We start from the raw sequence: 65,662 nt of genomic DNA on the forward strand, positions 1-65,662 counted from the left end.
CCATCGCCTTTTTCCAAGAATGAACCTTTGTGAGCCCAGTCTTTGAGCAGAATCCCTCACATTGGTCAAGGGAAGACTTAGCACATTCTTTGTGGTTCCTTTTCTCATTGCTTCCGTTCGTCTCTTTCTCTCCTGCCCGACAGGCAAGGTTCTTTGAAGTGGGACGATCCCTCATACGGGCATTGCTGCTAAACCAGTTTCTTCATTGCCTGAATTGCTCAACTTTCTGTTCCAATCCAATATTTCTTCAGAGATGTTTTGAGGGCGTTCTTCATATCATCATATCATATATATACAGCACGGAAACAGGCCTTTTCGGCCCACCAAGTCCGCGCCGCCCAGCGATCCCCGCACATTAACACTATTAACACTATCCTACACACTAGGGACAATTTTTACATTTACCCAGCCAATTTACCTACATCTTGGCGTGTCTCTTCTGAGTTCTGCACGTTTGTTGGCCATGAGTGAGCTGGGAACTGAGAACCTGTTTGGGGAGATCCTTATCTGATGCCCGCAGTTCTGATGTCATTTCGCCTGGAGCAACAAATAATCTGCGGGAGGAATCCATGAGGGTGAGTGGCATCCGGGGACGGGGCGGGGGGGGAGAAACTGTTGATGTTTTGGGTCCAAAAACCCAGCAACAGGAGAGGAAAAACGGTTAGAATGAAGAGAAGAGGGCAGTGGTGAGACAGGGGCCAGTGTATGATTAGTGGACACAGAAGAGGCGAAGATGACGGGGAAGAAGAGGGGTTTGGGCGACAGAGGCAGACAAAAACAAAGTGGTATTTAATAATTATGGTCAGACCATAAGTGGATATAAGTGGTGTTGGATTGGAATGGCACGTGGACATTTTTAAGTGATCTCCCTATTTGATTCTGAGCGTTCATCAAAGACTACATTGTTGTTTCTGTTCCAGGGTAATCAGATCATTTTGGTAGAAAACTTAGCCATCAGTTCGGTCCAGTAGTCATGATTGTTGAAGACACATCTTCCCCCAGGTGGAACCTGATCCTGTCCCTGTCCTGAAAATGTTTGTCAGTATTTGCTTCATGGGAGTGAAAATGTCTTAAATGAGAAAGGTGATGCACATTTCCAGACTGAACACATTATGGTGAGCTGCCCAGGGTGTGATTGATAGATCATGGTGGTGTGAGATATACACCACTGCGACTACAACAATGACTGAAAAAGTATGTAAAAGCTATGAGCAGCAGGGGGAGCAAGAGATCAAAATGACATCAGAACTGCAATGCTTTATGTGCCAGGATTAAAGAGACTGGTTGGCCCCTCACAACCTCACGATCCTCCCATTCACCTTTCAATTAACTGAAGATTATTAAGGTGTAGCTGCTATAACAGTGTAGAAAAAAAACACAGCAGTCAATCAATTGCACAGAGCATGTCCCCAAAGGGTATTACGAAACATGTTTTGAAATGTTGACTGAAGGATTGCTGTTGACCACAACACCAGGAGGAAGTCCTCAGTTTGTCTTTGTGTTTCCACCTGCGGAACTATTTTATCTAGTTAAGATTCATCTGAATGACGGCACTTCTAACAATTCAGTGTTACCTCAGTTCTGTGCTGGAGTATCAGCCCGGCTGAGATATCACCTCTGGGGTGACTTTGTGCGCCTCAGTCGTTTGGCAGCAGACAAACACAATTGCTACAGGATACACCTACGGATCTTCTGTGGGTTGTGACCTCCAGCAACCCACCTACACAATCAACAGAGAGGAATGATGAGCATCCGGGTGTGACTTCCTTAAACAAAACTGAAATCTGCTCCTCAGCTAAGGAGAGGGAGCCTCTGACAATATTAAAACAGAACGTGGTGAAACTGCTCCAAAGCAGAGTCAAGGCATCAGGTCAATGATCTTTTATCAGAGCTCTATCATTAATCGATGTTCAGTGCTGCTTCATATAACTGCAGGGGCTCATGAAATTTTACCTGTTTGTTGTGGTCATCTCTGTGTTTCTGCATTCAAAAGCTTCAGTTGTCTTTGGGAGTTTCTTTGCAGACATAATCCACTGACATCAAATCCCCTTGGTTACATTAAACTTGTAACTCACATAGAAATATATATTATTCTACATCTAAACAATTTTCTCTCCTCACCACCATTCTCTTGGACTCCTACTTAGAATCTACACATGGATTTATGTTGCAGTACACAGCAACCCCCCTCCCTCCATCACATACCCACAGAATCCATTGATTAGATTTCATGTTGTAATCTCTTTTATTCTCCATTTAAATGACACAATAAACTTTTGGATTAGATACCATCCTGCAATTTATTCCCGATATCCATTACACTTTGTATAACCTTCCACAACCTGTGATTAGTTACACCATTAGCTCTTTCCTAGATATTTATAAATCCACTAGACCAAGTGGACCCGTTGGGCCCAAACCTCTCCTGCATTGGTGCAGCACCCTCTCCTCCCCCCTCCCCCCCCCCCCCCCACTCCACCCTCCCCTCCCCTCTCCCTTCCCCTCCCCTCTCCCCTCCCTCACTCCCCCTTCCCCCTCCCTCCACTCCCCCCTCCATTCCCTCCTTCCCCCTCCCCTCCCTCCTCCTCCCTTCCCCTCCCCCACTCCATCCCCGGTGAGTAAGGTGGGCCTAAAGTTGTCGCACTAACGAGTACCGTTTTGGCTGTAGTTCAGGAACAAACAAACAAACAAATGAGAGTTTTAGTATATAGATGTACAAAGTACCCAAATTGCTTTGATTGTTATTGGAACTGTCTTTTAATCTTAACATCTCTATTAATAAGAACATTTCATGATAAATAATTACCCTGGAGGGAAGGAATGGGTGACGTTTCGGGTCGAGACCCTTTTGCAGACTGGTTAGGGATAAGGGAAACGAGAGATATAGACGGTGATGTGGAGAGATAAAGAACAATGAATGAAAGATATGCAAAAAAATAACGATGATAAAGGAAACAGGCCTTTGTTAGCTGTTTGTTGGGTGAAAATGCGAAGCTAGTGCGACTTGGGTGGGGGAGGGATAGAGAGAGAGGGAATGCTGGGGCTACCTGAAGTGAGAGAAATCAATATTCATACCGCTGGGCTGTAAGTTGCCCAAGCTGGACACTTTAATTCTCCTTCCCATTCCTACACAGATCTTTCCGTCCTCAGTCTCCCCCATTGTCAGAGTGAGGCTAAAAGGAAATTGGAGGAACAGCATCCCACATTTCGTTTGGGCAGCTTACAGCCCAGTGGTAGGAATTTTGATTTCTCTCACTTCAGGTAGCCCCGGCATTCCCTCTCTCTCTATCCCTCCCCCACCCAAGTCGCACTAGCTTCTCATTTTCACCCTACAATGCCCTTCCTTTATCATCATTACTTTTTTGCATATCTTTCATTCATTGTTCTTTATCTCTCCACATCACCGTCTATATCTCTCGTTTCCCTTATCCCTAGCCAGTCTGAAGAAGAGTCTCGACCCGAAACGTCACCCATTCCATCTCTCCAGAGATGCTGCCTGTCCCGCTGAGTTACTCCAGCTTTTTGTGGCTGCAGCATCTGCACCTGCAGTTCCTTCTTACATATTTTAAACCAGCATCTGCAGTTCCTTCTTACATATAAAATTACTCTGCTGTTTTAGATTGCTTTTAAAGTGTTGAGTCTATAAATAATATCTTCCTTTTGTTTTTCTTTTACCTCCTTCCAGCTCAGTATTAGTCATGAATCCTCTGGAGACACTGATCCCTCCAGTCACGTCATAGATATGGGGACCCGTGTTTTATTTGGAATATGAATTGCCCAGGTTCATTCTGGGGTCAGATGCCAAAGGACTCAGGACCTACTGAACTCAATATGGCCTCAAATTTCTCGGTCCCTGTCAGTCTGTGATACAATCTGAAGTTGTTTGCTTTTTATTTCCCCCTTGTTCCTTTTTCCCATCTTTAGAAGTGGAGGACATGCCTAACTAGACCTCCTGAGCTTGCCTCCTGACCTGCACTTCACAGCTCCCAGTCTTTAGTCTGTTCTCGCATCTCTAACGGCTCACATTCACTCATTGATCATTTAACTTTCTTTAAAGTTTATCCCGTGATCACTCCAGTTTTGCCCTTCCAGAAACAACCCCTTCCTGTACCCTCTCTGCAGCCAAACAAGTTTCTCTCTTTCTCATTCCCAGGTTTGCATCCTGAAACGTTATCTATTTCTCTTCCCACATATGCGGCCTGACCTGCTGAGTATTTCCAACGTGTTCTGCTTTTATTTGATGGTTATTCACTGTGTTTGCCTCTGAGCCATCTACATGCTGAGCTCCCAGCTTAAACCCCCGGGGAAATGCAGAGGAAAGGACTGTCTCATTAACAAGTCACTGGACAGTCATGCCACCCACCTGAACCTGGTGGTCCGTACGGACTTGGTGGTCCGAACGGCCTGTTTCCATGCTGTATGTTTCTATGATAGGTTTGAGCACCTCACCACTCTCAGATTGAATTTCCCCTCAATTCTCTCTGGACCTCCCACCAATTACTTTTATTCTTAGGCCTCTGGTTATTTATTAACCATATGGCTGAGGGAAATATTCCCACCTTATCCATTGCATCCTAATTTTATTCACCTTAGTAAAAATCCTCCTCCAAAATCTCCTCCATTCCAAAGTAAATTAAATGATTTTAGTCAATATTTCTGCCTCCCTAACTTTGGGGTCATGGCTAGGAACCTGTAACATTGGGCAAGAGAGATTGGGAAATCAGATGAACACGTGTGCCAATAGGTAAACAACAGCAGGTAATGAAAGAAATGTTACAAAATTCTCTGGTATGTACATTCTATTGGGAAATAAAAACTCAACAGAAAAATGGATCCATTGGTTGCTAAGTGACATGGGCAAGAAAAACATTAGACTAAATGCACTATTATGGTCTGGTTACCTGGTATACTGTTCATTTATTGTATTATTGATTATTGCATGTTTATTGTTGTTTTGTTGCATTAATTGATCTGTTAAGCTGCAGCAATTAAGAACTTCATTGTTCCATTCCTGGTGCATGTAACAATTAAGCATTCATGACTCTTGAAGTTGATTCAGAACCAATCACGATGGGCGACCTGCAGCATTTGTTTTGAAGTTTTCATGGATGTAAACCCACAGACCTTCCCCCAAACGCGCGAGTCATAGTTATTGAGCCATTCAGCATGGAAACAGGCCTTTTATCCTAACTCATACAAGCAACCAAGTTGTCCAGCTGAGCTAGGTCTACTTTTGTGCACCTGGCTCATATCTCTCCAAGCCTTTCCTATCCAGGTACCTGTCCAAGTGTCTTTTAAATGTCCTAATTGCACCCAGATCTACCATTTACATGTACACGCCGGCTTCTGTGTGAAAAGGTTATCCCTCAGGTCCCTTTTAAAACTTTTCTCTCTCACCTTAAACCTAGTTTTAGATCCCTCTACTTTGGGGAAAACATTCACTTTCTCTATACCCTACATGAACTTTATAACCTCCAAGGCAGCTCCCTAGCCTCGCATGCTCCAGGGATAAAGACCCAGTCTATCCAGCCTCTCCTTATAATTTAAACTCTGGTAACACCTCAGAAATATTTTTTGCACATGCAATTAATTATATCCTTCCTATAACATCATGACCAGAACCGTACACAGTCCGCCGTACCAATGTCTTGTACAATGTCGATAACATGATATGTTAACTCCTGTAATCGATGAAGCCAAACATGACAAATGCCTTCTTCACCACCTTGTCTACCTACGTCACCACTTTCACGGAATTATGCACCTGCAGCCCTAGCTCCCTTTGTTGTACAGCGCTCCCCAGAGTCCTACCATTTACTGTGCAATGGAGCATCAATGTTGACCAGAAGGAAATCTAGTTTGTTGTCCTGCAGTTTTCAGCTATGCTAGTGCAGAGACTACAGGGAAACCTTTGAAACAATGGCAGCATTTCAGGCAGGCTGCCAGTCTGTGATTGATTGTAACATTTACCCACGGGATTTGCATGGACCAACAATGGAGACACTGAATTAATTTTTCAGATCGGTAAAATAAGTGATTTAGTAACAACTCCGTGAGCATTGAGTGACTTAGTAACAACTCCGTGAGCATTTAGCTTAAGGAAGGAAAAAGTGCAGGGAAAAAAGAAGGAACATAATAAAATGCCAACTTGTAACTTGTCAAGTAAAACCTGGGAGGATATTTTGGTAGATAGATACAACATGCTGGAGTAACTCAGCAGGACAGGCAACATCTCTGGAGAGAGGGAATGGGTGATGGTTTGGGTCTAGACCCTTCTTCAGACTAGTCAGGGAAAAGGGGAGATATAGACAGTGATGTAGAGAGATATAGTACAAATGAATGAAAGATGTGCAGAAAAATAATGATGATAAAAGAAACAGGCCATTGTTAGCTGTTTGCTAGGTGATAATGAGAAGCTGGTGCCACTTGGGTGGGGGAGATATGGAGAGATAGGGAATGCAGGGGTTACTTTTAGTTAGAGAAATCAATATTATACCACTGGGTTGTAAGCTGCCCAAGTGAAATATGAAATGCTGTTATTCCAATTTGCGTTTAGCCTCAGTCTGACAATGGAGGTGGTCTAGGACAGAAAGGTCTCTCGTTATATCTCAAATATCTCTCGTTTCCTATTCCCCTGACTAGACTGAAGAAGGGTCTCAACCCAAAACGTCACCCATTCCTTCTCTCCAGAGATGCTGCCTGTCGCGCTGAGTTACTCCAGTATTTTGTGTCTATCTTTGGTTTAAACCAGCATCTGCAGTTCCTTCCTACAGGATATTTTGGTAACTAGGTTGCCTCAGATTCTTAATTATTCCACACAAATTATAAATCCAGAACAATGAACATCATGTTGAAGTAGAAAAATAACCAAAAGTTCCTCACCAAAAGTTCCTCACCAAAAGAATAAACGATATCTTCTACCTCTAAGTAACTTGTTGTCTATATTATTTTGAAACAGCTTTTCAAACCAAATGCGAGGTAAAATAGACCGCAATTGACTTTCATTGCACACAAAATGTGATGTTTTTAAATCATCTGTACATTTCCTTTGCTTTGTATTACAATGCTTCAAGTCAATCATTCAAAGCATTATTTTGCTTATCGTGTCATCTCTCCCACACTGGGTTGAACTGTGCCTAACACACATCTTTCCACTTACAGCAGACCTGATAACTTTATACTAATCAATAGACAACTTTTCCAAATCAACAAAACACAGACCGAACACAAATGGCTGAATGGCTCATTTGTTTGTTCGATTTGATGGGCTTGAAGAACGATTGGTCCGTTTAATTAGATATGCAAACTGTCAATTGAAATCACAAATTATTTCATCACAATTTGACCGAATTTGGAATTATTTTGGCAGGTGACAGAACAAGGCCCTGCAGTTGAAGCCCTAACTCTGCGTAATTAGACAATGGCGAATATTAAGGATTAGGAGCACAATTGTTAGGGAATTTCCTTATTTTGATTGGAAGGACGTTGTAAGTTTTCCCAAACCGGATACTAGCCCTACAAAGATTCAGTCCAAAAACACAGAAGGCCCAAAGACCAGGAACTACAGTGCCGACTCCCCGCTGACTCAAAATATAGGCTCGCTTTGCATCCATTCTCCTGCTCCGCCATAATGGTGGGGGACAAAAACAGAACTTAATGCAAATATGCAGTAGATCTGACAGTATCTGCAAATAAGACAAAATAAAACAAGGTTCATGTCCCGGGTCAATGATCTTTTATCAGCACAGCTGGTGACTCCTGCGGCTCAAGCCGCGCCCATGACAACACGCCGCTCCCACAAACTACGTTACGTTGCAAAGTGCACACTTTGAGGAGATGCATTACACGGCAAAGGCGAGTGAGCCAATGACAGAGAAAAAGCAAAATCCAGCGAGCTTCTCCAAGAAAACATGTATTTATACGTCTGAAGCAGCACGGATGAGGGAAAATCGTGGATTACCAGAGCGTGGGAATCAATCGATGTGTCGTGCTCTCTCCCAGGCCTTGCTCGGCGGGGAGGAGCTGATTGGCCGCGTCTGAGAGGGAAAGGATGAGGCCGGGGAGGGAGGGAGAGTGGTGTGTGCGCATGCGCATGCGCGACATCACGGCAGCGAGCGGGCGGGGAAGAGTGGTGTGTGCGCATGCGCGGCATGGCAGCGGGTGGGGAGAGTGATGTGTGCGCATGCGCGGCATCACGGCAGCGGGTGGGGAGAGAGTGGTGTATGCGCATGCGCGGAATCACGGCAGCGATGGGAGAGAGGGGACCGGGACCCACGCGTGCGCAGTGCCGCGGCAGGGAGGATGCCAACAGGCTGTGTGTGGCTCGAGCGCCGGGCGGCGGTTGGCGGCTGCCATGCGAGTGCTCGGCTGAGGTGAGTGGCTGCTCCCGCCCGAGTGACTCGAACCTTGGTCGACGCCGCTCCCCTTCCTCACGCCGGTCGTTGCCTCTCTGTGGGGTGGGGGTGTGTAGACCGCCTCCCCGAGGGATGCATCCCCGTCGGACGGTCCTGGCTGCAGGACCGAAGAAAGCCTGGGCCCTCGTCCGCGCCGAGCTGCCGGAGTGATGCGGGGTTTGCCGCCGCCGCCGCCGCCGCCCCCCCCCTCTCCCTCTCCCTCTCCCCCTCCCCCTCCACATCTCACTCTTTACATAATTATGTCATAATTATAGCTGTAGCATGTAAGAATTTCATTGTTCAGTTGTCATTACCATGACAATTACACACTTGACACTTTCCTGGTACATCCGCAGCCTTCTGGGCTCTTCACAATATTTAACAGGAATTACTGTTTTAACCCTTTCTGTTTGGAAACAAACAGAAAGTCTAAGGACCATATGCTGGCAGAACTTTTCACCGCGCAAGCTTTTAGCGACTGAATTTATATAATGGAATTGAGTATAAGGTACAAATGAATATTTTGGACTATGGAGCGTGTTCAAAGTGCCTTAGTAAATACCGTACTATTTGTTCTATCTAATCTAAATTATAGCTGCATGTGAATATCAAAAGATTACTACCCAAGGCTGTAATGGATATTTAGTCTGCAATTCAGTGTCTTTGAGGATGTTGTGGTTGGTTTTGTTTCAACCCTGCCATTTAATCATGGGTTTACATTCTCGGGTGCATTCAAGAGACGGACAGGTTTCTAAAACAGTTATCGACACAAAATAAGCAATGAGATTGAACTGAAGGACCATGGTGATAAAGCAGGGGTGTCTTGTGGGTTGATGAATTTACATTTGAGAATTGATCCATTTACCTCTGCACAGTTTGTACCTACTCATTCATTTTTGTACAAATACAAATTAGGAGCAGGCATAGACCTCTTGCCCCTTTGTGCCTGTTTTGTCATTGAGAACATAAGAACTCTAAACCACTGTGATTGTAACCTCATGGGTATTTGTGTTTTTCCACAGTATCCTTTCACCCTCCAATCAAAAATCTATCTAGCCAGGCCTTTAAAGTACTCAAATTCCACTTCCCTTTGAGGAAGAGAACTCCAAAGATTCATGATCCTATGACACAACTTTTAGATGGATAACTCATTAGGGATATTAGGCTTTGTCCACGGAACTGAGGCGACACAATGCGCTGTAATGCTGAGAATTATATTCTGCCCTCTGTGTCTGCTCTATCTATTGTACTTGAGTTTGACTTGATTGAATCTATGATTGTATGATCGGTTGGGCTAGCATGCAAAACAAAGCTTTTCACTGTGCCTCGATACATGTGGCCATAATAAACCTAAACCTATCTCATCCTCACTTCATCTCAGGTATTCAGTCTTTCGACCACGTTTGGCCAAAAGCTGCACTGAAGTCAGGAGCGAATCTTAATCGCCAAGTGCAGAATTTTGCCTGTTGAAACTAGGCATTTTGCATGATCTACCAATTTTATGTTGCCATTTCTTAATCATACCACAACATGATGTAACCTCTCCAGCCATTCAGTGTCAACTAAATCCAAGGCCACAAATACAAGTGGAACTTTAAAAACAATCATGCTACTACAAATGCACATTGAAATAAATATACTATTCCCAAAAGTTAAAGTAATATCTAAGCTCTAAGAAAAGATAGTGCATCACAAAATTTCACTGTGAATCACAATATTCCAATGGCTGTAGTGCATGACTGCATATTTAGATAATTTTCTTCAAATTATGGAAATACCCATTTGAAACCACTTCCAGCCAAACAGAGCTTGCCCTACTTACAATAAGCTCATGAAATTTAAAACAGTTGCTAAACAACCATCACTCAAGAGATTAATTGTAAGTTATGCATGTAATAACATACATTTTATAATACGTTCAAATGTATTAACATTTTTCAATTAAGATTATTTAAACCATGAACCGGAAGATGGCATCTGTCAGATGAGATGTCTATTTGAGAGGGCAGATAGACACAAGAGGCATCCTAACACTCTTCTGAGGAACAGACAGATTATCCACAAATCATATGAAAGTTAGAACCAGAAAGCAACAAAATTTCTATTTGATAGAAAAAACAGCTAAGAACTGTAATTTGCATACAAATCAATCAAGCTGATAAAAGGAACCATGGGACACGGCCCCATGGGGGAAGCTAAATCAGAAGGTTAAATCAGGTGGAATCCAAAGTGAGCAAGCCAACTAGATTTAAAATGGCTTGTTGGAAGGAGTCAGAGGGTGGTGGTAGAAGGATGTTTTTCTGTTTGGAGGCCTGTGACCAGTAGTGTTCCGCAGGGATGTGCTGGGGCCACAATTATTTGTCATCTATATTAACAATTTGGATAACACTGTAGTTAACGTGGTTAGTAAATTTGTGGATGACCCCAAAATTAGCGGTATACTGGACGGTGAGGAAGTCTATCCAAGTTTACAAAAGGATCCGGATCAACTAAAGAAGTGGGCCAAGGAATGGCAGATTGAATTTAACTCTGTCAAGTCAATTTTATTTGTATAGCACATTTAAAAACAACCCACGTTGACCAAAGTGCTGTACATCTGATTAGGTTCCAATGGAAAAAAAAATGAAACATACAGTAGCACGCAAACAGTTCACAGCGCCTCCTCAATGAGCCTCAAACGCTAGGGAGTAGAAATAGGTTTTGAGCCTGGACTTAAAGGAGTCGATGGAGGGGGCAGTTCTGATGGGGAGAGGGATGCTGTTCCACAGTCTAGGAGCTGCAACCGCAAAAGCGCAGTCACCCCTGAGCTTAAGCCTAGACCGCGGGATTGTGAGTAGCCCCAAGTCGGCCGACCTGAGGGACCTGGAGTTAGAGAGGGGGGTTAGAAGATTTTTGATGTAGGGGGGGAGTGTCCATTTAGGGCTTTAAACGTGAATAGGAGGAGCTTGAAGTTGATTCTGTACCGTAGAGGGAGCCAGTGGAGAGAGGCCAGAATCGGGGTGATGTGGTCCCTTTTACGGGTACCCGTCAGGAGTCTCGCTGCGGCGTTTTGGACCAGTTGCAGGCGGGACAGGGAAGATTGGCTGATCCCAGTGTATAGGGAGTTGCAGTAGTCTAGGCCGGAGGAAATGAAAGCGTGAATGATTTTTTCTGTGTCGTCGAATTGGAGGAAAGGTTTGATTTTAGCTATGGTTCGAAGTTGGAAGAAGCTGGCTTTTACCACAGCGTTGACTTGCTTATCAAATTTTAATGCAGAGTCTGTGGAACAGACGCCCAAGCGTACAGGTACACAATTTCCTGAAAGTGGTGACACAGTTCAACAGGGTACCAAAGCTTCCCTACATCAGATTGGTATTGGGTACAGGAGTTTAGAGTAACATTTTGCAGCTGTAGAAGATATTAATAATAAAAAAGGATACAAAGTGATCAGCAGGACAGGCAGCATTGCTGGAGAACAAGAATAAGCAATGTTTCAAATTGGTACCCATCTTCAGACAGATTGTAGTAAGGGACAGAAAGCTGGAAGAGAGATGGGGGTGGGACAAAGCTTGGCAATTTTCCATTGAGGGGGACTTTTGATTGGCAGACGGTTGGCCAGAAGTGAAAAGAAAAGATGTGTGAGATGAGGAAATAAAGATGGAAGAGGTATGAAATGGGAAACCCGAGGAAGGAATCTAGGTGGAAGGAGGTGAGGTAAGGAGGGATAATTGCGTGTGCAGAATTAAAAGATTGCCTCTGGGAGGTCATGTTGCAGTTGTATAAGACATTGGCGAGACTGCATTTAGAATATTGTGTTCAGTTCTGTTATAGGAAAGATATTGTCACGCTTGAAAGGGTTCAGAGAAGATTTACAAGGATATTGCCAGGACTAGAGGGTGTGCGCAGTAGGGAGAGGGTGAGTAGGATGTGGCTCTATTCCTTGGAGCACAGGAGGATGAGGAGTGATCTCAGTACTCCTGCTTATGGAAGGGCCATTTAGAATAAGAAGAGGGGAGAAAGCTGTTCTTGAGTCTGGTGGTGTGTGTTTTCAAGCTTCTGTACTTTCTGCCAGATAGAAGCAGGAAGAAGAAGGAATGACTGGAGTGGGACAAATCTTTGATTACGTTGGCTGCTTGTTTGAGGGAGCGTGAAGTGTAGATTATGTTAATGGTGGAAAGTCTGGACTGTGTGACGGACTGGGCTTTATCTAGCATTCAAGAGTTAACAGTTAGGAGGCATGCCAAAATGGAACATAAATGGAAAATGCTCTTTGTCAAACCTGCAAAAGAAAATTAGATATTGTATGTTAATAATCTCAGTCGGAAGGCATTGTTTTGCAAGTTCCTCAAGGCAGTATCCAAGGCCACGCATTTTCAGTTGCTTCATTAGTGGCTTTCTCTTCCTGATAAAGTTTGAAACTGGTCGCATGTTAATTATGCAATCTTCATTTCCATTTGCAACTCAAGATTATGAAGCAGTCATCATTTTAATAGGGTAAGATCTCGGCTGCTCACTTTTCTCCTCTATTAGTTGAAGGCAGGGAACATGGCATTTTGTACCTCTGAGGAAGGTAGCGTTCAATTGTATAATTTTTTGTATTATAAACTTTGTCTGTTCATTTGTATTTGTGCATTGTTTGATATATATAGATTTTAATAAATTATTTAAATTGTTTTAAGTTATGGGTGTAACAAATCAAACTACCCATTATGTTTATCCACTATTTTGGATTAAATGTAGGATTAAAGGTTTAAATTATTTTCTCTGCATTAGTCACCTAGAATAATCCCTTTCGCATGCATTTTTAGTTTAGTTTAGAGATACAGCATGTAATCAGGCCCATTTGCCCACTGTGTCTATGCTAACCATCGTACACTAATACTGTGTTGTACACACTAGGGGCAATTTACAGAAGTCAATTAACCTACAAAACTTCATGTCTTTGGAACGTTGGAGGAAACCGGAGCACCGGAAACCGGAAAACCCAAGTAGTCACAGGGAGAACGTATGAACTCTGCATGAATAGCACCCATAGTCAGAATTGAATTCTGGTGTTTGGCGCTGAGAGTTCTTGAACAAGAGGAGAAAGGCAATGATAACTCCTTAGATTACCTCTATGCTTTTGGAAGCGTTGACGGCTAGAGAAAGAGAAAGTTAGGAAAGGCTATTTGTGCAAATATTTACTTTGTGGATTAAAAAAAAAAAATAGCTGATATACAATACAGTAAAACTCTTTGATAATCTGCTTGTATTTGGGAATCTCAGCAGTTTGACATCTGCTTCCGGACCCAAGTTCCTGCATTCTCTCTCCATTCAACAGGGCCCTGGGAGAGCCCATTATACTTCCTTTTCCTATTCTGTGGATTCTGGAGTTTCTTTTCTACGCCATTGGCATTCAGGTTCTATGTTCTGGAATTCCCTTTCTAAGCCTAAGCCACTCCCACTTCCTCCATATAATGCTCCATAAAAGTCCATACCTCAGACTAATTCTTTAATCACCTGTAGTAATATCCTTGGGTGGATGGATGTCAAATTTTGTTTACATATATATAAAGTATATTGAAATGTTAGACAGTGAATGTAGCTCCTTGATGAAATACTAGAACTGTGGGTTTAGTCCCTGCAGTAAAGTTCTTATGCTCTCAAATAAGGAAGAAGCTCAAATATTCAGCTATGTTTTTCATTTTAATTAGTCGCTGTAAGCAGACAAACTTAGGATACTTATTGAAATTGTTCGGGAATTGTTTGCTTTTACTTCTGGTTCTGCTTTTCTAAACAAAAGAGAAGAATTATACAGATGTTTAAGAGAAAAAAAGCTTCGACTGTTTGGATTGTCAATCTGAAACTCATGTTATTTATGACCAGACATAAAAATTGGACTTGAGCTGTTGGATTTAACTTTTTTGCTGCCCTGGTTCTCTTTCTGATTTGAACTGTTGTGGCTGTAGAGTTTAACAGTGAAATTAATTTTGCAGTGTTCAATGTAATCATTTTACTGTACTGAAAATCAAGTAATATAAAGGTTTATTCTTAACTGGTTATGTTTTCACCAGTACAGCAGTTTGCTGAATTTGATTCGGTTATACAAAATGCGACATTTAAATTTTCCTCAGCCATTTTAGTTGCTTTATAATTCAATGTATAAGTTAATGCGGCATGTGGTTGATGTCATTTGAAAGTGATTTGCCTCATAATTAACTGGTTATGTTTTCAATAGTATAGCAGTTTGCTAAATTTGAACCCTGATTTGGTTATACATAATGCGATATTTAAATCAGCCGCATTTGCCTCATAATTAAAGTATTTGAATGTAGACCATTGATTCTCACGCCACCAATGATCTGGTTGTACAAAATTGTTCAGATCAAGTCTCAAAATCTAAGTTGCTATTCCAGGGATGAATTGAGGGTTCTGCATACCGCTCTCTCTCATCTGGACAGCCAGAAGGGGGGCTATGTGAGGATGCTGTTCATTGACTTTTGTTCAGCTTTCAATACCATAGTCCCCACCAGACTTGCTGAGAAGCTGCTGGAACTGGGGCTTAACACTCCTCTGTGTGCCTGGGTCCTGGACTTTCTCACCGCCAGTCCCCAAGTGGTTAGGTTGGGGGAACATACATCTAGCCCCCTCACCCTGAACACAGGATCCCCCCAGGGTTGCATCCTTAGTCCCCTACTGTACTCCCTGTACACAGATGACTGTGTGGCCAGGTTCAGCTCAAACTCCATCATCAAGTTTGCTGATGACACTGTGGTGGTGGGCCGGATCTCCGACAACGATGAGAAGGCCTACCGGGAGGAGGTGGCTGATCTGGCACTCTGGTGTCAGGACAATAGCCTCCTCTTAAATGTCAAAAAAACTAAGGAGCTGATTGTGGACTTTAGAAGGGCTCAACACCCAAGGACGTACATGCCACTGGAAATAAATGGGTCTACTGTGGATAGGGTGAGCAGCTTTAAATACCTGGGAGTCCACATTAAAGAAGATCTGACATGGACAACACACATTGCCGCACTGGTGGGTAAGGCAAGGCAGCGCCTTTACCACCTCAGACAGCTGAGGAAATTCAGAGTGTCTCTGAGGATCCTTCAATGCTTCTACTCTGGGGCTGTAGAGAGCATCCTGTCCGGCAACATCACAGTCTGGTTTGGGAACAGCTCTGCCCAGGACAGGAAGGCCCTGTAGATAGTAGTGCGCTCGGCAGAATGCACCATGGGAACTACATTCACCCCCCTGCAGGACCTATACATCAGGAGGTGCAGATCAAGAGCAAGCAAGATTATGGGGGACCCCTACCACCCCAGCAACGGACTGTTCCAGCTGCTACGGTCAGGCAAATGCCTCCGCTGTCATGCTGTGAAAACGGAGAGGATGAGACGGAGTTTCTTCCCACAGGCCATCAGGACTGTTAACTATCATAACTCCAGGGACTACATTTTTTTTCTGTACTAATTTAAATTTATATGCTGTAATTGTAATTTTTTTTTGCACAATCCGCAGGCATTGCCACTTTCATTTCACTGCACATCGTGTATGTGACAAATAAACTTGACTTGACTTGACTTGAGGGAATGCTACACAAGGCGGCACAGTAGTGCTGAAGTAGAGTTGCTGCCTTACAGCGCCAGAGACCTGTGTTCAATCCTGACTACAGGTGCTGTTTGTATGGAGTTTGTACGTTCTCTCCGTGACCAAGTGGGTTTTTATCCAGGTGCTCCGATTTTGTCCAAAGATGTACAGGTTTGTAGGTTAATTGGCTTCGGTAAAATTGTAAATGATCCCTGTGCAGGATAATGCTAGTGTACGGGGTTGCTGGTCGGTGGGCCGAAGGGCCTTTTTCCACGCTGTATCGCTAAAGTCTAAAAGTAAAGTCTAAAGGAGATGGCTCCTTTTGGATGACATATGAAACCAAATTCTTCATTCTGTCAAGTGGAGTAAAAGATCCTGCGGCAATAATTTGAAGGTGAGTTATCCGTATCCCGACTAATGTTTAAAAAAATAAACATTACTATAAACCACAGAGAAAAACATCCAGATGCTAGAAATTTAAATTAAAATGGGAAATACTGAAGCACTGTACAGAGAGAGATAGTCTTCTATCTTCACCAACACTCGCTATTCTTTGACGCTGCCTGACCTACTGAGTTCCTCCAGCAGTTTGGTTTTTTACTAGAGATTCCAACATCTGCAATCACTTGTGTATTCGACCTGTAAATTTTTCTTGTGGCACTTTCCCATGCAGCTGCAGGAGTTGCACCACCTGCCCTTTAACTTCTTCCTACCATCCAGAAACTGAAACTCCTTCCAGGTGAAGTTGCAGTTTGCTTGCATTTATTCCAATTTAGTGTATTTCATTGTTTACAATGTGATCTATGTCGTAGGAACCAAATTCAGATTGTGCGACATCTTTGAAAAAGACCTTTGCTCAATCTGCAAAGATGACAATAAGCTTTCACCTGTCTGCCACTTTAATTTTCCATTCTATTCTAACCTCTGTCTTTATCTTATTACTTGGTTCCAATGTGCTTGAGGAATTACGCTTAATTTTTCGATTAGACTTAAATTAATCTTTGAGTCGTAAGGACTTATCAATTTCAAATAACCAGTGTATTGGTTACACCACAATTCATGGGAGCGGTTTATCTCACAACTGGCCCATTCTGAAAAATCATCCATCTATATTATCTCATTAACTCAGTTTTTCCTCTCTCTCTCAAGATATACCATCTGACCTGCCACTGGATTGTTCTTTTGTATTTCTATCAGTTGCATTGTTTTGTGTTTCACAGTTTCAGCATTGTTCTTTCTCTCCTGTTCTATATCTTCCTGTGTTTATACCACCTATAGAGGGATTAGCCTCACTCATCCAGCCTCACTCATCCAGTGGCACTACCATTTATATCATTCAGTCTCTGGATTGTCACCCAATCAAAGATATTTGTCCTCTCCACCCCTTCCCCATCTTTGCAACTTAATATGCTTGTTTTCTATTTTGTTCTTGTTCTGATGAAAAATCATGGACCAGCAATGTTTTTCTCTTCCAAGATGATTTCTGACCTGCTAAGTACTTCTAGCATGTTGTGATTTTATTGCTAAAATGGATTGTGTTGATTATCCCTTTGCTTTCACAAAATCAGTTGTGTTTTCAACATTACAATAAAGACTACTCTTTAAAGATAGTAACAGCAAATTGCTGTGAGATATTCCAGGGTTGCAAAATAACAATGTTTTATCATGTTTATCCTTGTCTACTGCATATTTTGGTCAAGTGAGGGTACAATTAGTTTGTTTGCTTAGCTCTTAGACGCAACCTACTTCTAGATTTGTTCATGTATGTCTATGTAAGTTCTCTTTTGAAATTGCGGTCCACTATACAGCTTTATCAAAATTTTCTTTGTAGGATGAAATTGGGTTTTTTTAACAGCTAGACTTAAATTCTGTCTTGCATTACATTTTGTGGGTTGTATTATTATTATTACAGTAACTGCTGAAAATTCAGCTATAGTGTATTTGCACTGTAAGAAGCTTTTTGAATGACTAAAGTTGTTTAAGAACTATTTGAATGTGAAAATGGTCAGTGTGAAGTAGAAATTGGAACTCAAATTTAATGTTGAAATGATGCACAATCTTGAATTATCAGCTACATAGCAAAACAGGTGCTTTGAAAAGAATCACGATGAAACCACTTGGTAATTGGTTGTTAATTATTAATTATATGAATTATATTATAATCATTAATTATATCCTCATTGGGTAGGTTCCCTGAACTTTAAAGCTTTATTTAACAGAATGTTCAATGATTTGGCTGTATAACTTTCAGACTACAGAAACTTGATTTTTGTACATTACCATCCCCATTCTTTAAAAGATCACAATTAGGCTTTGTAATTATAAATAGCATTAATGTATCCCATTAAAAAATTATGAGCAAATGAGAGCAATCAAGGAACCTGAGACCTTTAACTACTGTAACTGTAATACTATTACATCTGATGCATACATCGGGAATTAAGTATTTTAGTTCATAAGATTGGATCAGTCAAAGTAGTGTTGCAATTGATTTTCATGCTCCTATTTAAGAAGAAAGGAATAGGAGCAAGAATTAAACCATATAATTCTTTGAGGTTATTTCATTATTAAAAAGATTATGGATGATCTGAGGACCTTGCCTTCATTTTCCCATCTGATCCCATAACCCTTCACTTCCAAAAACGATGGCTATTGTTTCCCTCTGTCAATGTTTTCATTGCATTCTTCCAAATCTTTCTGGGTTTTTTTTCAATTATCAAAGGATAAAGACTTGCTCAAAGGATGTGTGTGTATATACATGTATATATGTGTATATATACATAGGCAAGTACATATAAAAAAATATATATATATATGATGTACTTGCCTCCTATGCATGAATCTATCCAGGCAATAGTGTATATCCAAGGCTGATCAAATATTTGAGACTAATGAACATTTTGTATGGGAGGTGATGAAAATCATAATATACTTGTATATTGAGTGAATTATAAAATTCTTAGATTATATAAAAATCGCATTTTTCATTTAGTAAGGTTTAAGCATTAAACAACTAATCAGCACCTTATATCCACAAAGCACCAAAAATCTGAGAATTCTAATAGACACTAGATTCCCCTTTGCTCAATCTATTATACTTGAGTTTTACTTGAATCTATTTATATATGGTATTATCTGATCTGATTGGATAGCATACTTTTTCACCACCTCGGTACACGTGACAATAATAAGCCTAAACCTATTTGGATCTTTTTAGAATGACGGAGGTGTAGGACTGACCAATGAAGGAGTCTTCCCACCCCATTAACTCGATCCCCAAGTTGATTTGATTTTAGATGGACCTTAGTTCATGTTTTTGCTATTTCCTTTTGGAATAGAGTCACACAGTGTGGAAACAACTTGACTCAACTTGCCCACATCGACCAACATATCCCATCCACACTAGATTGAGGCAATCTAAGTAGCCCAATCGTTCTTTTGAAAAGGGATTGGTTAAAAAATGTTAATGAAAAACTGTGTTTTGTTCCCAGATTATGAAGAATCTTCACAGTTACTTTATTGAAGTCCATGTGAACCGCACCCACTGTCCTTGTCAATCACCTTTATTGCCTTATCAAAAAAAACTTGCGTTTGTTAGACACAACCTCTCCGGCACAAAGCCATGTTGACTGTTCCTAATAAGTTTGGTTTCAAACTCGTTGGGTGGAGACTCCCACAGTCGCAGAGAGAGCCTGGTAATTTTGCAAAGACTGCGCCCCCATCAATGTCAAACCAGGCCTATGAGGCAACAGCACTTGCTACTGTACTACCATACTACTCTTGCATACCAAAGTTCTTTGACTACAATTATATTTTTGCATAGTAAAATGGTTTGCATTTTGGCCTGAGTTGCTGAGTAACATCACCATTTTAAATAGCAACATGTCTTGGTTCTTTTGCCTTTGCATTCAACATGCCTATCAATTCCACAACTTGAGGTGCATTTATATATTTACACGACCCACTAATCTTTTTTAATACATTGATATCTGATTTAAGCAAAGACAGATGGATGGAACCTTTTTGGGTGTGTCATGCAGATGAAAGGCAAGTATCTTGCAGATAATTTCTGATGGATTGGAAGATTCTCAGTATTACACAGTGTAACGATGCTGATCAAATAAATAGAGGCAGATTTGATCCTTCCATCCCTAGGAAAAGGGCAGAACAGAATGGGTATACAAGAAAAACATTTTTTTATAATTGGACAGGGAAGGAATGGAGTAACATTTATAGTTATTAAATTCTTGATAAATATTTTAATCTGGAACTTGTGTACATGTTTTTGCATGTGTGGGGTGCAGGTCGGAATTGGCAATTGACTGTGTGGGATGGGAACAAGGGAGAATCGGAGATTGGTGTCCATTGCTAATGTTTGTCTTGACAGTTGAAGCTAGAACAATATGCTAATAGAAGGGATGGGAAAACAACAAGTGTTTTACTGGCAAAGTGCCCTGAAGAAACAGCTGATATTTTGGCAGTTGTTTACTGCAGACTCTCAAAATTGTTGAACACCTCCATGGGGAATTTCTTGGAGAAATCCAATTTCAATTTCCTGAATACAGATCATATAAAGAACAAGCTAAGAGCGATGACTAAATCTTGAAATTTGCATATAGGGAACTTGATTAATAGGCTTCTTGTTCAGAGTATTTCTGGATCTAGTTCTGGGGAATGAGGTTAAACAGGTTGAGGGTGTACAAAAGGAAATTGATAATGTTTAATCTTAAAATCTCTTTTTTTTAAAAAAAAAGAAAGAATTGCCTGTTGGAAAAGAACCACATTTTAGTGACAAAGACTCTTACACAGGCTAACAGGAAAACAAAACGAGGAATAATATAAATTGGTCTTATGGTACTTTGCCAGAATGAAATCAGGGACCTGAGTTATGTGAAGAATTTAAAAAATGTTTTTTGAGTATGGAAATTAAGGGCAGAGATATTCTTGCCTCTTTAGTTTGATTGATTCAAAGTTAGTTTGAAAAAGAAGTTGATGAATTTATCTATATTTTAACTTGTTAAGAAACAGGCACAAAATGGCAATTGATTTTCAACTCAGCACTAAAATGAAAACGGGACTGCAGATGTTGGAATATTGAGCAAAATGCTAAAGGTTCCCAATGAAAAATGTTGTCAAAGACACTCAGCATGCCTCCAATGACTCTTGCCAATTTTTACAGTTAAAACATACAAAGCACAACTTGGGTTAGCAACTACTCTGCCGCAGACCGCAAGAAATTGCAGAGTTATGGATGCAGTCCAGCCCCCCATCTCCCCCCTTCCATCCCCCTTATCGACTCCATCTACACTTCACACTGCTTTGAGAAAGAAATCAACTTAACCACTCTCACCCGGTCATTCGTTCTGCTTCCCACTCCCGTTGAGCAGAAGATACAAAAATTTGGAAGCATGTACAACCAAATTCATGCACAGCACACCTGAATGCACCTGTCATCAGGCATGTGAATTTTACACGAATTTCCGCGTTTTTAAAATCCATTTTCCGCGCTTTTTCTGCGTTTTTCACTTTGCCAAATAAACGGAGAAATCGGATCGAAAAAAAGAAAGAAAAAAAAAAAGATGTATAGGCTTGTAATGAACACTAGGGTTTCGCTAGGGGTTCCGCGCAAAATTTCCCGCGTCCTGGAAGTCTCCCTGAAAATACGCCACCTAGGCTGGGCAAGGCAGCCAATCTCGACCTCATTGGGACTTCCACGGCCGATCGGTGGGTTGAATTTGCAACCTGCGGCCGGGGCTCTGGAACTCCAGTCCAGCTGCAGCCAGCAAATCTATCCCCATACCCGACTTCCTTGGCCTGCTGGATAAACCAGCAAAGCTCTGGAACCAAGAGTGCCAGAAAATTAGTGGTGGAACTGTAATGAGTAAATATTAAATTTAAGTGCAAGGTTATATAACTAAATTAATTAAGACAGGGTTAAAATATTAAAAACACAGCAGAAAAGCCAATTATCACCTTTTTGGGCTGATTATCAATTAATGTGCGAATTTACTTCAAAATGTAATTGGTGTAGAGTGACATATTCACATTATTTTGTAATGTCTGTTTTTACTTTGAAATGCACGAAAAGAGGCTTGAAACTGGTAATTTTGTGTGTACATTTTCCAAAAAAATCCAGCTTGGCTCTTTTCCTCTTCTTTTTTTTTACCTCGCTCACATGCCTATGCCATAAGTTAAGGTTGTATTCTTGATCTCCCAATCTACCAAGTTGTAGCCCTTGCACCTTTTTATTATCTGCACATTCTCTACAGTTGTGACTTCTGCACTGTTTCCTTTCTCTTTTTGCACCACTGGTTGATTTTGTGTATGGTTTGATTGTACTCGTGCATGGTATGATTTGCTTAGATAACAGCCAGAACAAAATTTTCCACTATCGTCTGACCTGCTGAGTTCTTCCGGCAGTTCACATTTTACTTTAAATTGAGCATCCTTTTTAAGCACTTTTGGCTGACTGTTTTATTTCAGTAAAGTTCCAAAATGTATCCATTTTCTGACTTGTTATTAGCAGCCATTAAATAAATTTATTGGAAATGGGTGAAAGGAGGTTACTCATATTCAAACCAAATCTTTTGTAGGTGTAGTTTCATCATTCTGTCATATAAGACGTACAGGTATGTAGGTTAATTGGCTGGGTAAATGTAAAAATTGTCCCTAGTGGGTGTAGGATAGTGTTAATGTACGGGGATCACTGGGCGGCACGGACTTGGTGGGCCGAATGGCCTGTTTCCGGCTGTATATATATGATATGATATGATATGATATGAGATGTGGCTGAAATTGTTTCCCCATGTTTTATGAATGTAGAGTATGTCAAAATATTTTGTATCTTTTCATCTTGATGTAAACCTGTTTGTTGTCTTGGAAGAAAGAAAACCTAAAATGTTTGGGAGGTTTTAGAAATAAATCCCTCTAAATTATAGAATCAAAAGTCATTTTAGCTTCAGAATCTAGCTTATCTGAAAAGGGCAGTTAATTCAATGACCAAATAGCAGAGTGGTTATTTCAATGGGAATGCTGTCAGTAGACCAACTGTTTTGATGTGAGAAACCAGTCAAACTTCCTGGTAGCAAATCTGTTTACCCAGAAATAATTAATTAAAGATTAATAATATCACTGAGTTGAATGAAGTGGATGAATCAGATGATGGCATATAGTTGAAAGATAAGGAAGAGTCTCTATTGCGAGATACCCTGCCCATGAATGTCTAGCAGAATGAGCTATGGGAAGATTCTGAGAAACTTTGGTGACTCTTCCATGTAGCCAGCAGCTGTAGTGTACTATATAATTGTATCCATGACTTTGTAATGCAGGTCCAATAATTTTTCCTCCGTCAATTGAAAAATTGCACGTTATTTATAGCTATGGAAACCCTATCACACTGAGGCCGTTTAGCAAGGGCTGGAGCTTTTACTGAATCCTGTTCACTGTGCTTTCTTTATTCAGCACACTTTTGTAGTCTACTCCCCTCTGCGTGAAACAGCAGTAGCAGATTTTCTGAAATACCAGTAACTGCTTCTGCAATAGATGATGTTTTGCTGAATGTGCATATAATGGTAGAAAAGTCATCTGAGACCTAATACCTATGGTATCGCCCACTGTTAGAGCAGTTTCCATTCAGCTATGGATGCTAGGTAACAGGACTACTTTATTGTAAATACAATGACTATTTTGGAAGAAAAAGGAAAGCTGATGGAACTCACTTTGACGAGGCAGGGTATTGACATGGATAGAGAACTGGTTGGCAGACAGGAAGCAAAGAGTAGGAATTAACGGGTCCTTTTCAGAATGGCAGGCAGTAACTAGTGGGGTGCCGCAAGGCTCTGTGCTGGGATCCCAGTTATTTACAATATATAGTAATGATTTAGACGAAGGAATTAAATGTAACATCTCCAAGCTTGTGGATGACACAAAGCTGGGTGGCAGTGTGAGCTGCGAGGAGGATGTTATGAGGTTGTGGGGTGACTTGGATAGGTTGGGTGAGTGGGCAGATGCAATATAATTTGGATAAATGTGAGGTTATTCACTTTGGTGGCAAGAACAGGAAGGCAGATTATTATCTGAATGGTGTCAGATTAAGAAAAGGAGAGGTGCAACGAGACCTAGGTGTGCTTGTACATCATTCACTGAAAGTAAGCATGCAGGTACAGCAGGCAGTGAAGAAAGCTGATGGCATGTTGGCCTTCATTGCAAGAGGATTTGAGTTTAGGAGCAAGGAGGTCCTGCTGCAGATGTACAGGGCCTTGGTGAGACCGCATTGTGTGCAATTTTGGACTCTTAATTTGAGGAAGGACATTATTGCTATTGAGGGAGTGCAGCATAGGTTCACCAGGTTAATTCCCGGGATGGTGGGACTGACATATGATGAAAGAATGGGTCGGCTGGGCATGTATTCACTGGAATTTAGAAGGATCAGAGGGGATCTTATTGAAACATATAAAATTCTTAAAGGATTGGACAGGTTAGATGCAGGAAAAATGTTCCCGATGTTGGGGAATTCCAGAACCAGGGGTCACAGTTAAAGAATAAGGGGTAGGCCATTTAGGACTGTGATGAGGAAATACTTTTTCAACCAGAGGGTTTTGAATCTGTGGAATTCTCTGCCATAGAAGACAGTAGAGGCCAATTCACTGGATGTTTTCAAGAGAGAGTTAGATTTAGCTCTTGGGGCTAAAGGGATATGGGGAAAAATCAGGAACGGGGTACTGATTTAAGATGATCAGCCATGATAGACAATAGGTGCAGGAGTAGGCCCTTCGAGCCAGCACCGCCATTCAATGTGATCATAGCTGATCATACTCAATCAGTACCCCGTTCCTGCCTTCTCCCCATACCCCCTGACTCCGCAATCCTTAAGAGCTCTATCTAGCTCTCTCTTGAATGCATTCAGAGAATTGGCCTCCCCTGCCTTCTGAGGCAGAATTCCACAGATTTGCAACTCTGACTGAAAAAGTTTTCCCTCACCTCCGTTCTAAATGGCCTACCCCTTATTCTTAAACTCTGGCCCCTTGTTCTGGACTCCCCCAACATTGGGAACATGTTTCCTGCCTCTAACGTGTCCAACCCCTTAATAATCTTATATGTTTCAATAAGATCCCCTCTCATCCTTCTAAATTCCAGTGTATACAAGCCTAGTCGCTCCAGTCTTTCAACATATGACAGCCCCGCCATTCCGGGAATTAACCTAGTAAACCTACGCTGCACACCCTCAATAGCAAGAATATCCTTCCTCAAATTTGGAGACCAAAACTGCACACAGTACTCCAGGTGCGGTCTTACTAGGGCCTTGTACAACTGCAGAAGGACCTCTTTGCTCCTACACTCAACTCCTCTTGTTATGAAGGCCAACATTCCATTGGCTTTCTTCACTGCCTGCTGTACCTGCATGTTTCCTTTCAGTGACTGATGCACTGGGACACCCAGATCTCGTTGTACGTCTACTTTTCCTAAGTTGACACCATTCAGATAATACTCTGCCTTCCTATTCTTACCACCAAAGTGGATAGCCTCACACTTATCCACATTAAACTGCATCTGCCATGCATCCTCCCACTCACACAACCTGTCCAAGTCACCCTGCAACCTCATAGCATCTTCCTCACAGTTCACACGACCACCCAGCTTTGAATCATCTGCAAATTTGCTAATGTTACTTTTAATCCCTTCATCCAAGTCATTAATGTATATTGTAAATAGCTGCGGTCCCAGCACCGAGCCTTGCGGTACCCCACTAGTTACTGCTTGCCATTCTGAAAGGGACCCATTTATCCCCACTCTTTGCTTTCTGTCTGTTAACCAATTTTCTATCTATGTCAGTACTCTACCTCCAATACCATGTGCTCTAATTTTGCCCACTAATCTCCTATGCGGAACCTTGTCGAAGGCTTTCTGAAAGTCGAGGTACACCACATCCACCGGCTCTCCCCTGTCAATTTTCCTAGTTACATCCTCAAAGAATTCCAGAAGATTAGTCAAGCATGATTTCCCCTTTGTAAATCCATGCAGAATCGGAACGATCCTGTCACTACAATCCAAATGCTTCGCAATTTCGTCTTTTATAATTGACTCCAGCATCTTCCCCACTGGTCTATAATTTCCCGTTTTCTCTCTCCCTCCTTTCTTAAAAAGTGGAACAACATTAGCTACTCTCCAATCCACAGGAACTGATCCTGAATCTATAGAACATTGGAAAATGATCACCAATGCGTCCACAATTTCTAGCGCCACCTACTTAAGTACCCTGGGATGCAGGCCATTAGGCCCTGGGGATTTATCAGCCTTCAGTCCCATCAGTCTACCCAACACCATTTCCTGCCTCATGTGGATTTCCTTCAGTTCCTCTGTCACCCTAGGATCTCTTGCCACTAGAACATCTAGGAGATTGCTTGTATCTTCCTTAGTGAAGACAGATCCAAAGTACCGGTTCAACTCGTCTGCCATTTCCTTGTTCCCCATAATAAATTCCCCTTCTACTGTTTTCAAGGGACCCACATTTGCCTTGACCTTTTTTTTTTCCTCTTTACATACCTAAAAAAGCTTTTACTATCCTCCTTTATGTTATTGGCTAGTTTATCTCGCTCATGATTGCTGGACCGGAATTTGTACTTTAGTTTCCTCTGATTTGTATTCTGGCAATTATAGCTCAATGTTTTCTTCATTTTATTATACGATTCATTAGTTGGAATGTACTGTTGGCAGCTCCTATAATTATTTATTTTGAAAGTGTTTTCAGTTAAAGGGTGAATGTGGAAAGACATTGTTGATAAGTCAAATTTGCAAACTTTAGTTTGTTTTCTCAACAAATGACTTAAATTGTTTTTTGTGTTGTGAATTCTCAAAAGTGTAATCTATGTATGTACTTTGTTTTTAGATTGTGATGCTTAATGCAAGACTGCAATGACAAGTCAGAGTGGTAACCATGCAGAAAAAGCTGTTTCTATGTCGTCTATGCCAAAAGTGCAGGTTCAGCGCTCTGTTTCTAGAGAGACCATCACCATACACTTTTCTGCCTTTGGTAAGGAAGAGGAGGAGGAAGAGGAAGAAGAATTTGAAGATTCCTCAACAATACTTCCTGGAGAGGTGAAAGACCAAAGTTTTGTGCCAGAACTTAAAGAAAAAGTGTGTGCATATAAACATGGTGGCCAACATTTATCAGAGCCCGCTACCTCATCAAGTTCTTCGGCAATATCAACTGCAGTTACATTTTCCAGTCCATCCTCAGCAAGGACGATGACTTCAGAGTTATTAGAAACATCAGTGACATTGCCATCTTCATCGATTACTACATTGCCATTGTCCTCCTTATTGGACCAACCATTAAATTCCACATGTTTATCCTCAGAGATGAGAACTACAATCTCAGCCGCAGCATCTGATTCCCCATCTAAATCTGTTGTGCCATTCAGTGTCCCTTCATCTTCCACAGCAAGTGCAAAGCCATTCATGAAATTGGTAAAATCTCTTTCAACAGAAGTAGAACCAAAAGAATCCATTACACCTTTAAAGACAAGGGACATAATGAAAACACTAGTTAAATCTCTGTCAACAGACACATCAAAACAAGAGTCTGAATCTGTTCCAATCAGGACCTTTGATTCTAGGATAAACTTGCATCTGTTCAAACAATTTACTCAACCTCGAGTCACTGGGGGAGATTCTAAGACAGCACCTTCTTCTCCAATCACCTCTCCATCGGAAGGCAGGTCATTTTTTAAAGTAACTGAAGTAGAGGCCAGATTTGAAGACACTAAAAGACGTCTTTCAGAGGTTATTTATGAACCGTTTCAACTTTTGAGCAAGATAATTGGTGATGAGAGTAGCAGTCTGCGACATAAGGCCTTATCATCCAGTGCAACAGAACTTTCCACCCTCAGTAGTTTAAATGGACATTTGGAAAGCAACAACAACTATAGCATTAAAGAAGAAGAATGTGATTCTGATGAAGACTACTCAGCAAAAGATTCAACTCCAAATAGAAGTAGTTCTAAAGTTGCAACTGAGCCATTGAAAGAGGAGGACACAGAAAACTCATCTTTGGTATCCACGAAGGAAATATTTTTGAAGGAATCTCCCCTAAGTTTAAACAAATGCTCTCTATCTGTACTTGCCAGAAAAGAAGAAAATGACTACTGTGATTTGTACCTTGAAGAATTAGAGATTGAAACTGAAGATGGTATTGTGGATAAACCTACAGAATCCTTAGCTGCAGAAGAAACAATTGAAGAAGACGGTAAAATATTACAGCAAGTTGAAAAGGATTCTGAAGTTCAGTCTGCTGAAGTTCCATTTAAGACTTTATTATTCTTTACAATGCTTGTATATTCCTATTTAGTGCTGCCTCTTCCAAGTTATTTAAGTGGTTTATTTCTAGGCATTGGCTTTGGGTTTATGATGGCAATTGGTGTTGTTTGGCTGTTAGTACCAAGAAAGTCGAGGGGCTATCAACAGTCACCAAGGAGGAGTTATTTTGAACATCTAACAACAGAAACCTTGGATATAAAGGAGCCAGAAATAATTAAGGTGGGAATATATTAATCTTTGACATCATTGTTTTCTAAATTAAATGTTCCAACAAATTAGTCTGTTTGAATTAAACGTACCAACTAATAATGAAAATAATTGCTTGAATATTTTTGAAGTAAACTAGGTAATGAGCTCCTTTTGTAAAGTAGCAGAAAATATAGGAATAACCAATTTGCCTTTGCAGTATCAGTCACATTGTTTGGAAGTCAAATACAGTGGTGCAAATTTTACGTTAAAAGTTCAGAATTTTCATGTGAATGAAAGCATAGTCTTATTTCATTGAAATAATGGCATTCTTTCAGAAATTCCATTTACGTTATATAGCAGCATTACTGATTTTTTTTCTGGAAGTTGACATTTGTTTGTAATCTAAAGTGCTTTATTGAAAGCTTCTAAATGCTTTTCAGTAATTGATCATATGTTTTGGAAAGCAATTTTATTTTTTGGAATTATTAGTCATCATTTGTTTACTTAGCTTCCAGCAAAAACAGCTGGCAAAACCTAGCAAACTGCTAACAATGGCCTGTTTCCTTCATCAATGTTACTTTTTACATATCTTTCATTCATTTTTCCTACATCTCTCGTTTCCTTTTCCCGCAACTTTCAGTCTGAAGAAGGCTCTCGACTCGAAATGTTACTCATTCCTTCTCTCCAGAGATGATGGCTCCAACATTGAATTCCAGCATTGCCTCCTCCTGAGTCACTCCAGCATTTTGAGTCCATCTTACTCAAAAATAAGAACTTGCATTTCTATAGTTTGTTTTCTTAGGGGAGATTTGGTGAGGTGGTGAGATGCTTTTGAGAAGATAGGATCGTAGAAACATGCAGCATGGATACAGGCTCTAATAGCCCATCTTGTCCCTGCCGATCATGATGCTGATTCCCTTTGCCCACATTAGGTCTGTATCCTTTACTCCTTTCCTATCCAAGTACCTAACCAAATGTCTTCTAAAGCTTGCAGTAATATTTCCACACCTCCTCTGGAAGCATGTTCCAGATATTCACATTTAACAGATTTGGGTGGATGTAAAAGATCCCATGGGAAGTTTGTTCACTGTCCTGTGCAATATTTTTCCCACATTGTGTTCCAAAGCAGATGATCTGGCCACAAGATTTAATGTTCTCTGTGGGTTATTGCTTAAATTGGATTCAGTTTTCCAACGTTCTGAAAGTGATCATGCATCATTGATTGTAAAGCATTTTGAAGTCAGGGAAAGCTCTTTTCTTTTTTGGATTCAGGAAGCACAGCAGATTATTTATTTATTACAAGAACCTGGCATCCGTCCATCTGCGGGAGATGATGGTGCGTCTTGGCATTGTCCTGCTTGGAGAGGGGGATTTTTCAGTGTCTTCTCCATTTGATTTGGCCGCTGAGCCTGGGCAGGTAAATGGGAATACAAACTTGCCCAGCATCTGCATTCCCCGCTTGACCTAATAGGCTGATTCCAGAGGAACGGCATGGCTGCTATATCTGGGGCCTACTCAGTTGCAGGACTTGCCGGAAGGCGTACGCACAAAGGATCAGCCGACTGTCTCTAGGGACTCCAACTCCAGTGCCTTTGCCTCTCCTGAGCCTTCCCCACAAGGCAGCGGAGTGCTATTTAACCCATAGTTTGGACCTGGTTGATGGACGTCAGGACGTGTCCACACGCCGGTGGGCCTGCACATTGCATCTCTGGGGGCCAGAGTCCCCACGCAGTGTAGCCTGGGACTGAAGATGGCCCCAGTTACCATGTGTTGCCACGAGGAGGCACTGCGAGAGTCTTGATGATGCAGAGGTTATGTACTGGCAGAAGGAGGCTTATGCACTCGGCTGCCTTTTTCACAGCGGCATCTGGATTGATACCAGGGCACTAGACACATGCAACACCCTGTGGCTCACGCCACCAACACACATTGCAAGAACCACATACAATGAAATAAATGACCAAGTAATTTACTTAGTGATGGTTGAGAAATAAATTTTGGCAGAAATGTATCGACTTTAGATTCCCACGGCGATGTATAGTAAAGCTACTTGTAACTTTCGCATTGCTAAGATGCTTTTAAACGACCACTGATTCTTTTTTTTTTTAAACTTTATAAATCAAAGACATGGAAATGAGTTGGAAATGAATAATAAAGATAAATTTAATTTCACCAATATTTTAATCCTGTGAGAAATGTTTGAAGTATCAGCATAATGATTGTGATGTTTTCAAAATTTTCTGTACAGATTCTACCTTGTTAATTTTATGTTTCTCATCTGATGGTTTGTTTTTAATTTTATAAGCTATATAACTTTTTCTAAAGTATGATATTATTTATTTTTAAATGTTAGGAAAGACTGTTCTCAGGACGAAAAGAGCTCAGTTCGAGATGATTTGTCTAGGCTATCAGGCACTGCTTTAAACATATAAATTGAGGTCGATTAAAACTGGCTTTTATTTAGTTATAGCTTTGACACAGTTTGTCTTTACAGAATACTGAATACAAAAGCTTCATCTCGTATGTATATCAATGGGAATCATTTGTTTTGTTAACATGAATAATTCATAAGATGACAAATCTTCAATCTGAAATGTTAATTTTGTTTCTCTGTGTGATTCCCACTTGACATGCTTTGTTTTTCCAGTATTTTCTGTTTAATTTTTTGATCTACAGCATCCACAGTATTTTTATTTGTGAAAATTGCTTGATAGCTTTTGAAGATGTTTGTTTATTTCAAACTTGTGCTGAATTTTTAGTTTTCCATTTTTTAAGATTCCCATATATGTATGAACTAAAAATGTGAGTAAAATGAGTTGAACTTGGGTTATGAAATTGTACAAAATCCTTTTTGTTTCCATGAAGTGTTTACTTCATATGAGATGGCTGACTGATGATTCATTATTGAGACAAACCCTACTGGGGATAGAAAAGCCAACATATTTAATGTCCGAGAGTCCTATAATCAAGAGTTATACAGCATAGAAACAGGCCCTTTGGCCCAACTCATCAATGCCGACCAAGGTACCTTCTGGAACTAGTCCCATTTGGCTCGTATGAAACTTATGGAAGTTAGGAAATTCAATGATCCTTAAATAACTCGACATTACAAAGAGGAGGTGGTGGTAGTCTTAAAGAGCACACAGGCGGATGGATCCCTACAGACTGACCAAGCATACTGTGGGACACTACGGGAAGCCAAGAAAAAAAAATCCTGGACCCGGAAGAGATATTTGTATCATTGTTAGTGATGGCCATGGTTCTGGTAGACTGGAGAGTGGCTAATGTTGTTCCTTCGTTTAAGAAGGGCTGCAAGGTATGGCCTAACATCAGAAGTGGTAAGGTTACTGGAGAGAGTCTATGTGACAAAATCTACCTCCATTTGGAAAGGCAAGAACTGATTATGGACAGCCAATGTGGCTTTGTGCATGGAGAATAATCTCATGAATATGAGTTTTTATTGAAGGGCTGTCCCAGGTGATTGATGAGAGCAGGGCAGTAGATGATGTCTACATGTACTTTAGTAAGGCCTTTAAGGTCTGGCTGGTTCTAAGGTTAGATCACATGGGCAAACCAATTAGCTACAAAATTGCCTTTGTGGTAGGTATCATGGGGTTGTTATTCAGATGGAACCCTGTGACCAGTGAACACTCTTGATCAGGCATCCTCTGCAAAGATAAATAATTATTGTTTTCAAACAGGATCCTTCAGAATAGTGAGGGACAGATTAGTTTTAATGTTACATTTAGTCCTGCATGTCCATTGGATTTGTTGTGATATAACAACTCTTCAGAAACTTGTAATGTCCAGGTTTTCATTGATGAGAGAAAGGGGAAAAAATAGTGGTGTTAATGATTTTACATAATTATATCAAGTTTGAAGGCACTTTGGTTTTTCTTTTAATTGAATGTCATTCTTGAAACAATAGTATATACTTTTATAGTGCTTATCTTCTTCAATTTTCCTCTTTATTACAGGGTTGGATGAATGAAATCTACAATTATGATCCTGAAACCTACCATGCAACACTGACCCATTCTATCTACATTCGTCTTGAAGGAGCTATACTAAGGCTTTCAAAACCAAATAAAAATATATCTCGAAGAACTTCTTTCAATGAAGCCAAACCTGAAGTTACATACATCAGTCAGAAGATTTATGATTTATTAGACAGCAAGGTGAGTGGGTGCCAGAAAGATCAGTTTACTTTTTAAATTATACATTTTTTAAATGACAGTAGAGTGCGGTGCAATTATGCTTCAAATGAACTATAACTGAATCTGCCCACCACATTCCTAATGCTGATTACTCTTTTGGCAACAAAACAAATTAGATCTTTTAAAGATGTTCACTTAAATTGTTGAGTTGGGTTGAAAGATTAAAGTTGGCATTAAAATAAAATTTTGTTTATCAACATTTCTTGCATGAATGGTCATGGTGAATGTATTTCAGAAAGGTCTGCAACTGAAGCACCTTAAATGGGATTTCCCACCACTGTTGGCCTTTTTTTCTTTAATATGACCAACATCTGCAGTTTCTTTTCCAGAAATTTTCCTTTATTAAGCCATAATATATTGCTTATATTACCTATATGTGATATTGGAAACACATTTTCAGAAGTACAAGCAGCAAATTGTAATTTGAAAGTTTGATTTTTATTTTGACAGGTGCATTTAGTTCCAAAAGATCTGGCTAGAAAGCGAGTATGGAATAAAAAATACCCAATTTGTATTGAACTTGCCAGACAGGATGATTTTATGTCAAAGACTCAAACAGAGAGAGAAAATGCAGAGGATAAGTTATCTGCTGATAAAGTTGAAACGACACTTGAGGAGACAAATAAACCTGTTTCACAAGATTCTGCAAAGCCAATTTGCCAGAAGGATCAAGTTCTGTATCTCTTTGGGAGGACTGGTAGAGAAAAAGAAGAATGGTTCAGGAGATTTGTTTCGGCTTCAAAATCAAAGCTGGATACTAAACGACCAGCCAATCTAGGAGGTGGCAGCATACCAGGTGAAATGCTTTCCATGCTATTGAGAGGGTACTTCAGAAAATATCCATATGATGTTGATTAACTTTATTATAAGCTGCTTATTTGATTAACAATGTACTTTAGAATTCTGAAAATGTAATTACTGATGTTGACTGTTTCATTGTTCCTGTGCTGTCATTGCAATCTATCCCAGTCAAAATTTCCTGCTATTTACTTCCCAATATTTCCCAATAAATTTTCTTCAAATGTTTACCTCAATCCATCTTTTGTTATGAATAGTTTGGTTTAATTTGTGATAATCCATATCATAGAAACATAGAAAATAGGTGCAGGAGTAGGCCATTCGGCCCTTCGAGCCTGCACCGCCATTCAATATGATCATGGCTGATCATCCAGCTCAGTAACCTGTACCTGCCTTCTCTCCATAACCCCTGATCCCTTTAGCCACAAGGGCCACATCGAACTCCCTCTTAAATATAGCCAATGAACTGGCCTCAACTACCTTCTGTGGCAGAGAATTCCACAGACTCACCACTCTTTGTGTGAAGAAATGTTTTCTCATCTCGGTCCTAAAAGACTTCCCCCTTATCCTTAAGCTGTGACCCCTGGTTCTGGACTTCCCCAACATCGGGAACAATCTTCCCGCATCCAGCCTCTCCAACCCCTTAAGAATTTTATATGTTTCAATAAGATCTCCCCTCAGTCTTCTAAATGCCAGCGAGTATAAGCCTAGTCTATCCAGTCTTTCTTCATATGAAAGTCCTGCCATCCCAGGGATCAATCTGGTGAACCTTCTCTGTACTCCCTCTAAGGCTAGAATGTCTTTCCTCAGATTAGGAGACCAAAACTGTACACAATATTCCAGGTGCGGTCTCACCAAGGCCCTGTACAACTGCAGCAGAACCTCCCTGCTCCTATACTCAAATCCTCTTGCTATGAATGCTAACATACCATTCGCTTTCTTCACTGCCTGCTGCACCTGCATGCCTACTTTCAATGACTGGTGCACCATGACACCCAGGTCACGTTGCATCACCCCTTTTCCTAATTGGCCACCATTCAGGTAATACTCTGCTTTCCTGTTCTTGCCGCCAAAGTGGATAACCTCACATTTATCCACATTATATTGCATCTGCCATGCATTTGCCCACTCTCCTAATCTATCCAAGTCACTCTGCAGCCTCCTAGCATCCTCCTCGCAGCTAACACTGCCACCCAGCTTCGTGTCATCCGCAAACTTAGAGATGTTGCATTCAATTCCCTCGTCCAAATCATTAATATATATTGTAAATAACCGGGGTCCCAGCACTGAGCCTTGCGGTACCCCACTAGTCACTGCATAATGCATAATATCCTAATGTTTTGCATGAATTCAGTTCTTTCAACCTCCCTATTTATGCCTCTAGTACTAATTTTAAATTGCTGTTTCATAGTTGAGTGAAGATAATCTTCCGGTTCATGGAATTTGTACTGCATTTTTTCTAAAGCTACTGGCAGACTTATCTTTTTGTACTTAATTCCTTGAATTGAACGCAGAATGCCATTTAACTTTATTTACACCTGCATTCAGTTTCAAGCACTTGTCAAGTAACTCAGCAGGTCAGGCAGCATCTCGGGAGAGAAGGAATGGGTGACGTTTCGGGTCGAGATCCTTCAAATGTGCTTCAAATATATCTGTTCTCTTTGTCTCAAAGTTCACCATTTACATGTATTTTGATTCACGTGGCATATTTCTGCCTAATTCCCTATCCTATTTATGGATCATCTGACTCCAAAGCATTTCAGTTTTTCCTCATGGTTTCAACTTTAAAATGTTTCACATTTTGGTTCATCCCCAATGAGTGAACAAGTTTATTGAGTTGTTTATGGGTGCACCCACAGCTTCTGTCTGCAGTGAGTTGGGCAGTTTTCAGTTTCAGTTTAATTTATTGCCATGTGCACCAAGGTACTGACAAGCTTTTGTTGCATGCTATCCAGTCAGTGGAAAGACAATACATGATTACAATCGAGCCATTTACAATGTATAGATAAATAAGGGAATGACGTTTAGTGCAAGGCAAAGCCAGGAAAGTCTGATCAAGGATAGTCCGAGGGTCACCAAAGAGGTCTGCAGCAGGTCAACACTGTTCTCTGCATGTGGTAGGATGATTCAGTTGCTATTCTTGCAGTCTTCCTATCAGGCGCTGCCTGCTCTCAAGGGACTGGAGGGAGAAACCCTATTGAAATATTTTAACATGAGTAACAATCACTTGGTCAATATAATAAGAAGCAGCTGATCACACAGAAGAACAAGGCAATCAAGTTAGCCTTTACTGAAAATGTATATTTTTAAAGGGTGAAAACAAGTTAATCAGGAAAAAAATATCCAAAAACTAATTTTGTAAGGCTGTTGTGCATGTAAGTATAAATCATGTAAGGCATGATAGATCCCACGTATGTCACCATGTCACCTTCCCCATAACTAACAATTAAACATTCTACACTTCCTTATCATCGTCTGCTTTGATCTGTCATTTTCACACCTTACCCCTCCATATCTCTAGAGTCCCTCTCCCCTGACTATCAGTCTGCAGAAGGGTCTCGCCCCGAAACATCACTCATTCCTGCTCTTCAGAGATACTGCGTGTCCCGCTAAGTTACTCCAGCATTTTGTGTCAATCTTCGGTGTAAACCAGCATCTGCAGTTCCTTCCTACACATAGATCACATGCACGAGCTGTAGCTCAGCAGCAAACTTGGTGTCTCCTTCCCCAATGTTGTCAAATGGAACAACCTGTTTTGTTTCCTTTCCTCACTTTATTATGAATTTTGAAATATAATATGCAGTTTCCGCCAGAAAATTTCAATATCATTGATCATGTAATAGAAGGGAGTGAGGGGGGATTTTTTTAGCCAGAGTGTGGTGAATCTGGAATTTATTGCCCCAGATGACTGCAGAGGCCAAGTCATTGGGTATTTTTAAAGCGAAGATTTAGTAGGTTCTTGATTAGTAAGGTTACGGGGAGACGGCAGGAGAATGGGATTGGGAGGGAAAAATAGATCAGCCATGATTGAATGGCAGAGTAGACTTGATGGGCCAAATGGCCTAATTCTGCTCCTTTGTCTTATGTTCTAATGGAATGAGTTGAATCATCCTTGTTTAAAATGTAATATGAAATTCAAAATACTCCAAATATAATTTATTTCTTACGGGTTTCATAGAGTAGATTTTAATTGAAGCAGAAAAACATGTTTTGTCTGAAGGAGCATTGAACTAAACGTAGTGATGCCATCTAATGGCAAGGCTTTGTGCAACACTAATTAAACTTGTAATGCGGTGTTGTTGAACTCTAAATTCTCTCTGCCTCTCAGAAAAGCTTTATTTCTCCACTGGCTCCCCATCCCCCAGAGAATCCAGTACAAAATCCTCCTCATAACCTACAAAGCCCTCCATAACCTGGCCCCATCCTACCTGACCGACCTCCTCCACAGGCACACTCCCACCTGCACCCTCCGCTCTGCCGCTGCCAATCTCCTATCCCCCCACATCCGGACTAAACTCAGATCCTGGGGGGACAGGGCTTTCTCCATCGCTGCTCCCACCCTATGGAACTCACTACCCCAAACCGTTAGAGACTCCCCCACACTCACCACATTCAAAACATCGCTGAAGTCTCACCTGTTCAGTACTGCCTTCAACCACTGAAGGTCACCTCACCTACTGTCTCCTTTCTCTGTTCATTTATTTATTTACTTATTTATCTATTTATTAATTTCCCTATGTTCTCAAAATCTCTGTAAAGCGTCTTTGAGTATATGAAAAGCGCTATATAAATAAAATATTATTATTATTATATTATATATATAGTTATAGATTAGGTGATGGGGGTGTGGTAAGAGAAGGAAATAAAAATGCTATGAACATTTCCGGAGTTTGCACCTTCTCCCTGTGACCGCATGGGTTTTCTCCAGGTACTTTGCTATTCTCCCACATTCCAATGACGTGCAGGTTTGTAGGTTAATTGGCTTCTTTAAATTGTCCCTAGTGTGTGATATAGAACGAGTGTATGGGTGAATCATTGATCAGTGTGGACTATGTGGGCCGAAGGGCCCATTTCCATGCTGTATCTCTAAACTAAACTAAAATTTCGTGCTCATCAAGTTTCTCGTAGAACCCTTCCAGGTTCATTAATTGAATTGCAACCCACGCGTGCCAAGGATTATATTTCTATGTTAGATTGTCTTCAGCTTCTTGGCTCCTGTGTGTCCCTTGCAAGGACACGTTACGTCCTGAGATAACTGCAGGTTCAAACGGCAGAAATAAGAGCATTAGGTGCAAACATGGACTTGCTCTCTTGCACGTACTCTCGGGTTCAAGGGCAATTATGTTAAACGTCAAATGTTTTTAAATTAAATTTATAATGTGGAACAGATTTATTTTAGTATAATATTCAAATCCATAAAATAATTAATAAAACTAGATGGTTATTGTAAATATCTTGAATAGAGTCAATGAGCTATACAGCTTGGGAAGAAGTCTTTTGGCACAATTTGTCCATGTCGACCAAGTTGCACATTCAAGTTTGTCCTACTTGCCTGCACCTGACCAATATCGCTCTGAACCTTTTCTGTCTATATTACCTGCACAAGTATGTTGCAATTCTACCTTCTAACACTTCCTCTGTCAGAGGATAAAAAGCAGCATAGAAGTTGAGTCTTTCCTTTTTCAAAAAGTTAATAATAAATTGAATTTATTTCTGAGACATTGCACATGCACAAAAAAAATTCTGACTTGAGTTTTTTCATTCAAAAATAGAAATGTAACCTTTTAATGACATGTTATTTTATTGACTATTTTTGGTTATTCTGTTCAATTAATTTTCTGACTTGAATCTCCACAGTACGGCACTTCATTATGTTACCTGTTCAGTTTATCAAATTTTATTTGAAATGAGCAGTACCTTTTCAGGTAATTGAGAATTAGCTTCGTTTTCCTCTCATTTTAAATTGCATCAAAAGCCAGGGATATTGCAAACATTTGTCAGATTGCATGTACAAAAATTGTGAGGACTGTAGATTAATTGAGTTGTGCTTCATTCTAGGTTTTGTGCCATCACACAGTAGAAATAATAGTCAATCCGGAATGTTGACACATAGTCGCAACAGCAGTAAAGGAAGTGTTGAAGAAGTCGTATCACATTCCAAACAGAAAGATCTAAGTTCTGGTGTGCGTCAGAAAATGCTTCTGGACTATGCTGTATATATGGCAAAGTATATTCCCGACGAAATTTCCAGTCCAAATTCCAGTCCTACCCATAGTACTGAAGGTAGTAGCCCCACTGCTAAGGTACGGAAAATTAACTTGTTGGGCTCCTTTGCTGCATTTCATTCTTTTTTTGCAGCACCCTTAAATTTAAAAATAATCTATTGTGAAACAACTTAAGTAGGACTATTGATCCAAAGATGTCCCCGTGAATGTTATCCGTGTTACATTTTTGATTGAACCTAAGAAAGAATGAGAAGACGTTTAACTTTTTTCTGCAATAAACGTTTCACCTTGTGGTCGGCATTGGTGTGAGTTCTTCCTACAAACAATTAAAATGAAAGTCTAACTGTATAGTATTAGAATTATCTTTAAGTGTTAGGTGGATTAGAATTAATAATTCCACCTAAAACTTAAAGATAATTCTAATACTATACACTTAATACCAGATATCAGGTTGATATGCAATCTCATGAAAATGTAAAAAGGTCATGTGTTTTGCAGCAATTTTGATTCAGTTTTGTAAACAAATTAGACATGTCATCCTAGCAAATTTAAGATTTCTAATGTACAAGTAACAATGCATATGGATTTACATATTGAATCATTTAATACTACTGTACATGATAGTTACCAAGCATTCTGAATGAGGACACAGAACAACGAGTGGCTTGGGTCAATGCATTGCTTGGGCGAATCTTCTGGGACTTCTTGGGTGAAAAATACTGGTCTAACCTGGTCTCTCGGAAGATCCAGATGAAACTCAGCAAAATTAGGGTAGGTGCTCAGTTCATCTGTACCAAAGTTCACCTATAACTCTGTGATTATAGATGTTGAATTGTATTTTTATTTATTCCTGCTTAGTGAAAGTGGGAATATTTGCACTTTTTAATGTTAGTATACATTATGGGACCATTCTGACCAATAGTCATTAACGCCTATATCAGCTCCTAACTCATTAACACTCCTTGCAAGTTGGGCATCTCAAACTATTCAATGCAGATATAATCTTTTTAAATCGGCTTTGACTTCCATTTTCTTATACTTTCATCAATTTTGTGCTAACATTTATTTGCTGATGGGATATGATGAAAGGTTGGGAAGTTATTGTTTAAAAAATATATATAGTGGTGATCTCAATGTACCATTATTTGCTGAAGCTCTCCATTCCACTGCATGTGCCTGGGAGGTCATATTCCTGGATATTGGGAACAGATATGTTTGACCTCAGATACAACTTTCACACTAACAAAATTGTGCCTGAATAATTTTTGAGAATATTTGTAAGGGCATCTAAATAGATCAACTGTACTGAGCGTAATCTGTTAGGATTGGGTTAATTTAACCAAGGACTAGTAAGGATCATGGTAAAAGCAGCAAGGATGGATGCAGATGATGTTGGAGATCAAATGGGCAATCGTAATGACTAGGATATATAATTTTAAATTCATCTTGTAGAATGAAACATGCTGATTTGACCCAAGCAAGAAGAAAAAGGAATGGAATATCTGCTGTAATTTTTTTTTTTATTGCTTTGAGATTTTTTGCTTTCATAGTTATAGGATAATGGAAAAGAACAGGCAGTAGTATCATGTCAGATAGCAAAATGAAGTCCCTTCCACTATTCGCTATTTCCCTGAATATTTATTTTTCTTCAACTTGGAGGCAAAATAATATGTTCTAAAGATGTTTTTCTGACCAACTGAATTTGTTACAGTTTCTAAGAATGAATGGTGAAGGTGCACTTGGGGATATGGAGGGAAAAGGTACGATTTAGTTTCATGATATCAGTTATAGAGCCTCTGAAAATCTGATTGTTTTTATTACATTTGACAGCTGCCTTATTTTATGAATGAGCTGATCTTGACTGAACTTGATATGGGAGTTGCTATGCCAAGAATATGTCAAGCTTCAAAGCCTTGTGTTAATTACCGGGGTAAGTGGTCTTCATAAGTGAATGTCAGTAAATGGACTTCATGAATAGTCTTTGGCATTTATTCCACATTCAGAATTTTACTGACGTTTGCATTGATGTAGAAGTCAGCTAAGAGTTGCATATAAACCATACTGTGCAAGGATGGCAGATTTTCCATCCTAAAGGATGTTGGTGAACAAAATGGGATGATAATTAGTTATGTTTATGGTCTTGAAAGTTTTTTGTTAATATTCTTCCTCAAAGCAACACACTAGTTATTGGCCTGATGTACAGACATACAATTGAAGTCCATTTCTTAAACTGTAAAAGTACTTCCTGTTTTGTTCCTGTGGTAACTTACGATGTCCTTAGTGTATAAAGGGTGAAAAGAGGGAAAGGAAAAGATGAAAGGAAATGGATACATCTACAGGATCACCTCGTGCATGGGAGACTATGTGAGGAAATGTGGATTGGAGGAAGTAATATTGAACCAAAAAATGCTTTTATGGTACAACTGAGGGTATAAAGCCTGAAAACATGCACCAGCAGACTTGGGATGTAGGTTTTTCCCCACAGTTATCAGGCTTCTGAACAGTCCTTCTAAAAGCCAGAGTACTGTTTGATTTACCTCCGCCCCATTGTGGACATTGGACTTTGTGGAACTGAAGCGCTGCAGTGTTGAGAACTAATTCTGCACTCTGTCTTCCACGACGCACCCTTTGTTCTACCTATTGTACTTGAGGTTGAATTGATTGTATCTATGTATGGTATATCTAATGTATTAGGTAGCCATGCAAAACATAGCGTTTCACTGTACATTGGTACATGTGACAACAATAAACCTGAACCTAATTCTGCCAGCCAGAAACTGGATGATGGCTGAGTTGAACATAAAGGACACACCTTTACATAACATAACATAACATAAATGCACACCTGAATTCGATTTAAGATTAGCAATTGATACCAAGGTTTAGTTTTTTGTTAATCACAGGTGATAGAGATGTGGGAGAGTGGACAAAGAAACTGGATGGATGATTAGGTTGCAGGAGGCATTTTATTGATTGGCAGATGGATTTGAGGATCTGAGTGGCTTACTCTTGTTCTAATGATTCTGTATCTTTAATTCTTTAATGGAGCACTCTGCAGATGCCTTTCTACACTATATGAATGAAGTTCAACATTAGGTATCTTATTCAATTAATTATATTTCCCCATTTCATCTTCAAATCTATCTTTTTGTTTCGTCCCATTTTTGCTCCTAGTTCCTTGTATTATCACCACTTGGTCACTTAATCTTTGCTTTCCACTATATCATCAAACTCATTCTCAAATTTTGTATTCTCAACTTTCCACTACCATTTCCATTAGCTTATTTATATCCTTCTGTTCCTTCTCTATACATCAGTGTTCAGATCCTAGACTGCAGCTCATTAGTGCTGAGCCAAAGCCTTTCAAATCTGATTACCATGAATCCCAGTGATTCCATCAGTATGTTTTCCTTCATCATTATCCTTGATCTGAGCTTTCTTTGACAAGCCGCTCACATAATTCTTCTCTCGTAACTCTTCTCTCACTCATTTCATTAAGACTGACCTACAATCATGTCAAACCATTTTTTAACATGTCAAATCATATCCAGAACTCTTCTAGCAACGGCTTTCACCTTGTTAGCGCTCTTAACTTTGAACACCCAGAGAATTTATCCTTGCCTCTGCATATTTGAAGCAAACTCTTAATATATATTTTTTAATAGCCCTATAACCTTCAAAATCTATTCTGCAACATGCTGCACTTTATAGAGGCACCCAAGGTTATCTGTTGATAGAGATTATACAATGTCAAAGAGGTGTGATGTCATGAGTTCAATTTTTAGTTTTGGAGACTCTGACCTTCTCAGATGCACAAATGATATCTTAGATTTGAGCCAAGGCGATCTTTCTCCCTTTCTTTACAGTCAGCCATAATAATTAGACTTTGTTTTGTGGAATGATTTTGAAAATTGCCAGTTTTATCACTTGCCAGTATTGTTGCCTTGTACAGCACTTCAGTTTTCGTCAGGGCATTATCCAGTCACCCATTCCAGCAACTCTAATCCTGGCATTGTTTTATGTCTGTTTCATTTGAAATAAAGCCATGTCTTGTTTTATCTGTACATAGTTGTTGTTGTCTATTAACTCTGAGGGCTTTAGCTCGGTCTGTGAGAAGTAGACATCTGTGTGGAAACACTTACCTCTCAGATCCCTTTAGATTCGCCCCTGTCACCTTGCATCTGTGCTGTCTAGTCCTAGATTCTCCAGTCATCTCGGAACTGACAAAAACTGGAATGGAAGCAAAACATCTTTGATCCCAAACAAATGTGTAGGATGTTGACTTTGCTTCCTATTTTAAAGCTTGTGTTCTATCATTAACATTATAATAAAGGCAGGCAAACCTTTTGGCTAATGAAGTTTGCTTATTTACATATATACATATATATCAGTCTGAAGAAGGGTCTCCTCCCGAAACGTCACCCATTCCTTCTCTTCAAAGATGCTGCCTGTCCTGCTAAGTTACTCCAGCATTTTGTGTACCTTTGATTCAAACCAGCATCTGCAGTTCCTTCCTATACATATTGGCCAGGCCACTAAATTAGCTTAAAATTTACAGACTTTATTTCAGTATGATCAAAGCCTGCTCCTGTTGCAATTCCTGTTGTCAGCCTTTTGGTGGAAACTATTTTAATATATCTCATTTTTGAGTGTTGTACTTGTATGAAAAATAATGCAACATTCATTCATCTAGGCTGGAGAAATTATGATCTATTAAATAGTAGAGATAATTGAGAAGTGATTTAGTTTGTTAAATCTTAGCGCTGAAGCTGTACATTTCATGAGCCAGAGATGACAACATCTAAGATGATAGGAAAAAGAAGATCTAAGGAAAATCCTCAGTGAATAATTTTGATTTTAATTTAGTTGTGATCTGGCATGCACTGCCTGAATGATGGTGATTCAGTCATGGTTTAAAAACAAAGGAATCTGATACATTCTTGAAGAAAATAATATCAGAAGGCCACAAGAAAAGAGGAAAAGGGAGTATGCAAAAGTTGTTTTCTTTGGCTCAGTGACCCAAATAGCTATTCTCTGTGTTGTGATTTTTTTGTTATATCTGATAACTACTACCAAACAAATCGCAAGTTACATGCTGTTGGAAAGAGAGACTTTAGATATCAATGTTAAGCCTGTAATTCTTCGGAATTTTGGACAGTTACAGTCACAAATTATTTTCTGCAGGACTGTGGATTGATCTGGAGATTTCTTACAATGGTTCATTTTTAATGACCTTGGAAACTAAAATGAATCTGACCAAATTGGGAAAGGAGTCTTTGGGAGAAGGATATAAAGTTGGCGATATTGGCAAAGAAGGGTAAGTTTTTGCATAAAATGTATTTACTTTATTTACAACTACATAGGATTGACCAAGTCCTTTTGTGTAACATGTAATACATTAAACTGTTTTTCATATAATATATCAATATAAACATTCTGAAATTTGATTTAATAAGATATACAATATTGTTGCACTGCACAATTTCTTTACTGAATAGGACTACATTTTTTGACTATATTCCCAAGTGCTCTGAACAAGTGGGAAGATATCAAGAAAGACAATGCTGGCTCAGAGTTTTGAGATCAGCGCTGAGTTGACTGTGCTTGCTTTCGAATTTGATTTTAAAATCATTTCCCACTTAATCTTCAATCCCGGAGATTGGAATGGATTGTTGCACACCAATCCCTTTGACTCATTGCTTTTGTGCAGACATAAATGTGATACTGCACTGGGTGGTCAAAAACTGCATCCCCCAACTTTCCAGTAATACAGCAATCTATTTGTATCTTTAAGTTGTGATGGTGTATTTGGTTTCCATTGCATTTGTAAAACCAGACACAAATTGGGGGACTGATTTGGAGAAAATCTCCATTGAGTTCACAAAGATGTTCTCAAACTTCCAGTTGGCTATCACTTTCATTGTCACCCCTCTCTTACTCGGACCTGCCTTTGACCTCCTACGTTGTTCTATGAAAGCTCAATGTAAACTCAAGAATAGTAACTAATTTCCCATCTAGGCATGTTGCAGAGTTATGGACACAATGTTGGTTTCAACAATTATGAATGAATCAACCATTTTACCCTTGTGTCTCGCATTTTCAACATTTCACTTTTCTTCATCTTGTAACTTCAGCTTTTATTCCTCATCTCCTATTTGTATCTCTCCATCACCAATCTTTTGCCCATGAGCCTTTAAGACTTTCCTGATCACAACATTACTATGGAGCTTCCATTTTGTTCTCTCCGTCCCTCACACCTTTCTCTGCCATTTTAAAGCATGTCATTTCTCATGACTCTCGAAACATGAAATTTATTTTTACAGAATGAACATCCTGGCAGTAAACTAAATTTACTTCCTGAAAAAGGAGCTTGAGCCAGCAACCCACCCTCCCTCAGAGTACACAAACCTCACACCTTATCTCCTGATTTCAGACTTGTGGTGGGTGTGTTCCATCTATGTTCTTTCTTATCGTGGCTGAACAGTTGATCTGGAATCTGCACGTTGGAACGTTATGGATGTTGTTTCTGGAGAATGAAGTTTCACATTTTTAATCATAGGAGGTGCTAGTGGAAAAATAGCCTATTTACATCAGGAAATGGGAGGGATTATAGCGATAGGTGGGCATTTGGCCAGTTGATACCCATTGTAATCATATCCATTCAACCCAACACTACCCTTTGTTTCCATTTCATATTTCTATTCTTTTAAAGTCTCCCTTTTAAAATGTTCAATTCCATTAAAAATGATTTTTGGGATGTTTTTTGATCACTGTCAAGATATAGATTCATACTTATATGAATCTATACCTTGATAGTGGCCCTTTGGCCCAACTCCACGCCTATCAAGTTGCCTACTTCATCTAGTCTCATTTGCCAATGTTGGCCTATATCCCTCTAAACCATTCCTATCCACTAAACTATTCCTATCCATGTACCTATCCAAATGTCTTTCAAATGTTGTAATTATACCTGCCTCTACAGCTTTGTTTGGCAGCTCATTTCACACACCCATAACCCTCTGTGTGGAAAATGTATCCTCTCAAGTCCCTTTTAAACTGTTCCCTCTCACTGTATATCTATGCCCTCTAGTTTTAGACTCCCCTATTGTGGGGGGGAAATACAATGACCATTCACCTTATCTATGCCCTTGTGATCCTGTATACCTTTAAGGTCACCCCCCAACCATCTACAGGGCTCAAGCCTATCCAGTCTCTCGTAACTCAAGCCGTCTAGTTTAGTTTAGAGAGACAGTGCGGAAACAGTCCCTTAGGCCCATCGAGTCCTCGCTGACCAGCAATCCCTGCACACTAACACAATGCCACACACATTAGGGACAATTTACATTAATACCAAGCCAATTAACCTACAAACGTACGTCTTTGGAATGTGGGAGGAAACTGAAGACCTTGGAGAAAACCCATGCAGGTCACGGGAGAACGTACAAACTCCCAAAGTCCGGATCGATCCTGGGTCTCTAGCACTGTACGGCAGTAGCTTTACCGCTAGGAAAATGATAAATCTTCCATAAGATTCCTAGCTTACATTGAAACAAATTCTCCCAATTTGCACATATTCCTACCATTACATAATGTGAAATGTGAGAGAGTAAAACATTGAATAATCAGTAAGAGCATCTGGTATCACAATGATCATTTGATTGGGTGGCTGAATTCCCAGAGCTTGTTATAAGAAAGTAATGCTGGTTAACAGGCAAACAACTTCAAAATATTAAGTTGCTTGTCTGCATTTATCATGGGAGAAAGATCTAAATAACACTTTTCACTAACGGAACCTTCACAGGTTTTCTGGTTTGAATGGTGGGGCCATTGTGGCTATTACACGTTTACCTATTGAGCATAATTTGCACTGCACCTATGCATCTATGAAATTTGGTCACTTTTGCTAATGATTAAATTTTTGTATATATATCTATTGGAAACTAATTGAGATTGCCTCTTCTCATTGCATAGATTATCCTGCTCCCAAGAGACAAAAGTGTAACTCATACTGTTTTAGATTATGGGACAAAGTGCTCAAAATCAATCCTCCACCATTTCCCCAAAATCTGCTGTGGCCTTCCGTAAATTGTTCAAGCTCTCCTACGCAATTTTTGTACATTTATTGAACTTTTATATTGAACATTTATATAACATAACTTGGACAGTTGATTACATGTTCCATTGGAAATATCTACCAATTCTTAATTTTGCAAAATGTATTCATCGGTATTATTTACATTCAAATGGGCAGAAAGGAATTAAACTAGTATTCTTATTTCAGGCCACCTGGATTAATGTGCAATACTTATAGCAATGTTATCGTGTGTGTGTTACAAGATGAATTTATTTAAAACATCTGCTTAAAGCTAAAGTACCTGACCTTTTGCACACGTGTGCACATTTCAGTTGAAAAATGGGCTTTTTTCACTAACCTCTGTTTATACGTTTTATTTCTTCATTTCTCCATTTATAATGTGTTCGGAATCATCTGTGGATTTGTGTGATTCTGGTGAGTGGTAATTGTAATATATAATCCATATACCATTTGTAACCTGCGGGAATGTAGCTGTGTCAACGTCCCCTTCAGGAAATAAACATTGCGTTGCTCCTATACAAAGGAAAACCTGTTATTTCATCCTTGCTTGTGCATGGGAATTGTGTCTATCATGCTGTGTGTTAATAAAGGGGCATCGTCACAGCAAATTACTTGACATTTTCCTAAATGTGCAATTAGAATTGGTATTGAAAAGTGTTGTCATTTGATGTGATATAGTGGACATTTGTGACATTGCTCTTCCTAGTTCTTTATCTTCATTGTGACGATTCCCCTTTATTTTCTTGCATTTTGGTAAGCATGCAGTTTTTCTAATGCTTGTACTAATTCTATTTCCTATTGGAGTTTACTGCCTTAAGGGTTTCTTCATTTGAACTCTTTGTTAATGTCCCTTTAACATAACTTAAATGTAGGGGGTATAATAAAGGTTGCAGTTGAGGAAATTGGTTGTGTGGTTGAAAGTGAGAAGTAAAGCTTTAGACTAAAGGAAGATGTAGATGACTCATTTGGGCACAAATTTAATCTGGACCTGTGTGAGTTAATGCATTTGGGAAGAGGCTAAAAGACAAAGGAATGTACAATAATTGATATGATATGTGAGATAGAAAGAACGAAGGGATCTCAAGATGAGGATGTAAACACATCCTGAAATGTACAGAGCGATCTTGGGATACAAGTCTGTAACTCTCTGAAAGTGACAGTACAAGTAGAAAAGACGGTAAAGACAATGTTTGCTCTACTTGCCTTAATGGTCCAGGCACTGAGTATAATGTTGGAAAGTCTTGTTCACCCAGAGGTGAATCTTTGGAGCTTACTATTCAAGATGGCTGTGGAGACGGATGGATACATTTTTAAGTAGGGAATCAAAGAATATGGAGTTTAGTGCAGGTAAGCTGTGATGTAAAAGATCAGGCATGATATTTACCAAATAGTGGGTTGAGGGGCGTCTGTCTAGAGCCTACTCCTACGTATGAAAAATGTGTCGTTATTTGGAGCAGATTAGTGTGCAGTGACCATAATTTCTTATAATTGTCCACTGGCAAGAATAAATTGATAATTGTGTTATCCTTTATATTATCAATATTGCAATTGTAAAATACATAACTAGAAGAGCTGCTGTTGGTAAAGTTAGACTGCAAAAATGAATTTAATGCCCTTTATGATCTTTGAAATAGATTCCCAATTCAATACCTGGAAGTGATTAAATGATTAAATTGAAGTATTAAACTAAACAGTAAAACATTATTTAGTCATTAGATTTGGACAATTAAGATGCTACCTTGTAATAAATCTTGGACATCATCCAGTTACGCAAGTTCAAATTTCATATCCCACCGTGGCAGCTGGAGGATTTAAATGAAATAAATCTGGAATAAAATGGTAGTGTCAATAACAGTCAGAGAATCATCAGATTGTTGTAAAATCCTCCCTGGTACACAGAATCTGCTTTTTTGTTCTGTCTGTGACTAGCCAATGTTAATTTGCTTGAATCTTAACTTTTGCTGGAACATTTGGTTAATGCATTTACTGTTTGCTAAATATTGGTATTGATAAATCTGGTTGGTTCAACGGCAATTAAGGTTGGGTAAAAATTACTTGGCCTTATGGTAATTACTTATTTGAATGAATATAAAATAGCATACCATGGGAGAGATGGGCTTAATACTGGAAGCGTCTAAGTGAATACTAATCGAGTAAAGTTGTACATGACCCGTGTGCATCCTGACATTTATTGCTTTCTTCATGAAGAGTGCCATTTTGATAGCTTACTGAATAAAAGCTGCTCATGTAATTGCAATACTATGTGCAATACTAACTTCAGGACAGTTATAGTAATGAGAAATATTGAGGACAGGAGAAGGAGTGAAAATCTTGAAACACTGCCACTGCACCGCCTTTTGCGATCTAAACATTCAACTTTGGATGGAGTACACCTTGTACTGCTAATTTCAGCTGCCTTCTGCATAATCCTATTTGATTTAATCTATCTATTTAAAACAAAGTTCAGATGATTGTTAGAAGCTTGTTTTCCTTTCCCCAATTTCCTTGATAAAGGAGCAGACCAAAAGCCTACTGTCTTGCTGATAGTGATGAGGAATCCTCAAGTGCTGGATCATCAGATGAAGAAGATGCACAGGATGTGATTGGAGGAGACAAACTGCTTCCAGCAGCTGCAGAAGGGTATGATTATTACCTAAAATGTTTGGAAGCAGTATGTTGTGGCTCAATTCAAATATGCTTTCAATTGGTCGTTATTTCGATTAGTAGTGAAATTCACGTGCACCTTTTAATGACTGGAATTTGTTGTAGTTTCAAGTCAAGTCAAGTTTATTTGTCACACACACATAAATGTGCAGAGAAATGAAAGATTACGCACAGTCCAACAACAAGAGCAATAAAAAATAAACAATAACACACATAATCAAACAAAAAGAAACAGAAAGAAACATCCATCACAGTGAGTCTCCTCCAGTCACCTCCTCACTGTGATGGAAGGCCAGAATGTCTTTTCTCTTCCCCTGCCATCTTCTCCCGCGGTCAGGCTGTTGTAGTTGCCACGTTCCAGGCCTCGCCGGACGATGAAAGGTCCACAGCGGGCCGACCCGAGCCCCGCGATCCGGGGCGGGCGAAGACGCTGCCGCTGCACATCAGGTCGGTCGTGGCTCCCGACATTGAAGCCCCCGCCGGGCAGAGGAAATCCCGTGGCCTATTTCAGGCCGCGCCGGACGGTGAAAAGTCAGCGGCGGGCCGACTCAAGCCCTGCGATTCGGGGAGGGCGAAGACGCTGCCGGGGCTCCCGATGTCGGCCCCAACCCAGGGGCCTGCGAGCTTCCGACGTCCAGGCGGCCGGAGCCTCCACAGGCGAGTCCCAGGTGGAGGTCGCCAACTCCAGGCGTTTGGCCGGTGATAGGCCGCAGCGGGAACGGAGACACGGCCCAGAACAAAAGGTCGCGTCTCCGTTCGGAAGAGAGACAATTTTATATTTACAGTTCCTGCCACCCCCCCCCCCCCCCCCCCATAGTACACAACCCAAAAAAAACCACATCACATTTACAGTACAATCAAGACAAAAAAACAACATAAAAACACAAAGACAGGCGGACTGCAGGTACGCCGCAGCTGCTACGGCAGCGCAGGGTTTCCACGTTAGATAACCAACGAACTCTGTATTTGCAAACGTTTTTTTGTTTATCTAAGAGATCTGGCTGTATTTTTTCTATTTTAAATCAGTAAGTAATGGGTTTAGACAACTTAAAGATGCATAGAGCATTGACTCGCAGCATACACCCTCAACTTCCACTCTTAGTGATTGCATTTCTTTTGTCCTTTAAACGTACACTGATCACGGAGAGCAAGGTTATGAATAAACATTGTTTTTTGAGGATACACAGATAATGAAATATTTGCTACCATGGAAATTATATGGAAAATACAAAATGTTCAATAACAAAAGAAAATGAAATAATTTTCCACCTGTGCAGATACGTGGGTGGACATCGACCGAGCAAGATTATGAGACTTGTGGATAAAATTACAAAGTCAAAGTATTTTCAGAAAGCCACTGAAACGGAATTTATCAAAAAGAAAATTGAAGAGGTCTCAAATACTCCATTACTGTTAACCGTAGAGGTTCAAGAGTGCAAAGGGACATTAGCTGTGAATATTCCACCTCCACCTACTGACAGAATATGGTATGAGCAACCTTGGTTACAATTTTAATGAAGCTGAATGGTTTTGTACAATTTTAAGCTGATCATGCAGTATCACTGAATCGAGCGTGACATAATTTGTACAATTTTACAGTAATAAATGCGAATGATCCATCAACAGTTATGAAAACACAGGGCTGAAATTTTTTATTGTCCACTAATTCTGAGTTGGACTTTTGCTTTAAAGTTGTAGTAGTTACCTAAGATTTCCAATGCTTGCTTAAAGGTACGGTTTCAGAACACCACCACACCTAGAATTAAAAGCGCGTCCTAAGTTGGGTGAACGTGAAGTGACCTTCGCACATGTAACTGACTGGATCGAAAAGAAACTTGAACAAGAATTCCAGGTAAACAAATTACTTTGCATGGCAAATAATCTTGTTGCAAATTTTATCATTGCATCTTTTTCTCTGTTCTTTTCCTTTAACCTTAACAGCCTAAATAAGCATTAATAACTTCTAAATTTATATATAAAATAGATCACGTAAATAACCAATTGTTTCTGAAATTATGCATTTAAAGTTCATAATAGCCTTTCGACAAAGCACTGGAAAGAACTCTGCACAATATGAGGAGAGATGTCTTAAATGGACTTAGAAGAGCTTTTCATAAATTTTAACTATTTTGTTCATTGAAATTGTCCCTTTTTTTGTTTTGACATCAGGGGAAATAATATCTAATATGTTTGACACCATTAAAAACTACAGTTGCAAAAAATTAAACAGTAGAATTTGAGTGTTTGAATAATACAAATTTAAATAAACTAGCATGCAACTCTTAACTGCTAATGGCAAAGCCCGCCAATATCTTTCACCATCTAAGCTTGGATGTAAATTATGTTCAGTAAAATAATTTTAAAATGCAAACAGTGTATTTTTAGCTGAGCAACCATTGGTTTTGCTCGAGCTGGCTCTGTTCTGCCTTCCAGCTGCAATATGAGTGGTCCAGCAGCTGACCTTTCAAAAGGTAAAGATGGAATGAAAATGTGAAATAGGTGAGTTTGTTTTTTTAGCAGTTTTGACATGACTTTAAAAACTTAATGACTTTAAAAACTTCTTTAAAAGTTTTAATTCAAATGCGATTGCAATACGACCATTTTTTCCCAAGGCTTCATGCAGTCCTCAAACACCTCATTTAGGTAAAAATACTTCTTGCTGGATTTACCACACCTCAACAGGCACTAGAACTTTAACAGAACTCTAAAACTGCCAGCCCTGTATATTTCAAACAAGCTAAATGACCAATGTTTAACACAGTTACTTTTTTGTTAAATTTTGCAGAAAATTTTTGTTATGCCAAATATGGATGATGTGTATGTTCCAATAATGCATTCAGCCATGGACCCACGATCATCCACAGTGTGGCCTTCAAGGGAGACACAAACAGAATTTGCTGACCGACTGTAATGTATGGAAGTTTTATGTTTACAGTATTATGAAGTTGCTGTTCATGTGCTTTCAGCTGTGCCGTCTGTCTTTTGGAACCATTCGTGCCACTATAGTTTCCAGGAATACTTGCGATCTGTTGTACTCGGTATGTGCAGTTTGCTAAGTGTGTGACTTTTTCTGTGTGGTGTCGACAGCTAATATTGTTATACCCTGTTTATTTCTTGGCCATTCCAAGAAAATAAAAGCCTCAACATATATAGAGAGACTATATTTAACTGTACTTGTAAATGACTTTTTGGCATGAAATGCTTCAGTTTAGTGAGGTTCTCGTAGGGCTGAGAGAAGATTTCCAATCACGTGATTGTATGGTTGCCTGAGGTAACCTTGATGCAGCTACTGAAATGATGCATGATTGCTTTATTGAGATTGAGTATTTATAAAGTACAGTATAATGCATCACTAAAATGATAAAACCAGTCTGTAATTGCGAATTTTATGTAATATCTCATTGCCTGGTGATGTCTTATCATTGGAATTGTATTTGCAACTACATCTTTTTTTAAATGAGGGATTCTGCAGTCTCTGCAAGCAGTTGGTAAGTATGCAGCTGTGAGAAACATCAATATTACCCCCATTATATCATTATTATGTGGGGAAATACTTTTGAAATTTGTCAACAAAATTTAAATGGCTAATCTGATGCATATTATAAATATATGCCTATTATCGGATTTGAGACAATTTAATTACACAACCCATTTCTACTTTTTATCTCTCTCTTTAGTTCATGTGATCAGCAATCACATCCTGAAATAATCCACTTTGGTGTGGGTACTGTGATAATTAGTTTACTTTTTAAATTTTATGAATTATAAAGTCATAAATGTTCTAAATATTCTAAGGAATGGGTTAACCATCCTTAGACTATCAGAATGCATAAAACAGAAATAAATCTCCAAAGCCCTGTAGCGATATCACAAACATAATCCATACGTGATATAGTTAAGTGTACTGTGTGATAGTTGGTGGATACATGAGCTGGTGAATTTGTTGAGAATTTTATTCATCACAAACATTCTGGTGCATGGCAGAGGTACTTCAGATTAGAGTCAAGCCACTCCCAAACACAAGTAGTGAGCAAACGACTCCATCCAATGCAAGCAGGTGATGTAACACTGAACCATTTGATTTTTTTTTTAATTATCTATTGGCTTTAGCAAATAAAATACTCATTATATTGGGAGAAGGGTGTTGCAGGTTTACTAAAGGTTGCATCTGCTTAGTCATTAGCTAACAGCTTTACCACTGTTTACTCTTGTCTACAAGATAACGTTTGCCAAATGAGCAAATGATGATAAGCTCATGCTGATTTTATACCAATAGTTTGAAAGAAAAGTTGTCCATTTATTAAAACTTAAGGCTTTCAATTTAAATTTTCAACTGAAAATCATTACATTTTTCAAAGAAACTATGTACAAGAAGGAAATGCGATATAATTAAGATGCCATTTAAGTTTTAAAACTACTTATCTTTGGCTCCCGTGTGAGCGGAAATGTTCTCATTGTTTTATTTGAGCCTCTGTTGGTTGTGACATTTCTACTAAAGGTCTTCAAAAATGTCAATATTAATTGTACTTCAGTGCCATTTTGCCAATGATTATAATTTGTTTTAATGATGCCACCTTGTTGCTTTGTAAATTTCTTGAGCTGTATGTTATCCCACTCGCAGATGTTCATCATATGTAAATTGCCATTCACAACATAAAGTGCAAATAGATAATGAAGAAGCCATCGTGTGAAGGATTTGGCAAATCGTCTTTCAAGATGAAGTTACTTTGAAAAACTTAACCATTTGCAGAATGTTTAATTAAAACTAAGTAATATATTTTAAGATGTGTATAAATTGTATTTTTAATTTTGTACATTTATTTAGATTTGGGACTGCTTTGTTTCTAATACCAGGGATAGAGTAGCTACACACTGTATTACAGTCTTAACCCAACATTCTTGCTTTGCTCTATTTAGTTTTGTAGGCAATATTTGCCTGCCAAAAGAAAATCTCTGCATGTCTTGTTGGTAGTTGGGCCATTGGTTTGGTCTGAATTCAGTGTGCAATAATGATTATGAGTCCACGGACTAAATGCACTATGCATAATCAAAATTAAATAATGATTCTTATAAACTGTCATTGTACTTCACATTATCAGATTAACATTGTGAAGGACTGGCTGGCTATGTTTTATTTAATAAATTCTTCATTCTCGCAAACTGATTTGTTTCTGTTGCAACTGCACTTGTATAACATGGCAATGTCTTGGTGATCCAGAATGTCCCAGAGCACTCTTCCAATTATTCAATTAATTCCAAGGATTTCATCCCTGCAAGTTTATTCCATATTCTGTTTGGCGTGTCTATTTTTTTTCTCCAAATATTGTGTATACTGATTTGAGATGTTTTTTGACGTTTGCATACTTGCCATAGCGCAGAGGAATAAGAAACTACAGTACTTCCATGGTGGTATCCATCCAGACAGAGCACAGGATAATTTGTGCATGATTACCTATTGTGGCTAATATTCTGTTGCTTTGCAAAGAGGGTCTGTATTTTTGCTATAAAATAATTGCAATTCTGTATGGAAATGTGTCCAGGCCCAGGGTTTTATTTACCCACATCCCAAACTTGGTAAGGGTGCTGAGTGTCTAAGGCACTGCCATGTTACCCAGGGTATACAATAATGGCACTCGATCTTTCATTCAGAATCAAAATGGATATTAAAGAAAGCAAAGGGGAAGGCATCTTCTTGTTTGGTTAAAAACAAACATTCAAAGATGAAATAAGTAAAATGAACAATATCAGAGGTTGTGTAGGAAGGAGCTGCAGATGCTGGTTTGAATCGAAGATCAACAGAAAAAGCTGGAATAACTCAGCATTTCTGGGGAGAAGGAATGGGTAACGTTTTGGTTCGAGACCCTTCTTCACACTGAAATCAGAAGTTGATTGGCTCTTCAGCAGCTGGGACTTTGCTGGTTGTTCAGTTTTGGGGAGGTAGAGCTGAAGCTGAACCCTAGGTTAGCTGCATGCTCCTGGTTTATTATGCACAACAGGCTGTCCTCAAACAAATCACTTTGCTGTGAACATGCGCATGTCACAATTGCAAGCAGTGGGTACAGGCCAGTAAAACTGACCCAGACTATTGTGAAATTTGTAAAAGTTGTTGCTCATCATCATTATTCCTTTGGTTTGGTTCATTCTCAAATTGTGAAGTTCACTTTTGAATTGAAATATAGTACTTCAAATTTTTGAACATTCTCAAAAACAATCCAGTTATCCCCCACGTCCCTTTCTTAAATAATTGTTTGTTTTTTTTTAAAAAGTAATATAAAAAGAAGGAACTGCAGTTGCTGATTTATACCAAAGATAGACACAAAGTGTTGGAGTAACTCAGTGAGTCAGGCAGCACCTCTGGAGAAAATAAATAGGTGCCATTTTGGGTCAGGACGCATTTTAGAAGATTCTGCCTGACCTGCTGAGTCACTCCAGCACTTTGTGCCAATACTTAATTAAGTCTCCTAAATTCATATTGATTATGCTTGGACTTGTACTCAAGTACCATTAATTGGATAAGTATTTTGCTGCTCATTCTTTTACCAATCACTTTGAATCTGTCTCCTCCACTACTACCTATGCCAAATGTGCAACTATCCTTTTACCCCTGACTGGTAGCAGCATTTGATAGTGCACTGCATTCACTACACGTTGGGCTTCCATGTATGACCAGCTGCAGGTCGAAGGTGCTTGAAAAGCAGGATTTTAGTCTGCAAAAAGCAGTCTGTGCCAAACCTAATGCCAAGAACATCTATATCTACCTGCACATAATCCATATCCCTCGATGTGGATTACCAGTCTGAAGGCTTTCGACCCAAAACGTCACCCATTCCTTATCTCCAGAGATGCTGCTTGTCCCGCTGAGTTACTTCAGCATATTGTGTCTATCTCCCTCAGTAACCATATGCCTATCCAAAAGTCTCTTAAATGCTACTATCAAATCTGCCTTCACCACCACCCTGGCACGTCTTCCACGCACTAATTGCCCGCTGTGTAAAAAAAACTTGCCCTACATTAAACTTTGCCCCCCCACCTTAAAACTATGCCCTCTAGTGTTTGATTCTTTTTCCATCATGGGGAAAAAGGTCGATTACCCAACTATGCCTCTTAATATTACATTCAAGTTATATTTCCATCAGGTCTCTGCAACCTCCTGCATTTCAGAGAAAATCCAAAACCTCTCTGTAGCAAATACTCCATTATCCAAGTATCATTTGTAGTAAACCTCCTGTGCAACCTTAACAAAGCCTCAATGTCCATTCCGTCGTTGGTCCAGAGCCGCTAAATTAAAATCTTATAAAACTGATCATGACTTCCTAACTCTTAATACCCCGACCAATATACCATATGCCACCTATACCACTATAACTACCTGTGTTGCCTCTACTTGTGTTGGGACTTGGACCCGAAGATCCCTCTGTACATCAAAGCTTTTAAGGGTCATGCCATTGTGTATATTTTCCCCTTATATTTGACCTCCAGCGGGCAGCACCTCGCACTTGCTCAGACTAAATAAACTCCATTTAGTCTGCCATTTCTCCACCCATTTCCATATCCTTTTCTATATCCCAGTGTATACTTTGACAGCCTTGCGCATAGTTCGCGACCCCAGCAATCTTGGTGTCACCTGCAAAAACCTATATCCAACCTGTCTACGTTTACATCCGTGTCATTTATATGTCACAACTGCAGAGGTTGCTGGTCAAACATCTATTTCACTGTTCCAATGATGCACCACACATCTGCAGTATTTTGCCTTTCAATTAAATGTTAAGGGGAAAGAAAGTAAGTGAAAGTTGAAAATCTTTCAATTTTGATATGCATCAGATTTGTAAATATTTTATTACATTGGAGTTAAATATTTTCACTAAAGAACTAATTAACATAGGGACAATTAGTAAGTACTAGACCAAGTGGACCCAAACCTCTCCTGCATTGGTGCAGCACCCTGTCTTTCCCCCCCTCCCCCCCCCCCCCCACTCCATCCCCCTCAACCCTCCTTATCCTCCCTCCTTCACCCTCCCTCCCTCGGAGATAGATTTAAACTTTAAAATGTGAATAACGTAAAAATATATAACCGATTTCAATAAAACTACTTGCATTATCACTAAAGTGACGATGGTGAGCCTAAAATTGTCGCGCTGTCGTGCACCGTTTTAGCTGAAGTTCGATCACAAACAAACAAACAAGAATTTTAGTATATAGATGCAGTCAAGCTAAATTCTCACAAGTACTCTTTAGAAATTGATGGTCCAAAATCAGCTTTATTTCACAGTAGTTTCAGCCAAAGTTACACTGGTTTACAAATATTAATGGACTATATCAAAGATGAAACAATTCTTGAAGTAGCTGCATAGACAGGCTACTTAAATGTAGATGTCCATAAAGTGCTGTTCCTTTAAGATAAGGTTGCCGTTTCAGTGTAACCACTCCTGTTATGATTCCATTTTCCTCCTCTTGACCTTTGCTGAGATTCAAGAAAAAAAGAATTAATTGGCACAAGAAAATTTGGTTGATAGTAACAGTCACACCCAGAACACTGGTGTAAAGCTTTCCAGGTCACAGACCACTTGTCTGCCACTTTAGGGCTCGAAGGGCTGAATGGCCTACTCCTGCACCTATTGTCTATTTAAACAGCACACTAGGATTATTCTCATCCTTTAGTGCAAATGTATCTCAATTGCAGTATTAATGTTCCAAAATATATAGATTACGATTTTCAAAATTATCTTAGTCGCATAGTGGTAGAGCTACTGCCCAAAGCTTTGAGAAACACAAACAATTCACCTACTATCAGGTCTTCTCTTAACGCAACCAGAGTTGTTGTAGCAAGCTCCAGAGGAATCTGAGGAAAAATAGGAAGGGAAATTAGTATATGGGGAGAAAGATCAAAATAAGATAAACTGCAGGTTTACTGACTGGAATCAGATTTTATTCATCTTCATCTGTATCAGAAGTCTAACACGTGTAAAGAATCATCATTTCCAGTCAATGAAGACAGCAACTTGGGAAACAATTCACAAATATCCTAAACAGCCTCCACAAAATTCATAACTGCCCCCCATTTTCCTTCAATTTCAGCATTCATTCTTGGGAGGGGCTTACTTTTCTTTGTTCCAAAAAGAAAAACACAAAAAAAGTGCCCCTCTTCCCCCTGCCTGACCAACTACGTAGTTTTACGATTTTAAATATTTTATTTGGTAGCATGGTGTCTTTTCAGACACCAGTTTGGTCCCTTATCTTGAACCCAAGGGGAAAATAAATACACAAGAGACTGCTGATGCTCAAATCTTGAGCAAAAAAAACAAAGAGCTGCAGAAACTCAGCATGCCAGGCAGTATGTACAGAGGGAAATGTGCAGACAATAATTTGTGTCTTGTCCCACTCCACACACCGTCTGGCCTGGTGATTTCCAGCAAGCCAGCAGTTTACCCACCACAAAGGCGTTGGGAAACAATGTTCATCTCTTGCTCAAACTTCACAGAGCTGTAGCAACAAGGCACTGCAGATGCATGTTTGTAAAGGAAACTTATATATTTAAATTTACCCGTTCTAATGTTTCTTCCTCCTGCGGTTTTCGTAATTGCCAAGAGATTAAATTCTTAGATGTGAATTCATGACCTGGAAGAAAATGAATGTGTTAAATACTAGGAGAAGTAAAGTGAAGTAGCAGCGTGGGGGAGGGAATCAGATTGACTGGAATCAGACTCAGTTTGTCTTCAGTTGCATCAGAAGTCTAACACGTGTTTGAGGATCATCACATCCAGTCAATGGCCACACCGATTATAAACAGCCCCGTATACCAGCGCTTACTTCAAGTCCACAACCAGCCCCGTTTCCTTCAGTCACTCACCCGCTGTCCTCCACACTCAACCTGGAGACGGGACCATCAGCCGGTCCCCCTCGCCCCTCCGGGCCCCAAGCTGCAAAAGCAAACAACAGAACATTCTTCAATACCACCCCCCACAAGTCCCAATGCAAAGTCATGCCCATGACTATAGCTACTTCATTGCTTCACTAACACATTAAAGTGCAGCCGTGGTTAAATCAGAGAACAGCCGAGGCGATGCGGGCGGATTCACCGCGGTCAACCTCACCTCGTTCATCTCCAGCTATAAGAGACTTTCACAGTGAAATACTTCCTGCTTCAGCCGAAGAGCCAGCCGGATGCACTTGCATTTCCAGACGCATTTCGTGCGCTGCTAATCTGGACAGACGTTTGTGTCAGAGTTTTGGAAAGTTGCAGCGTCTGTGCGAGTCCAGAATCAACCTCGACTTAGAAAGAACGACAGACATTTTTTTGAAATTTCCCCAAATAATCTTTATTCGGAATTATAAAACATATACAAAACAAGAACAGTGCAAAAACTCTTCAGACATTCTCAGCCTTTTAGAGTCAAGAGAGTGTTTTACTGCCGTGTGTCCCAGATAGAACAATGAAATTCTTACTTGCAGCAGCACGACAGAATATGTAAACGTTGCACATTGTAAACAATATAATAAACAAGAGATACACAAACACATACAGACATATATATATCAACTCCATTCAAGGACCCAAACAGTCTTTCCAGGTGAGACAGAGGTTCACCTGCACCTCCTCCAACCTCATCTATTGCATCCGCTCCTCCAGATGTCAACTTCTTCACATCAGCGAAACCAAACGCAGGCTCGGCAATCGTTTCGCTCAACACCTTCGCTCAGTCCGCCTTAACCAACCTGATCTCCCGGTGGCTGAGCACTTCAACTCCCCCTCCCACTCCTAGTCTGACCTTTCTGTCATGGGCCTCCTCCAGTGCCATAGTGAGGCCCACCGGAAATTGGAGGAACAGCACCTCATATTTCGCTTGGGCAGCTTGCAGCCCAGTGGTATGAACATTGACTTCTCCAACTTTAGATCGTTTCTGTCCCTCTCTTCCCCTCCCCCTTCCCAGTTCTCCCTCTATCTTCCTGTCTCCACCTACATCCTTCCTTTGTTCCGCCCCCTGACATCAGTCTGAAGAAGGGTCTCGACCCGAAACGTCACCCATTCCTTCTCTCCCGAGATGCTGCCTGACCTGATGAGTTACTCCAGCATTTTGTGAATAAATACCTTCGATTTGTACCAGCATCTACAATTATTTTCTTATATATATCTATATATATCTATATATATCTATATCTTATATATATCTATATATCTATATATATATATATAAATTATATATATACATACACACACGCACACATACAAAAAACACAACAATATTAGCGCAATAATAACAATAATAGTCTATTGTAGTTCAGAGCTTATTTGAGGTTGTAGTGTTTAATAGCCTGATAGCTGTAGGGAAGAAGCTGTTCCTGAACCTGGACTTTACAGTTTTCAGGCTCCTGTACCTTCTTCCCGATGGCAGGAGTGAAATGAGTGTATGGCCAGGGTGGTGTGGGTCCCTGACAATGCTGGCTGCCTTTTTGAGGCAGCGACTCCGGTTGGCGGTAACTATCCTTAAACCAAGTACCCTTGCCACTCTTGTGGCCTCCTGAGGTGATATCTCTTCTCTAGTAGAAATTCCTAGGAGTCAATATCACCAACAACTTCTCCTGGACCACCCATATTGAACCAACGACTAAGAAAGCACACCAACGCCTCTACTTCCTTAGAGGGCTTAGGAAGTTTGGCATGTTTCGCGAATAACATATAATCCTCCAACATTTTCACCACCTCCAATGGGATCCCACTACTGGCCACATCTTCCCATCTCCTCCCCTTTCTGCTTTCTGCAGAGACCTTTCCCTCCGAAACTCCCTGGTCAACTCGTCCCTTCCCACCCAAACCACCCCCTCCCCGGTACTTTCACCTGCAACCGCAGGAGATGCAATACCTGTCCCTTTACCTCCCCCCTCGACTCCATCCAAGGACCCAAGCAGTCTTTCCAGGTGAGGCAGAGGTTCACCTGCACCTCCTCCAACCTCATCTATTGTATCCGCTGTTCCAGGTGTCAATTTCTCTACACTGGCGAGACCAGGCGCAGGCTCGGCGATCGTTTTGCTGAACACCTTCGCTCAGTCCGTCTTAATCTACTTGATCTCCTGGTGGCCCAGTACTTCAATTCCCCCCCTCCCATTCCCAATCTGACCTTTCTGTCCTGGGCCTCTATTGCCAGAGTGAGGCCCAGCGCAAATTGAAGGAACAGCACATCATATTTTGCTTGGGTAGTTTACACCCCAGTGGTATGAACATTGACTTCTCTACAAATAGTCCCTACAAAAATTTTCTTTTTGTGCACAACCCGCAGGCATTGCCACTTTCATTTCACTGCACATCGTGTATGTGTATGTGACAAATAAATTTGACTTGACTTGACTTGACTTGCTTTCCCTCTCTATCCCCTCACCCTTCCCAGTTCTCCCACTAGTCTTCCTGTCTCCAACTACATTCCATCTTTGTCCTGCCCCCTCCCCTGACATCAGTCTGAAGAAGGGTCTCGACCCGAAATGTCACCCATTCCTTCTCTCCCGAGATGCTGTCTGACCCGCTGAGTTACTCCAGCATTTTGTGTCTATCTTCCCAGTTGTTATCAGGCAACTGAATCATCCTACCACAACCAGAGAGCAGTGCTAAACTACTATCTACCTCTTTGATGACCCTCGGACTATCCTTGATCAGACTTTGCTGGCTTTGCCTTGCACTAAACGTTATTCCCTTATCATGTATCTATGCACTGTAAATGGATCTATTGTAATCATGTTTTGTCTTTCTGCTGACTGGTTAGCATGCAACAAAAGCATTTCACTGAACCTCAGTATACGTGACAATAAACTAAACTGAAACTAAACTGAGGTGAAGTTTTTGATCGAGGCCCTTCTTCAGACTGAGTCAGGGGAAAGGGGAACAAGAGATAGAAATGGCACCCAGAACAAATGAATGAAAGGTGTGCATTTAATACTGATTGATCAAGCAGTTTGCAGCTTATCAAATAACATTTAATAGCTGCAACATGTAAAATAGTCAAGGCAAATTTCTTCCCCATTTGTATTCTTGCTCTCCACACCCTCACTGGTACAGGGGAAATGATGCTGCAAATAAGAGATGCGAGAATGCAAAGGTTGATTATTTAAATTATTGTAATATAAGATGAATTCTTACTGCTGTAACATGTATATTAAGAATATAGAGTATATAGTAAGAAGTAATATATATAGACCATAGAACAATGCAGCACAGGAAAAGGCCCTTCTGCCCACATTGTCTGTGCAAAACGTAACGCCACATTAATCAAGTGATTTGGACAAGGAGATTGAAGGCTTTGTGGCCAAGTTTGCAAATGATGCTAAGATAGGTGGAAGGGCAGGCAGTGTCGAGGAAGCAATGACTCTGCAGAGTGTGCCATTGTATGTTTGTGTGCCATTAGACAATAGACAATAGGTGCAGGAGGAGGCCATTCGGCCCTTCGAGCCAGCACCGCCATTCAATGTGATCATGGCTGATCATTCTCAATCAGTACCCCGTTCCTGCCTTCTCCCCATATCCTTAAGAGCTCTATCTAGCTCTCTCTTGAATGCATTCAGAGAATTGGCCTCCACTGCCTTCTGAGGCAGAGAATTCCACAGATTCACAACTCTCTGACTGAAAAAGTTTTTCCTCATCTCAGTTCTAAATGGCCTACCCCTTATTCTTAAACTGTGGCCCCTTGTTCTGGACTCCCCCAACACTGTGAACATGTTTCCTGCCTCTAACATGTCCAACCCCTTAATAATCTTATACGTTTCGATAGGATTTCCTCTCATCCTTCTAAATTCCAGTGTATACAAGCCTACGTTGTATGTTCATTTCTTAGTACCTGAACTGATGTACAGCACTTTGGTCAACGTGGGTTGTTTTTAAATGTGCTATACAAATAAAATTGACTTGACTTGACTTGACTTGCAGAAGAACTTGGACAGGTTAGGAGAGTGGGCAGAGAACTGGCAGATGAAATTCAGCGTAGCAAAGTGCATTATCATGCATTTTAGTAATAAGAATAAAGGCGCAGATTATTTTCTAAATGGGGAGAGAATCCAGAAATCGGAGGTGCAAAGGGACTTAGGAGTGCTGGTGCAGGACTCCCAAAATGTTTATTTGGGAGATAAACATTTTGTTTAACAAAAGTTTCGTTGACTCGTAATAAGGAAGGCAAATTCAATGCTAGCATTTAGAATCAGAATCAGAATCATAATAAATTTATTGGCCAAGTATGTATACATACAAGGAATTTGATTTGGTGCTTTGCTCACACATGGTTAAAACACGACATACAGCAGACAATTAAAAATAAAACATTATAATTTAAACTTGTGAAAATAAAGTACCAGAGTAAAAAGAGGCTACAGGTTTTTTGGCTGTTGAGTAGAGCTACTGCTCATGGGAAAAAGCTGTTTTATTGTTATTTCAAGAGGACTGGAATAACTGAAAAAACAAAGATGTAATGCTGAGGCTCTATAAGGCGCTGGTCAGGCCACATTTGGAGTATAGTGAGAAAATTTGAGCCGGTATCTGAGGAAGGATGTGCTGGCTCTGGAAAGGTTCCAGAGGAGGTTTACAATAATGATCCCAGGAATGCGTGGGTTAGCATATGATGAGCGCTTGACAGCACTGGGCTTCTACTCACTGGAGTTTAGAAGGTTAATGGGGACCTCATTGAAACTTACAGAATAATGAAAGGCATAGATAGAGTGGATGTGGAAAGGATGTTTCCACCGGTGGGAGAGTCTAGGACCAGAGGTCAGAGCCTCAGAATTAAGGGGCGCTCTTTTAGAAAGGAGGTGAGGAGGAACTTCTTTAGTTAGAGGGTAGTTAATCTGTGGAACTCTTTGCCACAGAGGGCTGTAGAGGCCAAGTCAGTGGATATATTTAAGGCAGTGATAGACAAATGTTTGATTAGAATGGGTGTCAAGGGTTATGGGGAGAAGGCAGGAACATGGGATAAGGAGGCAGAGATCAGCCATGATTGAATGGCGGAGTAGACTTGACGGGCCAAATGGCCTAATTCTACTCCGATAACTTGTGAACTTGTGAATCTCTTTTGCCTGCATGTGATCCATAACCCTCCATTCCCTGCATACACAAGCATCTAACTAAAAGCCTCTTAAGTATCTGCTTCCAATACCACCCCTGGCAGAGGATTCCAGGCATCAAATGCCTTAGAAACATAGAAACATAGAAAATAGGTGCAGGAGTAGGCCATTCGGACCTTCGAGCCTGCACCGCCATTCAATATGATCATGGCTGATCATCCAACTCAGTATCCCGTACCTGCCTTCTCTCCATACCCCTTGATCCCTTTAGCCACAAGGGCCACATCTAACTCCCTCTTAAATATAGCCAATGAACTGGCCTCAACTACCTTCTGTGGCAGAGAATTCCACAGATTCACCACTCTCTGTGTGAAAAAAACTTTCTCATCTCGGTCCTAAAAGACTTCCCCCTTATCCTTAAACTGTGACCCCTTGTTCTGGACTTCCCCAACATCGGGAACTATCTTCCTGCATCTAGCCTGTCCAACCCCTTAAGAATTTTGTAAGTTTCTATAAGATCCCCCCTCAATCTTCTAAATTCCAGCGAGTACAAGCCGAGTCTATCCAGTCTTTCTTCATATGAAAGTCCTGCCATCCCAGGAATCAATCTGGTGAACCTTCTCTGTACTCCCTCTATGGCAAGAATGTCTCACCAATGCCCTGTACAACTGCAGCAGAACCTTCCTGCTCCTATACTCAAATCCCCTCGCTATGAATGCCAACATACCATTCACTTTCTTCACTGCCTGCTGCACCTGCACCTGCGCCTTATACTTGAAAGGAAAGATAGCCATGATTAGAGATTATGGTCACAATCAAACAAGCCACGATCTTGCAAAGTGCGGAGCAGATGTCACTCCTACTCGAGTCCAGGTGCACAAGGAAGGCGTGCAGCAACCCATAAATAAATAAATGAACAAAAAGCCCGCAAGGTCAAGCACCTTCTGCCTCACAGTTGACAGACTATTGACCTCCTAACCCACGTAACTGGAGCACATCCAAGGCACTCTCGACCCTGATACAACACAATCAAATTCAAAACACAAAATGCCGGAGGAACTCAGTGGGTCAAGTAATACCTGTCCATTGGAGCCTGTCCATTGTTGATTGATTGAATGATACAGTGTGGAAACAGGACCTTCGGCCCACCGGGTCCATGCCGATCATTGATCACCCGTTCATACC

At 40.1% G+C, this 65,662-nt stretch overlaps 1 protein-coding gene, 2 long non-coding RNA genes and 1 other non-coding gene across 5 annotated transcripts; 1 reads left to right on the forward strand and 3 right to left on the reverse strand.

Moving 5' to 3' along the window:
• Nucleotides 1–8,254: 8,254 nt before the first annotated feature.
• tex2 (testis expressed 2) lies at nt 8,255–54,604 on the forward strand. Of its 2 annotated transcripts, none has more exons than XM_078401447.1 (12): nt 8,255–8,372; nt 26,827–28,475; nt 32,423–32,623; nt 33,113–33,458; nt 38,519–38,763; nt 39,310–39,456; nt 40,516–40,615; nt 43,870–44,002; nt 49,295–49,420; nt 50,722–50,931; nt 51,176–51,296; nt 52,230–54,604. In XM_078401447.1, the coding sequence occupies exons 2-12, from the start codon at nt 26,853–26,855 to the stop codon at nt 52,353–52,355; spliced, it is 3,378 nt and encodes a 1,125-aa protein (XP_078257573.1). In that variant the 5' UTR covers nt 8,255–8,372; nt 26,827–26,852; the 3' UTR covers nt 52,356–54,604. The 2 variants fall into 2 exon arrangements, with proteins under 2 accessions (XP_078257573.1, XP_078257574.1); XM_078401448.1 differs by having other exon boundaries at nt 49,301–49,420.
• Nucleotides 35,452–47,289, reverse strand: LOC144594651 (uncharacterized). The gene is made up of 4 exons (XR_013547415.1): nt 47,118–47,289; nt 45,101–45,211; nt 42,828–42,915; nt 35,452–35,654 (listed from the first exon to the last, which is right to left on the reverse strand). It is a non-coding gene; the product is annotated as an uncharacterized LOC144594651 (long non-coding RNA).
• A 3,091-nt stretch (nt 54,605–57,695) lies between the features above and the next one.
• LOC144594969 (uncharacterized) lies at nt 57,696–59,616 on the reverse strand. Its single transcript, XR_013547435.1, has 5 exons — nt 59,539–59,616; nt 59,295–59,364; nt 58,989–59,062; nt 58,233–58,286; nt 57,696–57,908 (listed from the first exon to the last, which is right to left on the reverse strand). It is a non-coding gene; the product is annotated as an uncharacterized LOC144594969 (long non-coding RNA).
• LOC144594986 (small nucleolar RNA SNORD104) lies at nt 59,142–59,205 on the reverse strand. Its single transcript, XR_013547441.1, has one exon. It is a non-coding gene; the product is annotated as a small nucleolar RNA SNORD104 (small nucleolar RNA).
• Nucleotides 59,617–65,662: the final 6,046 nt, after the last annotated feature.

Source organism: Rhinoraja longicauda, chromosome 6, assembly GCF_053455715.1.
Source record: "Rhinoraja longicauda isolate Sanriku21f chromosome 6, sRhiLon1.1, whole genome shotgun sequence".
Classification (NCBI taxonomy): Eukaryota; Metazoa; Chordata; class Chondrichthyes; order Rajiformes; family Arhynchobatidae; genus Rhinoraja; species Rhinoraja longicauda.

Bases quoted from the DNA above. Each gene is read 5' to 3' on its own strand.
- tex2 (XM_078401447.1), top strand. From the start codon at position 26,853: ATGACAAGTCAGAGTGGTAACCATGCAGAAAAAGCTGTTTCTATGTCG. The intron at 32,624-33,112 runs GTGAGTGGGTGC...TTATTTTGACAG, and splicing joins ATGATTTATTAGACAGCAAG to GTGCATTTAGTTCCAAAAGA. The intron at 44,003-49,294 runs GTAAGTTTTTGC...TCCTTGATAAAG, and splicing joins GGCGATATTGGCAAAGAAGG to GAGCAGACCAAAAGCCTACT.